The following is a 72,089-nucleotide window of genomic DNA, read 5'->3' on the forward strand; positions in this document are numbered from 1 at the left end:
CTTTTCAGCCATTGGCTTTGAAGAACACGCTGTAACATTCTATTGGCTGAACCCATCTATATAAGCTTGCTTACTTCCTGAATAAAGCAGATCTGCATCACTGAACCTGGTCCCCGGAGTTGGGTCTCTGAGTCTTCGTCGTCCTCACCCCTGGTGGGCCTTGTCCACAATCAAATAATATCAAGGATATAAGAATAAATTCAGCAAATTTTTATACAATTTTAGTCCAAGTCACACTTTCTTAAAATATTCATTTAACATTAATTTACATATTATATGTGTGTGTTATAATATCTATTTAAATGATATTTGAACATATTATAGTATTTTTTTCAGGTGTATAAACTATATATACAAATAATGCCTACAGATTTACAGTGGTACCTTGAGATACAAACAGACCAACATACAAATATTTTAAGATACGAGCTATGACATGGTTCACATTTTTGTTTGAGATCCAAGTGAAATTCCAAGATACAAGTCGTGATTCAGGAAGCTGCCGCTAGTTGCTGTGCTGGCGCATGGGTCCAGTTTTGGCAGTTTGATATTTGAGTTGACTGACTTACAAGTTCGGTTACAGAACAAATTAAATTTGTATCTCAAGTTACCACTGTATCTCTTCTTGAACACACCCACAGTGTGACTTGGGCACCTATGGTCTTGCTGGCTTACATAACAAAGACCCCAGAAGTGGCACAGACATCTTTAGGCCTGAATTTTCTTCAGCTGCTATAGGTCTTTATGAAGTTTGTTTTCCAAACCATTGACAGAACCAGGCTATATTTGCCATCCTTCATGTCCTCTTTGTTCAAGAAATTGTCCAGAATGTTGTACTGGCTTAGATTCATTCTGCATAATGACGATCATATGTTCTAATTCATCCTCTGTAAGCTCTCCTGCTCTCTTGGTGAGGTCAATATCACCACACTGCCACACTGTTGTTTATGTCCATGAGATATTTTATTATTTTTTTATTTTTGATCAAACCCCCACATCAGCTATCAGCCTGTTCTCTATCTAATAATCTGTCTTAATTTTGCTTATTTATTCATTTTGTTTATTAGATTCCACTAATCAGTGAAATTGTATATATAGTACTTGTGTTCCTTGAAGTGGTTTATTTCACTAAACATAAATCTCTCCAGGTCTACCCATGATGTAGCAAAAGATAAATTTTCTTCTTTTTTATTAGCCAAATAGTACTTCATTGTGTGAATGTACCACAGTTTTGTTTGTTTTTTTATCCATTCATCTACTGATCGGTACTTTGATTGCTTCCAAATCTTAGCTATTGTAAATAGTGCTACAACAAACATAAAGGTGCATGTTTTTTTGAATTAGTATTTCAGGTTTCTTTGGCTAAATTCCCAGAATTGGAATCACTGGTTGATAAGTTAATTCTGTTTTTAATTTTTTGAAGTAACTTTGTAATGTTTTTCATAATGGTTGCTCCATTCTGTATTCCCAATAACAGCACAACAGGGTTCCATTTTCTCTACATCCTCACCAGCACTGTTGTTTGTTGATTTATTAATGATAGCCTTTTTGACAGACTTGAGGTGACATCTCATTTTGGTTTTAATTTACATTTCTCTGATAATCAGTGACATTGAGTATCTTTTTATGTGTCGATTGGCTATCCATATGTCCTCTTAGGAGAAATGTTTATTCAGGTCCTTTATCCATTTTTTAAAAATTGGATTATTTTATTTTGGTGTTAAATTGTATAAGTTATTTATACATTTTGGATATTAACCACTTACCAGATGTATTGTTGGCAAATATGTTCTCCCATTCAATAGGCTTTCTATTTATTTTGTTAATGGTTTTCTTTGCTGTGCAAAATTTTTTAGTTTGATGGTAGTCCCATTTGTTTATTTTTAAGTTTGTTTCTCTGGCTCAAGGAGCTATATTAGAAAAAGTATTGCTGAGAAATGCCTAAGATACTAACGCCTGAGTTTTCTTCTATGATTTCTATGGTTTCAAGTCTAACATTTGAGTCTTTAATCCATTTTGAGTTTATTCTGACTTAAGAAGGTGATCTAGTTTCAATTTTTTGCATGTATCTGTCCTGTAGTCCCAACAACATTTATGGAATAGACTCTCTCTACTCCATTGTATATTTTTGCTTCTTTTGTCAAATATTAATTGACTAAAAAGGTATGGGTTTATTTTGGGGCTCTCTCTTCTGTTCCATTGATCTATATTTCTGGTTTTATGTCAGTACCATGCTGTTTTGATTACTATGGACATGTAATATAATTTGATATAAGGTAGCACAATTTGTCCAATTTTGTTCTTTTTCAAGATTGCTATGGTTATTCAGGGTCTTTGTAGTTCTATATACATTTTTAGAATATTTGTTCTACTTTTGTGAAACACAGCCTTGCTATATTGACAAGGATTGCAACAGTATGGACATTTTAATAATGTTAATTCTTCTTATCCATGAACATGGTGTATGCTTCCATTTAATTGTATCTTCTTTAAATTATTTTGCCAGTACCTCATAATTTTCTGAGTACAGTTCTTTTACATCTTAGCTTAAATTCATTTGTAAATTTTTTGAAGTAATATTAAATGGTATTATTTTTTTAGTTTCCCTTTTTGATAGTTCATTATTGCTGATAAAAATGCAACTGATTTCTGGATATTTATTTTGTATCCTGCTACTTTACTGAATTCATTTATCAATTCTAGTAGTTTTTGGGTAGAATCTTCAGGGTTTTCTACATGTAGTATTATATCATCTACAAACAATGACAGTTTTACTTTTACTTTTCAATTTGTATGCCTTTTATTTTTTGTTCTTTTCTAATTGCTCTGGTGAGAACTTCTAGTACTATGTTGCATATTAGTAGTAAAAGTGGACCTCCCTGTTGTGTTTCTAATTTTATAGGAAATACTTGTAGTTTTTGCCCATTGAGTATAATGTTGGCTGTGGGTTTCTCATATATGAACTTTATTATGTTGAAATATGTTTCCTCTACTCCCATTTTACAGAGATTTTTTAAATCATAAATGGCTGCAGAATTTTATCAAATGCCTTTTTTGCATCTATTGATTTACTCATTTGATTTTTATTCTTTATTTTTTTAACATGGTATATCAGATTTAATTACTTACAGATATTATACCAACCCTGGAAGAAAGCCCACTTGATCATGGTGTATAATCTTATTAATGTATTGCTGAATCCAGTTTGCTAATATTTTGTTGTGAATATTAGCATCTATGTTTATCAGAGATATTGGCCTATAATTTTATTTTTTATAGTGTCTTTATCTGGTTTTAGTATTAGGTTAATGTTGGCTGTGTAAAATAAGTTTGAGAGTTGCCCTTCCTCCTGAATTTTTTGGAATAGTTTGAGAACAATAAATTTTAGTTTTTCTTTTAATATTTGGGAAAATTCACCTGTGAAGCTACCCAGTCTAAGATTTTAGGTTTTCTTTTTGTTGTTGTTTTGTTTTGTTTTTAGTGAGAGAAGGGAGGATAGACTCCTTCATGTGCCCCAACCAGGATCTACCTGGCAAACCCTGTCTTGGGCTGATGCTATAATCAGCAGAGCTCTCCTCAGAGCCAGGTGCCAACGTTTGAATTAATCAAGACACTGACTGCTAGGTGAGGGGGGGGGAGAAGAGAAGCCAATAATCACTTCTCATGTGTTCCCTAATCAGGGATCGAACCCAGGCCATTCACATGCCAGGCCAGTGCTCTATCTACTGAGCCATCACTGGCAGAGACCCAGAACTTTTGTTTTTTTGAGAGGTTTTTAGTACTGCTTCAATTTCACTGGCTGTAATCTGTCTTTCTAGATTCCCTGCTTCTTCTTAATTCAGTATTGCAGAATTGTATATTTTTAGAAATTTATCCAGATTATCTAATTTATTGGCTTATAGGCATATATATATATATATATATATATATATATATATATATATATATATTTTTTTTTTTTTACAATTCTTTGTATTTCTTTGGTGTCATTTGTTACTTCTCCTCTTTCATTTCTTGTTTTTATCTATTTTTATTCTCTCTCTTTTTTTCTTGATAATTTTGGGTAAAGGTTTGTCAACCTTGTTTAACTTTTTAAAGAACCAACTCTTGGTTTCCTTGATCTTGTTTTTTTTTGTTTTGTTTTTTTTTTTTTTTTGAATCTATTTTCTTCATTTCTGCTCTGCTCTTTGTTTTCTCTTCCTGACTACTCACTTAGGGATTTTTTTGTTGTTCTTTTTCAAGTTCTTTTAAGTGTAAAAAGTTAGATCATCTATTTGTTTAAACTCTTCTAAGAATTCTTACCTTATAAATATTCAGGACAATTCATTTGTCTAACTGTGCTCTTACATAAAAGCAGATTAATTTATTAAGGTTAAATTTTCAACTTAAATATAGATAAATAAGCAATATTAAACTCAAAGTACATTTTAAAATTTAATAGAAGAAAATTAAGCATATCAAATAAATTTACTTTTGAAGAAACATACTGTAAAGCCAGTAGCCATGGCCACCATCACAGCCGCCTGGCTTGGGCAGGTTTGCATTTGATTCAGACAGACAGTAATGAAACAATGGAGCCAAGAACTAGGGGCAATTACCTTTAATCCTAGTTCACACCTGGTGGGCAAGAAAATACACACAGTGGGAAAATACTTCCCTGTCCATTTAAGGCTCCCAAAGCCACTGACTCATCTGAGTATTCCTAGAATCCAAGGCCTCACCAGCCTTGTTTCCCATCTCCTTCTCTCTACATAAACTGCACAAATGGCTTCTACTTCAGCACTCCACCATCTTGGCTGTCTCTATACTGCAATGCTGATGGCAGGATCTGAGAGAGAGAGTCCCAGGCCTGCCTTATTTTATAGTATAGAAAATTAAAGCCTTTAAATCAATATACAAATAAGGAAGTCTCCGATAGAAAGCCACTTATCTGAGGCATAAATGGGATTCCTCATGAGAGTGCACCACCCTACATCATGCAAAGGTCAAGGGTGTGGGAAAAAGCTTAGTTTTGAAAAAATTTTAGTATTAAAAGGGTGGGAAAGGCTTAGTCTTAAAACTAAGCTTTAGGCTATGAGAACCTTGCCAGTTTATAACCTGTCTCCCACACCCAATGCAAACTATAAGCGAGCAAACATATATATCATGTTTACAAACTTATTTGACTAATACATATTTATGCCTACATAATTATTTTTTAAATACAACCACTTGAAAATTTTACTCTTAGAAAATTTTTTCAATGCTTTCTTATATACAGCTTTAATTATGTAGTTTTTCTTTTTTCAACAAAGCTACTTCTTGAAGATATATTTTGCAACTCTCCTCATAACATATCATAAATTTGCTATAACATACATTTATAAAATTACCAAATAAATCAGGAGAGTTTTATAGGTCAGAAATGTTTAATGTAACACCATTTTAGATTGGTTTTGGTAAATATATTTTTATAAACAGTATTAAAATATTAATGAGTGTAGTCCTCCAGCCCACTGGAAACTACCAGTGTCACCTGTAAAAATCTGCTCAGAACAATACTGTTGTCAAAAGGAAGAGGGAGAGACAATCAAGAGAGACTAACCTCCCAGGTCCCCTGGTCCCAGAGCTCTTATTAATCAGAAGCAGAGCAAAGGTAACAGGAGTGCAGGGGAGGGAGTTTAGGTGATAAAGGGAAAGAATGTTAACAGGATTGCAGGGGAGGGGCCATCTAAAAACCTCTCGGCTAATTTCCTAAACCCATTCACTTGCATCCCTTTGTGTTTGCATGAAGGTCACTGGCTCACACAGTTTTTGGTGTTTGCAACCAAAAAACCTGCTTTCCTGTGTCTGCAGCAAGGATTTCATTCATATCACCATTCACACTCAGGGCTTTTCAACAAAAGTTCCCCAATCCAAGTTATAGAGGGTCCAAGATCAGATAGGTGATTCCCTACAAATGATAACGGGTCACCTTTTTTTTGATTAGTTATCATGCTATACCTTATCTGTTATAAATGTATATAACATATATATAGGAGAACCATATATATACTGTTAGATAAATTTGACTGTTATATTTTTTATCACAACATGAATAAGTATTGCAATCAATAGAAAAAATTGTCTGCACTTAACAGATTGTTTTATTAGTTAATAAGTTATATATAACATAAAGATGAAAAAGAAAATATGTCATATCAAACCTTTAAGAATATTTTACCTGGTCAAGAAAGTATAAAAGCTAATAGAATTTAAAATTCAATAAAGCACATTATATTTATATAAAATTGTATCCAGTAAGTATGAGGGACTATTATTTTAAGAGGTTGTTTCTAATTAGCTGAAATGAGCTAAGCATCTGTAGTTCCTGCTATGGTGTCATCTCATGATTCATCATACACATTTGATATATTTAACACCAGCTAAACTGTGTTTCTTCATTTATTCTGAAGCAATGTTAATTAACACTTTCTTTTCAAGGATGGAATGTACATGGTCACTTTAAAAATGAAGAAGACTAGGCCCTGGCCGGTTGGCTCAGTGGTAGAGCGTCAGCCTGGCGTGCGGGAGTCCCGGGTTTGATTCCCGGCCAGGGCACACAGGAGAAGTGCCCATCTGCTTCTCCACCCCTCCCCCTCTCCTTCCTCTCTGTCTCTCTCTTCCCCTCCTGCAGCCAAGGCTCCATTGGAGCAAAGTTGGCCTGGGTGCTGAGGATGACTCTGTGGCCTCTGCTTCAGGTGCTAGAATGGCTCTGATTGTGGCAGAGCAACACCCCAAGATGTGCAGAGCATCGCCCCCCAGTGGGCATGCCGGGTGGATCCCAGTCGGGCGCATGCGGGAGTCTGTCTGACTGCCTCCCCGTTTCCAGCTTCAGAAAAAAAAAATGAAGAAGACTAAACTTAGGGTTGTGAACACACAATACAGTATACAAATGTGGTATTAAAAAGCTGTACACCTTAAATTTACATAATGTTATTAAGCAATGTTACCCTAATAAACAATTTTAAAATGTTTTAGGAGTTTAACAGGTACACTATTGCTTGCTAACACTTTAGTGTAATGGCCAGTTGTGGCATGGCTTATGAAAAGACTTTTAGATGCAAGCTTCTCGTTGAAGAAGTCAGTTGGGAAAATGGACAATTAGGTAAAAAGTATGTAAAGTGTGCATAGAAAGCAGAGGCAGAGCAGATCTGCCAGAGAGAGCCTGCAAAATAATATGAATCCTTTAACTGAAGTGTTTTGTCATTTATTTCATGATCTTAATCTATTTGTATTTTGTCAGTAAATTTTAAAAATAATTTTTCATATATCCTCTTAGTAATTGGCTAAAAAGTAACATCAAGGGATGTTAAGTACAAAAAAATTAATCAAATAAGTTTCCCTATGTTCTTACTTAAAGGTTTCTCTTCTTGCTCTGCTCTGTAAAAGTTAGTTGTGTTTCAATCACCTAGAATTATAAACATTGATTTTTACTAACATTATGTGTAATTTCCCATGGTGCAAAAGAATATTAAAAAATATTCCAAAGTTGCATAGATTCTAAGTAATAAAAATAAAAATTATATACTTAGTTCTGTTAATTTTGAGCCTAATACTCTTAATATTTTTTCTTAATTTACTCCTCTAAACAAAGTAGTGGGTGAGTTGTTTCTGTCTGTAAAGAAGGTAGATACAAGAGAAATGGAGGCTGGATAAAATATAAGTATCACTCAACTATATTCAACTCTATGCTTTAAAATAAGTTACTCCAGGATTTTTCCCACTGCTGCCCTCAGTCACTACAATTGTGTTATGTTAAAATTACCATAAACAGGATCGTGTATGACTTTGTGATTTTTTTTTCTGTGCTCTGTCCAGTTACCAGTATGCTTTGTCTTCAAAAATTTGCTTTGAAATCTCATACAAGTCCCTTAAGACCCAGCTCAAAAGCTACCTCATCAATAACTATCTCTAGCAGAGATCACTGTACTCAATTCAAGGGTATACAACTAAATGTACTCTAACACAAGTTTATATGCAGACCATAAAAAATATGAGTTGAGAATAATTGAAATCATAATAAAGAAAATTAATCTCAAATAATAAAGTGAGTTATTACATGCTTCCTGAATGGAATTAAACTTTAAAAATATGGTGTATATGTATAATGGTTAGTACCACAGTCTCAAACTCAGGAGTTAAACTGACTGGGTCATAATTCCAGCTGTGTTGCTGTGTAGTCATAGGTAGACTACATATCTTTAATGTGCTTCAACATATCTCTGAAAAAATGGGGAGGGGGAGGCATTTACAACAATAACACCTACCTCACAGAGTTGCTTGCTTTAAGAAACAACAAAGTTAATATATTAAGACAGCTGAAAACAGTGCCTGGCATATAAAGAATGTTAATATAATGATGATGAATCTGAAATATAAGCAAATGGCTATAAAACCTGTGAAGAAAATTTTGCAGAAAATAAGCATTGAAAACAATACAATCAATAGGTGCTACTACCTATACTGAATGCTGGTTAGAACAGAAGCAGAAACCAGGATAGAATTATGCCAGTTTATAATGCCTGGGACATGGTTTTACTGGAGGACACAAATTTTTTAAAAATAAAATAAAAATAAGACAGACAAAATATGGATAAGACCAGAATAGAGTCCAAATATTTCCCCATCTACTTAAGAAAAATATAGCTATTAATATTATAAACTTAGATTAGTTCCTGATTTCCATCTTAAAATGATGATATACCCTGTAAACACCCTTCACGATTTGCTTTCAAATAATTGAATGAATTGTACAGAGAGAGACAGTGTGGGGTTTAGGTAAAACTAATATTCTCTTGACATGATAATTCTAGAAGACAGGTGATGACAATAATATTCTTGTTTATTTTATTTGTAAAACAATAGTTTTTAGTTTTTGACTTCATCATTGGGGAATAAAAATTTACTAACACCATGTCACATTTTTAAATATCTTATCTGAAAACAACAGATCCATTTTGTTAGTCAACCATAATATTTATGTTAGCAAATGAACTAAAACAACATTTGTATATTACCATTAGCTAGAATTTCACATGCTTTCTTGTACATCAAAATCACTTAAAACACTTAATACTGATGGCTGGCCACCTTCCCCTCAAGAGTTTTTGAATCAGTACTTATGGAAGGAAGATCTCAAAACATAGATTTCTAACCATGTCCTAGTAGATGCTGCTGCTCAAAGGACCACATTTGAAGATACCTTTAACGTAGCCTATATATTTACAACATTTTCTCCCATATTATTTATGACTCTGCATCATAAAGTTAGAGTTAGATCCCTCTTTGTAATAGCAAGTCATTGAATGGTACTTGAGATATTGTGTAAGGTTAATAATTAAATACAAATCTACATAATATCTATGGAGTTCTCTTGGTTCATATTCAAATGATATTATCAGTCTAAATGACTTCTGAGATTCTTTCCATTAGATTGAAGTGAGAATCTGAGAACAATGGATACCATTTTAAATTTTACTAATATGACTTTAATTGGGATAGTAACATCCAATTATTCATTCAAAAACTAATGAAACATCATACATTTCTTTTGTTAAGCACTCTTAGAGACAGGGACATCACCCTAAACAAGTCTTTAAGGCTTCTGCTACTTTCATTGTTTAGGAAGATTAATATTGTAGGAGTATGCAAAAATAATTAGATTACAATAACTCCCAGGCAGGGAAGTCATTTTTTAAATTTATTGTTTAGTACTTTAGTTTCAAATTTATTTATTTATTTATGTATTTATTTAGATTAATTTATTGATTTGAGAAAGGGCAGAGAGAGAAGTGGGGAGTGGGAAGCCTCAGCTCATAGTAGTTGCTTCTCATATGTGCCTTGACTGGGCAACCACAGGGCTTTGAACCAGCTACCTCAGCATCCCTCCTCAATGTTTTATTGATTGCACCACCATAGGTCAGGCAGGGGGTTATTTTTATGTCGATTGCAAAAACACGTGTAAGATCAAACATATCATACTGCAAGCTTGTAAATGTAAAAATGGAAAAGGAGTGGATGTAAATTACATTATAAAAGAAGATAACAAGAATACAATATCTCTATAATGTCAGAGAACAGAAAGCTAAATACTCCTTTTCTTTCTAACATAAAAGTATATTCCTTTTAAAGAATAAAAAGCTACATAAACACTATATATATATATATATATATATATATATATATATATATATATATATATATATATATAATATGAATATAATTTTAAGTTAGGTAAGAAAATATTTTTTCATTTTGGAAAGAAATTTTAAATGCTTATAATTATGAAGATTGTGACATAGATATTAAAGTGATTATCATACAGGTGAAGTTTGTACAATAATATTCATGCATCAAAGAATAATTCTTTTTTATTGATTTTAATTTATTGTGTTTACTTAGATTCTAGTGTTGCCCCAAATGCATCCCCCCTCCCCTATATTCCTCTCAACATCTTCCTTGCCCCCCTCCCAATAGTGCCCTCCCCCCTTCCCTTCAGGTTTATCCCATCCTATCATCCCCTTTCCTTCTTAAGATGTCAGTTAGCTTATGGTATGATTTTATGATTCAACTTTTTGTTTTATTTTGTTTTCCTCAAGGGCTAACCATTGCCTTTCCCAGCAGGGAGAAGAAAGCCCACCCACCAGGTCCCCTCCAAATTTCCCTGATGAGATCTTCGGGCTGTTTACATTAGCCATGCAAATTTAAAAAACCTAAACTGCCTCCTGGTGTTTCATCTCACAACCCAGTTTGTTTCTGAGGCTGGTGTGCTCAGCAGCTGTGCAGCAATGCTTTACTTGTCACAAAGACAAAAGATAAATAAAAAAAGTAAGAGAACAGGCAAAAGACTCCAATCTCTTCGACAGATCCCTGCATTGAAAGAGGCAATTAATGACCCTGAACAGTCACAGCCAACCTATTTTCAGTTATAATTGAGAAGAAAATGTATGTGTTAGGGATTTTCTGGGTCTGGACCATATGTATAACAGTCACTTACAAGAACACTTTGAAAAGTTGGTAATGACAAAATGTATGTGAGTAAGCAATTTCCCCTCCCATCAAAAATAGCTTTTCCTTACAGTTTATTTAAAAGAATTTTTTTCTGGCAGATTAAAAAAAATATATGTTCTTAGATTAAAAAAAAAAAGCAAACCCTGGTGCTATTAAAACAAAAAAAAGAAAGAAGTATATATTTACATTTTTTAGCTCAAAATGTCCCTCAGTTGAGTCATTTCTAAAGAAAATGCCTATAACACAAGTCTCTGAGACTGTGTGGTGTAAATAAAAACTTCAGAAAATAAATATCTCTGAGCTTTAAATCTGGACATGAATTATAGCTGACAAAGCTATTATGCACTGAAAAGAACATCTAACTTTGGATTCTGGTGTTCCTTTCTGCATTTATTACAGTTGTTTGTTTTTGTTTTTAATAGAGAAATGTTTACTAGCTAAACTGTATGAATATATTAACACTTTGAGGAAAGGAGATAGAGAGACATACTGCTACATATAACCTGACTGAGATCCACCCATTAACCCTCAATTTGAGCAGATGCTCTGTCCATCTGGGGCCATGCTCACAACTGAGCTATTTTTAGCACCTGAGTCAGAGGCTCCCCAGAACCATCCTCAGGGCATGGGCCAATGAGCTTGAACCAATCAAGTCATGGCTGCAGGAGAAGAGAGATAGAGATAGAGAGAGAGAGAGAGAGAGAGAGAGAGAGAAGGAGGAGGGGGAGGGGTAGAAAAGCAGATGGTCACTTCTTCTTTGTGCCCTGACTGGGAATCAAACCCAGGTTATCCACACACTGGGCTGACGCACTACCATTGAGCCAACCAAACAAGACAACATTTTATATAGTGCTCTTCCAAATGTGGCCATGATCTACTTCTCTCTTTTTCAGTCAAATCTTTTTATTTTAACAGAAACAGACTTCTCAGTGTTTTCTAGAAAAACGCACATGCAAGTGTTCTTATTTCATTATTCATGGTGATGTTGCTTTCACTCCCTTTCTCATTCCTTACCTTTTAAAATATTACTTATAGTTCAAAATCTTTCTCCTTTTTTTTTATCAGATACCTAGCCTTAATTACATCCTAACTGGTGATAGTAATGCCTATCTCTTTGCTGTTTTAGCAATGCCTCTCATATTAAACTTATCATGTTGTGCTATAATTATTTATATAATAATATGCAGTAAGGTCTCACTTAAAGTCAGTGATAGGTTCTGCATCTTTAAGTGAACAGATGTGTAAGAAAACCACTTTAACCATAGGCTAATTGACAGATACAAGAGTTAGGTTTCTAAGACATCTCATTAATGTTATAACAAAGTGATGTTGAATGAAACAACGTTATCTAAGGACTTTCTGTATTCCCCACCGAACTATAAAATCCATAAAGTTGTCCCTGTGTAATAGTCACTCATGTATTCACAGGTACTCCTCAGTTAAACAGAGTAATACAACGAGTTTTATTTTATTGACTTGTCTATCTGACCACTTCTCTTACCATCAAAAATTAGTTTAACATAATCATTTGTGTATTTCAAGTTTACAGGACTGAGCTTATACATATATAATTTCTTTAAGTAATTTTCAAGTACATTTTTCAGACATATGAGTCAGATAGAAATCATTTTTGAGGCTCCCAGTGGAAGTATATTACTTTTATAGCATGGATGACACTCCTTCACCATTTGTCATCTGTAATTTTTCTATTATAGGAAATGGCCAATGTTTTCATGATTTTAGGGACAATGTTTGGCATAAGGTAGCCTTTGAGAGAGAAAGTATGCTTTCAATGACCTAATTAATTAGGCACTTTGCAACAACTTTCTGCTTACAATTGTCTCCTACATCATGGCACTTCAGTCCTAACTAAAAATTTAATCAAGGAAGATCAATGTAGTTCAAGCAAGGTAATGTTTTAGATAAGAATAAATAGAACTTAAAAAGAAAATAAACACACCACTTAATTGAAAAATAAGGTATTTCTATATGCTCAGAAGGAAATGAAAAAGCACTCTGGTGAGTTAATGTAGCATAGTTTTAAGTGTAGCATAGTTACACTTTAAAATAGGGAAAACAGAAAGTCTTAGGATAGCCTTTTCACATAAGAATCTCCTCTACACTTGAAGCATTATCTGCTATGAAATGCTATAAGGATAGGTTCCCAGAGTACAAATCAATGTCATGTGTGTCCTTGCTTCCCAGAGATAGGTTATAAGTGAAGGCGTTGGAAAAAATTAAAAAAGGAGTCACAACATGCTTTCTCCTCTTGGTGAATTATTTAAGTTTCCTGAATCTGCCCATTCTTTTCTTAACTGATAAATATTCAAGTAAGTCTAGTTTTTTTATTAAATAAGATAGTTTTCTTAGCAACAAATGGAGGATTATGAGCTCAGGAATCCTTGCACCAAGTAAGTATTAAGCTTTAGGAATTTAACCTGATGAGTCCCTAATGTGAAAGAATGTGCATCTAGACCTGTGCACCTCTGATCCCTCCCCTCAGAAGAGAATGAGCCCATAAAGCCACTCGTGTGTAAGCTGTTCCAACAAAATACCATGAAAAAATGTATTCTGCCTATTATTCAAATGATAGTTATTAGCACATGTTATAAATTACATTTGTTTAACTTTTGCTTATATTTGTTTACATTCTTTTTTCCAGCTGCATCGGGACAGTCTTGCTGAAATATAAATTACATCCTCTAGCCCACACTTGAATTAACAATTCAGAAATAAAAGTCCATTGCTTTTTATGGAATAACACTCAGCCCAATAATTGAAACACTGTCTCTAAAAAACTAGAAAATGTGTAATTAGCCCATCTTCAATATTTCCCATAATATTCTACATTTAGTATCTTTAGAGAAAGCTTCAGAAATAATTCCTAAACAGCTCTGGAAAACTAACCTCTAATTCTGGAAGCAATTTATTTGATGGGACTCATCTAGGTTTCCATTAAGCAGCTGGAGGTATTCTTTAGCCAAGATTTTCTCTCTCTGGAGAAAATTTCATTCCTTATCAGGGGTGACAAGAGTTCACAACACTCGTTTGCTTAGATAAATAGAAACAAATTAGACATCCGAAACCAAAGACAGTTCAGTCTTCCACTTATTAAATTAGAGAATTTGGGTGATTTTTAAAAACCTATTTATGTCTCACTTGATACTAGAATTAATTTTTTTTACATTATTTAAGTAAAAAGTACTCGCTCATCATCCCAAAATAATGTGGTTGTGTAATTCTTGGCTTTTTACCCTTTTCCAGATACCACCAGAAAAATAATTTTCACTCTAATCTGGAGGGCTGGATACTCCAGTTTGAAGACTCAATTTAGTCATTCATTAGAAATTGTGGAAATAAAGAGTTCAATGATTATACTTCTATATTGCCTTGAAAACTATGCTTTTGAGATATTATTCTCAAAATGTATTATAGTTACATAATAGATAGACTTTCTTCCTGGATCTTTTGCTTATAGTACTGAAGTATTTCTAAACCTCCAAAATGAGTATTACCTTGCAAATTTTGAAAGTGCTCTCTAATGCCAGAAACGTAGCTTGGCCCGAAAATAGTCTTTGTGTCTTTTGGTTTTTCACAGACATGTGCTTGGTTTTCCATCCATACATGTCTGAATATTGTTTTACCACAATGGGGAAAGATGCTCTAGATCAGTGGTCCCCAACCTTTTTTGGGCCACAGACTGGTTTAATGTCAGAAAATATTTTCACAGACCGGCCTTTAGGGTGGGACGGATAAATGTATCACGTGACCGAGACAAGCGTCAAGAGTGAGTCTTAGATGGATGTAACAGAGGTAATCTGGTCATTTTTAAAAAATAAAACATCATTCAGACTTAAATATAAATAGAATGAAAATAATGTAAGTTATTTATTCTTTCTCTGCAGACTGGTACCAAATGGCCTACAGACCAATACCGGTCCATGGCCCCGGGGGGTTAGGGACCACTGCTCTGGATGAATTAAACAATCTCTAACCTTGTATTTTTGTCCCTATTTTTTCAAAATTATAAGGTGACAATGGAGATTCTCACCATTTGTATTGATGAAACTCCAGTGCCTTCGGCCTCCAATCCCCTTTCCTCTTTCGGTTTCCCTGGTAGTGTTTTTCCCCATAGTTTCCTAGTTTGGGCATCATTTAGTTGCCAAAATAATCACTGTAAAATACATATTATAATCCACAAAAAGATAGAACTTTTTGAGGAAGATTTAGCAGACCATCCTTTTATTCATTATCTCTATTCTCATTATGTCTGTAGTTTTTTATTATCTTTGTCCATATTAAGCAGTTTTAGACAAAAAATTTATCAAAACAGAAGTTTCCTGGTATTTTGATTATCTTAATATGGCTGAGACATGGAGTCAATTAATGTAGTCAAAGATGAAATTCTAAAACTGGAACAAAGTTTAGTCCCTTTTTTAAAAAAATTTAAAACTATTTGGGTTCAATTATATAGATACAACTTTATAAATTATAAATGTCAATGAATATTGTTTAAAAAGAATAAGACTCAAGGGGAAATTTAATGTAATCCCCAGTGGCAGGGCAGATGACCATTTTTATAAACAACAATGAGTATCCTCCACATTTTGAAAATCTGTTTATATTCTAATGGATATTTATGTTATTTTTTAGTCTGCCTGTGGATAATCTATATATTGGAATAATATATAATACTTATTTATACATTAATATGGTTTATTGAGATTCAATACTGTGAAATGTTTAGATGTGATCAATCAAGATTGTACTTTTTCTTATTTTATAAATAGGCTCATCACATTTTTAATAACTAACATTTTCTGTGATGGTAATGAAGCAGCATTTGTGTGTGAGCATGTGTGTGCATGATTGTGTGAATCCTCGGTAAGAGATGTCTAAAACATTTCCAAATAAATATTCAAATTAGAACCATTTCAAAGTCATGATAATTCAGCATGTACTTTGAAGAAAATTTAGTGCAATGTTGATGAAAGAGAACAGTTCTATGCAGTTTCAAAAGGTGAAAAGGAGTACCTACAATGATTTTAATAAAAAGTTACAACTATCAAAATAAAGAAAAATAATTACTTAAATTTATGTATTGTATAGTTAAAGAGAAATAAAAAGTCCAACACACACCAGTAGGAATTAAAGTATGGACTGTTATGGTTCACACAGGAAAGCTGTAATAAGTAATTTTCTTCTTTTATTTTCTTTCTTTTTATTTTTTATTTTTGTATTTTTCTGAAGCAAGAAGTGGTAGGTGGGAGAAAGGCAGTCAGACAGACTCCCGCATGCGCCCAACTGGGATCCACCCAGCATGCCCACCAGGGGCGATGCTCTGCCCATCTGGGGCATTGCTCTGCTGCAATGGGAGCCATTCTAGCACCTGAGGTGGAGGCCATGGAGCCATCCTCAGCATCTGGGCCAGCTTTGCTCCAATGGAGCCTTGGCTATGAGAGGGGAAGAGAGAGGTAGAGAGAAAGGAGAAGGGAAGGATGGAGAAGCAGGATGGGTGCCTCTCCTGTGTGACCTGGCCAGGAATCCAACCCGGAACTTCCACATGCCAGGGCCGATGCTCTACCACTGAGCCAACCAGCCAGGGCCAAGTCATTTCCTTCTTCTAATTAAAATACTTTAGGAACAACTCTTTACTTCATGATTCCTCTTCCGATGATCTCTCTTCAAATTTCTCTCTGCTCTCCTTCAAAAGTACACTTTCCTCCTGCTATCTCAGACCAATTACAGTTCTCTAAAGGTCTAGATTCTCTTTCTTAGGAGTCTAATTTATCTTCTACCTCATGAAACCTACATTCTTTGTGTAATTTTACTTTAGCATTGTTTTCAAATTTATTAAAATACTATGAGTATAATTCTAAAAATTTATATATCTATTTCATCCAAAAGAATATGAACTGTCAAATCTAGGTTTTAAGATCTATTATAAAGTCTATATTATATCTATAGTTTTAAAATCTATTATAAAGTCTACACATCATAAATGTTTAGTAATATGTTAATAAAAATATAACCATTTAAAAGGTTTATTTTTACAAAGTTCTAGCCAAAAGGAATGTAAATCTTACTAAAATAAGAGAATATTCAGAGACATTTATAAATGTCTTCTTACTGAGAGTTTAAAAAATCTGAATTCACAATAAATAACAAACATATTCTATTTGTGCTCTAATACTGAACTTTAGCTTTCAATATTTGAGTATCATTTAAAAAATCAAATTGAAACTAATCTTTCATTTAAAAAACAAACTTCAGATGCCTTTTCACTAACTTGACTCCAAAACATTTCTTCAAAATCTTTTATTTCTTTTTTATTTTTGCATTTTCAAATAATGTATTCATACTGCTTTTTCTAGTTAATAAATGGAGACATTAACATTATCATATAACTATAAAATATATCTCGTTATATCATCTTCCTTCCTGTATCACTATATTGATTAAATTACCATTTTGTGTTTATTAGGCCTACAAATACTGTTTACTTTTGACCCATGCAGTTTTCTCTCTTTTTATTTTCTATTCACTTATTTTTAATAATTTGTTTTTTTTATTCAAAATCTATTATATTTTTAATTGCTTAAGTCTAATTCAGTGAGATATGCATTTTATGAGTAAGTGAAAATCATTGTTGTAACTACCATTGGCTTAATATGTCTAGTAATGTCATCTCAAGATCCTAATTGCTTCTCTCCAAAATCATTTCTACTTTCTTGAAAAGTCAAGAGAACTTTATATGTTCCATTTAAATCACAATGATAAGTTGTTCTGTGTAATATTTATTTGGCAGTTTTTTTCTTTCAAATTTAGTTGTAAATTTCTTGAGTTTGAACACCATGTTTTATCAACCTTACTATTCCCTGGAAATCTCAGTACAATACTTTGCATGTATTAAATACTTAATATTTTCTGAATAAATACATTGTAAAAATAAAAGGAGACAGGCAATATCTAATAATCATATCAACTTTGGGGAAACCACTGACTTTTGAATATTAAAGATCATGTATTTCAGCAATGGTTATTTTTTATAATCATCAATGCTTATTCACATAATACAGCTAATGGTTTTGAAAAAGTAAACTATAGTGAATTTTATATTGGAGTGAATTCAAATGTTCCAAGCATTAAGTTATATTGAATATAAAGTCATTTTCTTAAATTATTTTAAATTTAGCATAAGATAGCTATACATTTATCAACACTCCTTGACATTAGAACTACCAGTGAAAGCCTTTTTATTTTTTTCCATTTGGTTCAATCACATCCTGTGCAACACCCCTACAAGTTATAAACTTTCAGATCATGTACCAAACTAGAGGCAGACGTAAGCACCTTAAATTTACTCTTAGACTTTATTAATTTGTTTTTTTAAAAATTTTGTTTATTTTATGATGTATTGTATATTACCTTTGTTTTAATCAATATGATTTTGTCTCTTTCTGATTTACAACATGAAATGGTTCATAGATCTAAGTTTAGAAGTATAATTCTTCCTCTCTCCTCCAACTCTTCCTCTTTTCTTCTTTCTTTTCTCCCTCTAACTTCTTTCTCCTTCTGCCTCTGTCTTCCTTCTCATTGTCAATAAAATATAACAATTGGTTAAAATTTATGTAAAACTAATCCAAATAAAATTAAAGTGAATCACCAGAAATATGGATAGCCACCACAGGGATTCAGATTCTGGAATAACCATGAATGACTCCAAGCCATAGGAGGTAGACACTATTTGGCATAAGCCACACCTTTGAAGCAATTCATAAGCATGTATGCATTACTATTTTTCTGCATATAATTTTTTTAAAGGAATGTGTGTATAAAAAACAAATCATTTTAGTAAAATATTAAAAGGCCGTTATATATTAAAGATGTGGAATTATTCCACATGATAATCCAAGTCTTATATCCAGTTCAAATATTCATTTGCTTTATGTTATCTATTTTTAAAGCATCCAAATGCACTTTAAATGACAAATCCATTTGGTTGCCTTGACAATATTTTCTTTTAGAACCCAGCAAATTATTGCCTTCTTTTATAATTACTTTAGAAATACACTGTACATCTAAGGTTATGAAATTCTCTGCCTCATGAAGTCTGACTGTGCCTTTGCCCTGACACCTTGGAATTCAGTAAAAGATAAAAAAGCCTCTTTTGACATTAGCCTATGAACAGTAGTGCTAATCTCTTCACTATGGCTTCAAATTTAAGTGCTCTTCACTTAAATTTCAGAGCACTGTGAAATTTAAGATAATAAGGATATTCTTTTGGCAATATTCTCAAATTTCTGAGTATTTCAATGGTAGGTGTCATATATGCACATAGATTAAATATAGAGCTTACAGGGCTATAAAGTCTATGTTCTGAATATAATTTTATGCTACTTATAATATTCAGTGATTGCATTTACATTGCTATCTGTCTTTATATTTTGTAGTAATAATGAATAGAATGGTTTGTGTGACTGAAATATATGATTTTATATAAGACACTAGTAAATTATGTGCCTGGAGAAACTGAGCTTGACTGTTTAGATGGGACATGAATATTAATGATATTTTCATTACCTAGGTTGCTAAATTTTATATACTCTTGCTAGTAGCTGATGTCTGTAGCTAGGTTGCTAAATTTTATATACTCCTGCTAGTAGCTGATTACTTAGGTTGCTAAATTTTATATACTCTTGCTAGTAGCTGATGTCTGTAGCTAGGTTGCTAAATTTTATATACTCCTGCTAGTAGCTGATTACTTAGGTTGCTAAATTTTATATACTCTTGCTAGTAGCTGGTATAAGCTTTAAGAAGTATTAATAAATTTCTGAGTGACCATACATATTGAATTCTGCAGAAAATATTACAAGAAATGACTGAAAACCTTAAGTTTAAAAACACTACATTAGTGAAATTGAAAGCATCTTTCAAAAGATTCCTTCTAGTTTAGAAAAAGAATTGAAACTTTATGTTCTCATAATTTCAATGAGTACAAAGCTTTGGTTAAAGTAAATAAAAAATATTACTCTTTATCAACATTATCATAGGACATACTTAGCACTGTATGCCTGGTACTGTTATATATGTATATATAGTTTACATGAATTGCTTGTATTTGATTTCAGAATATTCTATTACCACCCAATTCCCATAAAAGCATTAAAACTTAGGAAGGTTAGTAACTAACTCAATTTTACACAACAAGTAATAGGACAGGCTGAGACTCAAACTAGAATCTGGATTCCTTCACAAGCATTAGTCATTGACTACTACTCCATATTTATTTAACATAGTCAACATTCACAATGCTACCCACAGGATAGTTATTGAAAAATTCTGTTTAATAATTTAACTAAACAAAATGGTGAAAATAAAAATTAGTCTGCTTAATGTAAGAAACCACAGATACAGTGAGACTGTGTTAGTGGTATGCTTTAGAGTACTTATTAAAAAAATTTTTTTCCATTGATTTGAGAGAGGGAGAGAGAGAGAGAGGAAGGAAGGGGCTGGGTAAAGTTAGAGAATGACATCAATTCATTGTTTTACCTAATTGTTTCATTTAGTTGTTCACTCATTGATTGTTTCTTGGTGACCTGACCAGGGATCAAAACTGGTGCACTAAGATGATAGTCTATCCACTGAACAATCTAGCCAGGATAAGTGGGTGCCTTTTAAATTGTTTTTATAAAATTATTGGTGTAACCATCATGGTTAATAAGATTATATAAGCTTCAAGTGTACATTCTATGAGGGTAGATACCCAGAAGAGGGATTGCTTGGTATATGGTAATTTTACTCTTAATTTTTGGAGGTACCGCAATACCATTTTCCATAGTGATTTTACCAGTTTACATTTCCACAATCAGTGAATAAGGGTTCTTTTAACCCAGAAATCTCAAAAATATTTCACAAGCCAAGATTTGGTGATGAGGCAAATTTGCCTAAAAAAGCAAGTAAATATTTTTTTTTCTCAAGGGTTATCAATCTGAGATTAAATGTTTTTAGAAATTCTTTTTAAAAATCACAGAATATGTGACCTTTTTTTACATAACACTATGTTTTCGAGGTCACCCATATAGTTGCATTTATGAGAATATGATTTTCTGCCAGAATGGTATTTCATTTAATGGATATAGGACATCGGGGTGTTTTCACTTTTTACCTATTGTAAATAGTGCTGTTATAAACATCCACACAAAAATTTGGGTATAATTTCAATTCTTTTGGGCATATGCCCAGAAGTGAAATTGTTGAACCATATGGTAACATATGTTTAACTTTTAGAGAAATAGCCAAACTACAGTATTCCCTTGCAATGTCGCAGTTCATTTTTCACTGTCTCACTGTTTCACAGATTATTAAATTGTAGATATCTAATTTTGTATAAAGGATTTTTTTCTATATTGCAGGATTTTGTAGTATATAGATATTTTTATATATTATTTTAATTATTTTTGCGGTAAAATAAGCATTTTCTAGAGTGTAGAAAGTGTTTAAGAGCATAGAAAGTATTTACGAGAGTGTAGGAAAGGTTAATAACAGTGTGAGAAAGATTTATAAGAGTGTGAGGAGGATTTATAAAGGCTTAAATATATATAAATAATAAAATAAATATAAGGTCACTATGTCACTGTCATAGGAAAGGAACTGTGTCATAATCCGAGGATTTCCTCTATTCTGAACTAATTTAGTAAACTTTATTTTTTATGTGTAGCCACAAAAAATTTTTGTGATTTTTGGCTTAATGGTTAACTAATGGTTAGACATAAATTTATTCAAATGTTTGGAACTAATCTTAGCCAAAGAGCCATGTGTAAGTTATAGTATGCTTTGAAAACTGAGCCTCAGCCAGGTGTTTTTAAATCTCTAATAATCTACATTTTCTACGTGTCTAAACTCTCAAAGTTTGACAAAATTATGATCCTAAGGTCTTTTAAAATCTTTCTTGAGCATCTGCACGACACTATACAGGCACACAGTCTAGTGTTGCAGGAAGTTTTCTGTTCTTTTTAAATTTTTATTTGTCTCACCCAATTGTTATCTACCATTTCTGATAATGGTGATATTAATAAATTATCTCTACATTTTCCAAAAATACCTCCAGGGAAAATATGTATATATGTCACATTAAGAAGCTCTGAATCAGGTCAAATTTAGACTGTCAAGCAAGTTGTAATTCTTGAAACCAAGAAACCAATACAACGACAACTCTCTGTGAGTGGGGCCTAAAGTGTCTCTAACAGCATTCTGCCAGCCAGCTACTTTTTATCATGCTTGCTGCTGGTTTTAAAGGCCACTGTAGCTCTGGAAATGGACAGATGAGAATAAAGCCAATAAAAATTCACAAGCTTACTGTTTTTACCAAGTTTTAGCTGTTTTTCTTGAAATAAAATGCTTCCCATATTTTTGAAAGGCTAGTGTAAGTAAGTACATTGCCATTTATGTAATAAGATTGTAGTAAATATTTTTTAATGAATAAGTGAATAGATGAATAAATGAATTTGAGTATAATATATATATTACTAATATATTTATTAGTAATCTCAGGCCCATACTGCAGTGGTGCAGTGAATAAAGCATCTACCTGGAATGCTGAGGTTGCCAGTTTGAAGCCCTGGGCTTGCCCGGTCAAAGCACATACCTCAACCATGGGACAGCTAAAGTGAAACAACTATGAGTTAATACTGCTCATTCTCCTCTCTCTGTAAAATCAACAAATAAAATCTTTTTAAAAAAGGTATATTAGTAATCTCCATTTGAATGATTATAATGCCTCAGGAGTTAAAACAACTTAGGATCAATTTCAGAAGAAGTTAACAATTATAGTGAATATTTAAAGAAAACAATCAGCATAAACTTGATCTTATAGCAGTAACCAACAACCTCATAATTGTAATGAGAGTACAATAATAAAGGCTTTTTGCAGTTATGCCAAATGTCTATCAATGTACACTTGTTGCTCTAGTCCATGTCATCTTGATATTAGAACTAAGGCTGACAGAGGAGCTCCTGTCAACACTGTTACTTTGTATTAAGGAAGAAAAAAGACATTGCTAAACATATCTGACTCGTAAAGCTACCCTTAGAAATGTCACATACCATGTCTGCTCATATTTAATTGACAAACGTAAATCACAATGATTCTACTAAGTCAACTGGACAGGCACAAATGATCCTCTAAAGAAAAAAAAAAAGAGGGGTATAAAGCCGCATATGCAAGGTAGCTCGTAATGGAAGAGGAAAAACCAATCTAGAGGGAGGAAGAAAAAATAAGTGTGTATAACAGTATAACCCCCTGTAATAATAATGGTCCCTAGCCTAATATTAATTCTATTCAATTACACAAGATCTGATCTTGACATTTTTTGCAAGTAGACAAAAGAATTAAACTTCACTGAAATTAATTAATGATGGCGGGATGTTAAAAATAATCATATTTAATGCAAGTTCTATTACTGGTGATTTTTACAACTGAGCTTTAAAGTACATATACACACATCAATCTACTATATATAAAGACGATGTACTGCAGACATTTGTTCACACTTCATTCAATAGCTGTTCAAAACTGTCTTGAAACTTTCCAAAGCATGTTTAAGATTTGTAGAAATGACATCTTGGATATAAAAGTGAAGTAAAACATTACTTTTACTCCTGGCATATCTGGAATGGAAACACATCAATCACCCACAGCCTGAAGTACAATGATGTTTAGTGCTGAGAAAGTCTGCTAAAAAATACTGTCTAAGGCATATATCATGATCTTTGTTTTCTTTTTTGAAAGAAAATATATATTTTCTAATTAATATTTGTACTGTATTCATTAGAGTGGATGTTTTACTGCAGTCAGAAAAAATCATACTCTGAACAATAACTTGACTGTTAAGTATATTGTTTAAGTATACAATCGTACAAAGTAATAAAGTAAGTGAACTGCAGCTTCTATCATCAGTAGTGATAACTCTTATAAATATAATGTTGAGTGAAGCAACTAAGTCATCAAGAAATAAATATTGTTTTCTTCTAATTATTAAAGAGGCTGCTGGTTATCTATGGTATAGAAGGTAGAGAATGTGGTCAGTAAGGGGAAACATCAGGGCTTCTTGCATAAAATTATCCTTTTTTTTAACTGGTGGTATGTATACACACCCATCTATGCACACATGCATGTAATATTATATGTGTGTGTAGTAATTTTATTATTTTTAATGTGCATATACTATTTAAAACTCCTTTGAACATGATTGTATATAAACATTTTACTAGTAAATAGTTAAAAGTAAAGAAAAAGTAAAAAAGTTTTAAGAAGAAAAAATTTTAGAAGACTGAAGGAAAATACCTTTATGAACCCAGAGTAACAAAATGTCTTAAATAGCACACAGCACAAAGAAAAAGGAAAGTGTTGATATATACAATTATGCTATTTTTTAGGAACCAAAGTTCCTCAGGAAAAAAACATTAAAAAATAAGACACAGACAAAATATATTTATAAAAGTATATCTCAAAAGGAGTCAATATATAGGATGTAAAAATAACAGCTAAAATCCATTTTATTTGTATTGTTTTATTTAGAAATTAAATTTAATAAGGTCACATTGCTCAATAAGATTACAAGTAAACATCAATAAGGTTTCAATTAAACATCTTTATTGCATTTGAACTGTTGAATGCATTTTGTAAAAATTTACTTTAAAAATATGCAAACAACAAAATATAAAAGTTGGCAAAGATGCTAGGCCCTTCAGAATAAGATATAATCAGCCCTGGCTGGGTTGCTCAGTAGACAAAGTATCCTGCCAGCACACTGAGATAGCACATTTGGTTCCTGGTTGAGGACACTTAGGAGAAGCAATCAATGAGAGCACATCTATTATAAATGGAACAACTAAGTGGAATAGCAAGTTAATGCTTTTCTGTCTCTCTCTCTCTCTTACCCTTTCCCCTTTTCTCCCCAGTCCTCTTTCTCTGACACACAAATTAATGGAAAAATTTTTAAAAATTTGATATGATGTAATCAATAAATAAATTATATGTTCTTTATAAGTGATACATTTGAAACAATGAAACCAAGAAAATTTTAAAATAAAAAACATTGAAAAAAAACCACCTTGATGTACAAGGAAAATGTTAGTCTACTCAGGAGGGAAAATGAATAAAAATTCACAACTAAAAAAAAATTCAAAATTTTCTTTAAAAAGAAAAGATATATAAAAGAAAACCAAAGAAAAGAAAACAAATTTTCAGCATTCTTGTACTCTGTCTTAAAGTACATAGAAATTCTGTTTAAATAATTTCTTCAAATAGTAGTGAACATCTAACCACAAAAAATAACAAAACAAACAATAAAAAATTAGAACTTTATCAAAAGGTTATAAAATTAAAATATATTTGAAAGAATTTATATGAAACTTTAATTCTATTACAGCTATTTAAAATCCTTAAAATATTTTCCAAGTTATTTTCTCAGAGAAAATTGTACTAATAGCATAAATATGTGTGTATAAAACAAATGACCCAACTATACGTGTCTATAAGAAACCAACTTAAATATAAATGTACACATAGATTACAAATAAATGGTTGTGGGAAAATATATTATAGTAACACTAATCAGAAGAAAGCAGAAATAGTTATATTAATTTTAAACAGAACAGACTTCAAAGCAAGCATCACATAATGATAATGGAGTTCGTTTTCTCAAGAAGTTGTAATAATGTTATGCACCTCACAACTGAGTATTAAACTATATAAGGCAAACTGATAGAAGTACAAGGAGAAATAAATTAATCTACTACCATATTTAGAGGATTGAAACCTCTTTTTCAGAAACAAATAGATCCAGCATGCAGATATAAGAATATAATTAACTCAACAATACCATCAATCAACTGAAATAATTGACATTATAAACAATTTTAACAAAAACAAAAACAGAAAAAGGTACATTCTGCTCAAATTCACATAAATCAATTAATAAAGTGGAAAAATTCTGGGTTGGGTCATAAAATACACCAAAACAAATATATATGTCCATTAATTTGACTAATATGATTAGTCACCATATTCTATGTATTGTATGCAGTGGTAGGATTCAGCCAGTTCTCACCAGTTCGGCAGAAACAATACATAATTTCTTGTTAAGTTCAATGAACTGGTTGTTAAAATGGCACTTGTAATCAGGGTTCTCTCTAAGGTGAGCACCTGGGCAGCTGCCCAATGTGGAAATTACAAATTTACGTTACTTACTCTTTTTTAACGTTCATATGTGCAATAGTGTATTCTAAGCGCCTGTAGTAATATTCATTCTGTTCATAGGTGAAAAAGGTTTGACAGAATTATGCTTGTAATGTTTACTTATTCATTTCATAAAACTCATTATACCTTTGATGAAATACTACATTTTAATTTTCTCATGTTTGATACTTCTGTAAAGGAACATGTAATATAAAGAGAAAAAGTGCTGAACAACCAAGGGGTGACAAGCTGTCATTAGTTTCAGCTTTGTGTTCCACCTAAAATTCCCACAAGATATGAGTATTATCTAATATTTTTTTCGTTAATATTTTAAAACTCTTTTTTATAACATAATCTAATTTTATGTATCTCTTTTATTGTACTTATTTTAGTATTAAATGCATGAAATAATGAACTAACTTTAGGTATATCTTTTTTTATAATTAAAACAGTCATTAGTGCAGAGAACTGGTTGTAAAATTATTTGAACCCCACTACTGATTATAATGTAAATGTAGTTATTTTAAAAGAAAAACACAGACTTACTATTAAAGTCATAAAGTAAGACAAATTGATTTTGCCAATTTTAATCAATATTATTTTACTTATTTTTGCAGTACTAACCAATTTAAAGTATCAGTTTAAATAGTAGGCTTGAAAAAAATTAAAGGAGATTTTATTAAACATCAGCAAAATATATATATTAGAATCATCCAATATACTCATAAAATAAAAAGATTTAAAATATTATTAATCAAATCAAATAATCAAAATAACTTTCTCTTCTTTGTAAAGAAAACTAGCTTCAAATATATGACAGAAACAGCCTTGTTTACAGTACTAACCAAAGTGACTATAAAATGTGTAGGAATTACATAGCAGTTATATCTATATTTTAACCTTTATATGATATTTATATATGCAAAAAAATGAGATGTCAATAAAGAGGAGAAAGAAAAGTAACACTATCTACTGAAAGACTTTTAATAATGAAGATAACTGAAAAATGTAATATGTTTCTGGATAAATATTTTAAATTGTAAAGATATAAAATTCCCTTGGGAAATAAAGAAGAGAAAGAAAAGTAACATTATCTACTAAAAGACTTTTAAGAATAATTATAAATAAAAAAACATAATGTGTTTCTGGATAAATACATCAAATTATAAATATAAAAAATTCCCTTAAGTTAATAAGTTAATGTATAAATTTAATTGAAATACAATTAAAATAGCAGCAGGACAAAGTAAGAGTTTTACTTAATAAAATGAAACTCAAATTTATCTGATAAAATATATATGGTAGATTAGTCAGGAAAAAGTATTTTAAGAAGTGTAATAAGATAAAATAATCTCAAATATTAAAAGAAGGAAGTTGAACATAATTTATTTCTGTCATCAAAACCTATAGATCAAAGGTGTGGACAATAGAGCAGAAATAATACTGAAATATGCATGAAATTCACTACAGAAAAATATAGCATTTCAAGTCAGTGAGGAAATGAAAGGGAATCAGACTTGGAACGGGGTGTGTGTGTGTGTGTGTGTGTGTGTGTGTGTGTGTGTGTGTGTCTGTGTGTGTCTGTGTGAGTCTGTGTGCGCGCATAACCTGTAATCAAGGCACATACAAGAGACAATTACTATGACTAGATGCTTCTTGCCCTTCCCCTGCCTTTCTCTCCCTCTCCCCCTCTCTCTCTCTATCTCTCTCTACTTTTTATAAAAACAATAAATAAAAAGTCAGTAGAGTAAATTTTATTAAAATACTTTTTTATTAGGAAATATTTTCCAAAGAAAGGAGAGAGTTCTTTCCTTTTCTCCAGTTCCTGATTAAACTTGGCTTACTTTATAGTGACATACTCCTCAAAATATACAAACACCAATATCTGTGAAGAGGATTTTTCAAGAGACTTATTTTTAAGCAGAATAATATTACCTATACATTAGATATTGTTTTGTTGTTTTCCCAGTTTTGCGAAAGTAAGAATCATTTTTATTGTGTAAAGTATCTCAACAGTTATAAGCACTCTTCTGTTCCCAACTAAAGATTGTCTTCTTTTCAATGATCTGATTATGAGATAATAATCACATCTAATTACACCATTTTTCCCTTTTTTTAAAAAAAATTATTTATTGATCTTAGAGAGAGAAGAGAGAGAAGGGTGGGGAGGAGTGGAAACCATCAACTTATATTTGCTTCTCATACATGCCTTGATCCATCAAGCCCAGGTGTTTTTCCGAACCAGCCACCTCAGCATTCCAGGTTGATGCTTTATCCAGTGTGTCACCATAAACTCAGGCCCCCCTTTTCTTAAGTATGATTCTTAAATATAGCTTTCTTTAATCTCAATAGATTAAGCTTGCCTAATATTTCTGAAGAGAGATAAAGATATAATGCTGCACAGTATTACTCGCCTTTTGTTACATAATGCATAAATGCCTCTTAAGATTTAAATGTCAAGACTTAGGGTACACAGCTATAGGGATAAAAGTTATAGTTTAATAACTTCAGTTTGCTTTGTCTTTTGCTGGTTTGTTTTCTCTAAGTAAAAAAGAATTATAATTTGGGCAACAAATCTGAGTTTCAGGACATGATCAAGACCAAGGTTCTCCTTGGTCTCGTGAGTTAAGGAACTTTTTTAAAAAGAATATATACCACACCTCAGAAGTCATAAGTAAAATATAGATATACTTGCATATTTATACATTCACAGTGTTACATAAAAATAATTCATCAGAATACAACAAAATGAGAAAAATATTACATTGAGAATTCTCACTTTTTAATCTAATATGGAGCTTATATAAATTAGGAAATAAAGCACAAACAACTCACCTGAAAATAAAAAGATAAAAGTAGTTAAAAAAACCCAAAGATTAAAAAGTTTAAAATAGCAGAGATTTTGGATATCCAATTTTAAGAATGAACATAGTCATAGTTCAGGCCGTTCTAACAAATTATAATAGACTGGTTGGCTTAAACCACAAACATTTATTGTGCACATTTCTGAAGACTGAAAGTATCTCAAAAGTTATAAGCACTCTCCTGTTCCCAACTAAAAATTGTCTTCTTTTCAGTGATCTGATTATGAGACTATAATCACATCTAATTACACCATTTTTTCCCTTTCTTTAAAAAAAATATTTATTGATCTTAGCAGAACTAATGCCGGTATAGTTGGGTTCTTCACTAAAGCTCATTTATTATTATGCAGACAAACAGCCATATTCTTCCTATGTCCTCACATGACTGCAGGAAAGCTAGCTGGTTCTTTGGCCTATGCTTTTCAGGACACTAATTCCATTCACTAAGGCTTCACCCTATTGACCTAATCAGCTTCTAAAGGCCCCATCTCCAAACATTATTACAAAGGGATTAGGGTTTCAATGCATAAATTTTGGAATAGGGACCTCCAACAGTCAATCCACAGCAGAAATAAAACCATTTTTAACTTATAAAAACACTTAACTTGACAAGCCAAGAATAGTTGAGTATACATGTCATCATAGGCTTAATCATTTAATTCAAGTTAAATCTGGTATGTTATTGCTTGTAAAGAACAAATCCTGGAAATCAACCAAAGTAACTGCTAATGAAAAACTGATAAATTGAATTTATATAATAAAATGTTCTAAAAATGGTTTTGTTATGGAAAGATAATCAAGTTATTTAAACAAACAAAAATATTAAAAAACAACATGTAAAACAATGTATATATTCTCACCCAATAATTATAAATAAAATTAATAGGCAAATAGGTTGTTAGATAAATATTAGATTTATGACTGGTAAGGAGAGCACTCCAATAAAACCTTTAGTAAGCCAAAATGGTGGAAAGTAAAGAGTGTACTCAGTTTTCAGAAAGTTCTTTTTATGCCACTTTGCCTTTAAGACAGACCTGTATTTGTACCCATTTTCATTAACCAAAGGAAATCCAAAGAGGATTTTCACTTTTACCAAAATATTTAAAAAGCAGTTACTGTCAAAATGTAGGTCTTTCATAAAAAGGAAGTTGCCTAACCCAAACTTTAGGAAACAGGGGGATACCTGTATGGAGATGTATGAGAGATAAAAATTGTCCTCTTTGTGGAAGCAGCCACAACAATTTCTAAAAATACATCATATTTGACATGGACAAGAATGTGATGCTAATGGGGGGGAGAGAGGAGTGGGGGGAGGGGAGGGGAGGGGCAGAAAGAAAACCAGATAGAAGGTGACAGAAGACAATTTGACTTTGACTGAGGGGTATGCAACATAATCAAATGTCAAAATAATCTGGAGATGTTGTCTCTAAACATATGTACCCTGATTTATCAATGTCACTCCATAAAAATTAATAAAATAAAAAAACACACATCATATTTGCCTGCTCAAACAGTGGCACAGTGGGTAAAGCATTGATCTGGGACGGTGAAGACCCAGGTTAGAAACCTCGAGGTTGCATACTTGAACATGGGTTCATCTGGCTTGAAAATAATTTGCCAGCTTGAGTGTTGGATCATATACATGACTCCGTATACTGGCTTGAGTCAAAAGGTCCCTGGCTTGAGCCCAAGGTCGTTGGCTAGAGCAAGGAGTCACTGGCTCAGCAGGAGCTCTCTAATCAAGGTATAAATGAGAAAGCAACCAATAAAATACTAGGGTGCCACAACTATGAGTTAATGCTTCTTATCTCTCTCCCTTCTTGTCTGTCTATTCCTGTCTGTCCCTGTCTCTCTCTCTCACTCTGTCTCTCTCTCTTTCTCAAAAAAAGAGGATGCTGATGTGGGAAAAGGATATAAGACAGAAGAGATTTTCTCTTTTTTTTTCATATTTAAAAAAAAACACTAACCATGTTGCATAGAGTAAATCATGCAAACTGCTTATTGAACATTTTATTTAGTAATGCATACAGGAAAAAGTGCATAACTTGTAAACATACAGTGTAATGTACCCTCTAACCATGAGTACACATATTTAACCAATACTCAAAATAAAAATAAGACTTTCACTATCACCCCACAAATATCCTTTATGTACTACGCAAATCTAATTTTGGTTTTAACATAAAAGGTATTATTTAATGCTAGGCTAGAACTCCAAAACCACAGTATTTATTTGCTAAATGAATATAAATTTAATTAACAGGAAATTGAATGTTTTTATTCAGTAACACTCTTAAAAGTGATCAATCAACATTGTATTATTTCAAGAGGTAATTAGTAATCAATAGTTTTTCAGAAACCAGAAAAACAAAAGTGAGAATGCTTGGTTGTTTTTGTTTTGTTTTTATAATTGTGTTTTAGGAAAAGAAGCACTGGCCTATCCCTTCTCCAAGATGTTTAAGACCTCAGCTAAAGCAGCCTGTATCAGTGGACCAAATCAGCTTGGCCAGAAATCTAGGGACTTGTGTTTTTACCTGATGTATCCTGCGACTGGAATGTCCATGATGGGCTCTTCACTTACATGTCTAGTGCCAGGGCTGGAATGACAGGAACAGCTAGGGAGTAACCAGTATTATTCTCCCTGTAGCCAGTTCAAATGTGTAGATTGATTTCCACAAAAACTGATGGTCTCAGAGAGTTGGACATGTACTATATAATGCCAGATTCCCACAAAGTAAGTACTCAAAAAGGCCCAGGAGAAAACTGCAAAGCTTCTTATTTTCTAGCTCCTGAAATCCCAGAATGGGACTGGTCATACATTGGATTGGTCAAGCTAGTTAGTAAAACCAGCTCAGCTTTAAGGGGAGAAAAGTTAAAGTTCTTTTCACTCTGCAATTTAGTATAAAATCTGAAGCCACTCTGAGGCTACCATGATGGGTTTTAAAAAAAAAAAGAATACAAAAAATATCTTATCTTTGCAAATTTTACATTAATTTGAGTAGTACGAACTTTCATGCACATCCTTGTGCCTCCTAACTATCCAGAGTACGATCATACATGTACGTCTTTAACCTCTGAGCTGGAGAAGTAAAGGTAATGTATTATAATAAATATATAGTAATATATATTTTATATATTACTATATATTTATTATAATAAAACTGTAACTGAAACTAATTTTATTTTTTGAAAAAAATCACTCCTGTGGGTCAGTGAGCATGAAAAAAAACTCACTGCTCAAAGGGTTAATATATGACCAGAGAAACATGTCACATAGACTTATAAGACCACACACATATGAGAGGCCTCAAGTTTAAGCTTCATGTCTTAAAGTACATCTGATTTTGCTAAGTCCAATACATTAAAATATATATAATAGGATAAGCCTCTGGGCACAAACTCAGTAGCTTTGGTAGAAAAAAATGTGTTAAATACTTAATATAATTTCTTTGCCTTTTGCCTCTCTTTTATATTAAACTGCTATATACAAAATACATTCTTTTGTAGATTTAATTTGAGACTTAACTTCTTATTGTACAGATACGAAGAAAGAATGCTAATATATTTATGCCTTCCAGTTATAATAGACATCTCTTATACAGATGATGGGAAAATAGGTTAAACATATTAATTTTTCTTATCTTTGCAATTGCATATGCATAATTTATATCTAATCAATCTAAGGCATCAAACAGCTATGTGGTGGGTTGAGAACACTGGAAAATGATAAGAATTATTCTAGCAAATTTACAAAAAGAGTTATAATTTCTGACATTCAAAAAGGATATTGAAATTATACAATAATACAATAGGCTTTAATATAGAATTTTTGCAATAAAATTATTGTTATTATTTCTTTCTTTCTTTTTTTTTTTTTTTTTTTTTTTTTTGTATTTTTCTGAAGCTGGAAATGGGGAGAGACAGTCAGACAGACTCCCGCATGCACCCGACTGGGATCCACCCGGCACGCCCACCAGGGGCAACGCTCTTCCCACCAGGGGGCGATGCTCTGCCGCTCCGGGGCGTCGCTCTGACGCAATCAGAGCCACTCTAGCGCCTGGGGCAGAGGCCAAGGAGCCATCCCCAGAGCCCGGGCCATCTTTGCTCCAATGGAGCTTTGGCTGCGGGAGGGGAAGAGAGAGACAGAGAGGAAGGGGGGGGGGTGGAGAAGCAAATGGGCACTTCTCCTATGTGCCCTGGCCGGGAATCGAACCCAGGTCCCTCGCACGCGAGGCCGACGCTCTACCACTGAGCCAACTGGCCAGGGCCTTATTATTATTTCTTAACCCATTGCAAAATATCACAAAGCAAATTTTGCCAGAAGAGAAAAGAGGATTTGATAGAGATGAAATATAAAAACCCCAATCTTCCACCTCTGGATTAGAGACTTGTGCCAGGAAGAAAAAGTGGTAGGGAGACAAACACTGTGAGATGGATCTCCCAGAAGAAACTCCAAAACTTGGTTGGACAGTTCCATAAATTTATCTCAAGCAACTCCTTTTCTTGTCTCATGGAAGGAATTTGGAAGTTCCACACAGCTTGGAGAGTGATACAGAAAATATCTAAATTCAGAGCATGATAAGAATTGAGTGAACTGAAGCCATGGCCCAAATGAGGCAAAACTCAAAGAAATTTTAGACCATAAAGAAGGGTAATGAAGCCAGTCAGTCAGAGAGCACCACAGAGCCCAACAAAAAGGAGAGTCCCCCCTCCCCTGCCACAAAGTAGACATGTGTTATATTAGTCACAGGCTTCAGAAGCAGATGGAAGGTGAAAACCCAAAGACAGCTTTAGTTGCACGGCAGTCTGTCCTTAAATATTCCACATCAGAGACCAACAGGATCTCTGAGTATTTCACATAGATTAGTGATGATGAGCCTCATAAGTTGTTTAAAGGCACTCTTCTCCAGACAGGGAGACATTATTTAGAAAGGATTGTTGGCAGGAAACATACAACTTCAGAGGCCTAAAATTTTCACCCACAAAGTTTTAAATTAACCTGAAAAGCCTGAATTATTATGTCAGATATAATTAAAACTCAGTTCTCTCCCCACAGGTGTCCCCAAACTACGGCCTGCGGGCCGCATGTGGCCCCCTGAGGCCATTTATCCGGCCCCCCGCTGCACTTCTGGAAAGGGCATCTCTTTCATTGGTGGTCAGTGAGAGGAGCACTGTATGTGGTGGCCCTCCAACGGTCTGAGGGACAGTGAACTGGCTCCCTGTGTAAAAAGTTTGGGGACCCCTGATAGTGGATCATGAGACTGTTTATATACATCTTAGAAAAAATAAAAGAATGTTTCACATGCACAAAAAATGTCTATAATATTCCCCAATGTATGCTTTTATTAATTATTATTATTCATACTTTGTGATCTGTTTTTTTATTATTTTTACCATACTATTTCTGTATCTCAGCTAATTGCTAAGTTAAAACACTTAAATATCCCTTAGAACAATGATTTCCTGTGTGGCCTCTGGACTAATAGTATTAGTATTAGCTAGGAGTTGATTGAAAATGCAAAATAGCAGGCTTCTCTCTACACCGCTGAATGAGAAACTCGTGAGGGTGGAACCTAGATATCTGTGTTTAAAATGTCTTCCATATGGTTTCTAGAAATGTTAAAGATAGACTACCAGAGAAAAAAGTTAAATTTCATTTATATACATTATCTTCAAAATTTCACCAATTAAGGGTCCTCCATTCATTGCTCTGTAAACCAGTTTTGCTAAAATATGAAAAGTAAAAAAAGGATCAAATTCATATGGATGGAAGAGAGGAGGGAGAAAGCTTGCAGGAATGACTGAGTCAACCAGTTTAATTACAGTTCCCTTAACAGCATCCTGGAACAACTTGCAGCACAAAGCAAGAAAAAACAGAATTTGTAACTAGTTAAGATAAATGATCCGAAACACCTTTCACATCCCTCCCCCTCTCCAGACAGGAGGGTTATGTATGCTTACGGACAAAGGAATCATGCACCCTGTAGACACTAAAAAGATATATAAGATGTAAGAAATCTGACTTCAGGGAGCTTGTGTTTTAAAGCCTATTAGGTCATGTTGCTCCAGCAGCTAAGTGAATCTCCTTTCCTTCAGCAAGTTGTCTGGGCATCTTTTGTCCTCCAGGAGTCACTTCCTGCATTCCTGCAGCAGAAGGTGACTTGACTCTGAGTGGTGAACACGCACTGCTATATAAAGATGAGGTATCATAGAATTGTACACTTGAAACCTATACAAATTTATTAATCAGTGGCACCCCCATAAATATTTTTTAAATTGTATGTATTGATTTTTAGAGAGAAGAGAGAAAGAGAAAAAGGGGGTTTGGAGCAGGAAGCCTCAACTCGTAGTAGTTACCTCTCAAATGTGCCTTGACCTGGCAAGCCATGGGTTCCAAACTGGAGACCTCAGTATTCCAGGTCAACGCTTCATCCACTGTGCCACCACAGGTCAGGCATGCCCCAATAAATTTAATAAAACATTTTTAAATAAAATATCAAAGGTAACTTTTAACATTCACATTTTGGAGTTTCAAACAGTCCCCTATCCCTATTCTGATTTAATTAGCATTCTTCAAACTAGCCTGTGCTTAACTAATTTGAGGGAAAATGTCAGGTGATTTATTTCTGTTTGCTCAGATGTCTTTTTTAATTGTGTTTTTGCTCCTTGGAAATAACCATTGTCAAGTTATTTTCCTATTTCCTTTACACTGAGGCTTCTTAATAAATGGTAGTCTGGATGCATTGTCTCTGTCTTGTCTTTATTCTTTTCTCAACACCTTGAAACTCCAACTCTCACTCCACCACTCCACTTGATTTTTTAAGTTTTTCAATGTCTTATTAAATTATAAACCACTAAACCAATACATTTTGGCCTCGATTTAATCACCTTCCATGTGGCATTTGCTACTTTGCTCACATTCTTCAAAGAACTACTTTTCCTAGGCTTTCACTTATATTTTGAACTGTTCTTTCTCAGTGTCTTAAATATGTTCTCTGTCTAGCTCCACTTATGAAATGGTAGCATTCTTTCAGGCTATGTTCTCAACCTTTTTTACTTCTTATTTTAGCTAATGCCATTGAGTGGCCCCATATAACCTAGAGTTTTATTATTTGTGCAGTGAATGATTTCAAAGTCTTTATTTGAGGTTCTCACCTCAAATATCCAAATATCTGAAGCTTACTGTATATATGCTTATAAAATATCTATGTTTTATTTTCAGTCATTTATTCTAAAAATATCTATGTACTATCTCTGATTATAAAGTTCATTTTTTATTTTAGAAATATATAACATAAAACTGAAAGCATAGGTCACAATACCCAGAAATAACCAGTCTGGGTACACATTCCTGTATCCCTTGCTTTGAAAGCATAATGTTATATATTTTTTCACCTGAAATGTGATTTTTTTAGAACCCCATAGTGTTTTTATTACACACATGCAAAACGCTGTAAATACTTTTGCATAAGCTTTAAAACAAGTAAATTAGACAATTTTTGCACAGGAATCTCCTTTTGACTATTATATACACTTGGCTGCATTTTAATTACAAAGGGAATGTGTAGCAAAACAGATCTTTCAGGTTCAAAGCCAGAGCAACATTACCCTTGAATTACTGGATATAGTTTTCCATAAATATATTTTCCATCTAGGAACCAATATACTAACTCTAGAAAAACAGTAGAGAGATGCACTGTGACACTTAGTGAAAATTCACTTTTGAAATGGACGTGTGGTTTCAAATTATTACCTCATTTATATGCATCTTAAATCAAGACCATTGGAAAACTATTTATTCAAATGTCTAAATGTCAACATAAATTTCCTAGGATTACTGATAATCTGCAGAGTATGTGAGTGTGTGTGTATGAGTATATGTGTGTGTTTATATTAAAAAAAATAGGCCTTGGCCAGTTGGCTTAGTGGTAGAGCATTAGCCCAGCATGTGAATGTCCCTAGTTTGATCCTCAGGGCACACAGGAGAAGTGACCATCCTCTTCTTCTCTCCTCCTCCTCCTCTTCTCCTCCCACAACCATCGCTCAGTTGGTTGGAGCACATCAGCACCAGGCACTGAGGATGGCTCCATGGAGCCTCTACCTGAAGTGCTAAAAATACCCTGGTTGGGAGCACAGCCCCAAATGGATAGAGCATCAGCCCCAGATAGGGTTGCTGGGTGGATCTCAGTAAGGGCACATGTGGAAGATGTCTCTCTATTGCCCCTCCTTTCACTTGGAAAAAAAGAAACTATAAAAAATAAAAATGAAATAAAAAAATAACAACAAACAAAATAAAAACAGGCTCATAGATACAGAGAGCGGACTGATAGTTGCCAGAAAAGAGGCATTTTGACTCAGTGAAAAAATTGAATGGATTAAGATGTACAAATTAGTAGTTACAAAGTAATCATGGGGATGTCAAGTACAACATAAGAAATATAGTAAAAAATATTGTAATAACTAGTTGGGTACTGGGAATATTGGAGAGAACAATTTGTAAAGAATGTACTTGTCTAACCACTATGGTATACATCTGGAAAATAATACAAGATAATATTGAAAATAAATTGTAATTGAAAAATAAAAATAAAAAATAAAAAATTTACAAAAATAATTTTAACTACAAAGTAAGGATTTTATTATTTTTAAAGTTTTAACTGCAGAAAATTAAGTATAAAGCATCTAGTCCCTGACCAGTTGGCTCTGTGGTAGAATGTCTTCCTGGCTTGTGAAAGTCCTGGGTTCAATTCCCAGCAAGGGCACACAGGAGAAGTGACCATTTGTCTCTGCACTCCTCACTTCCCACCTTCTCTCTGTCTCTCTGTCTCTCTCTCTCTCAGGTTGATTGATTTGAGCAAGTTAGCCCCAGGTGCTGAGGATGGCTTCATGTCCTTGCCTTAGGTGCTAAAATAAGTTGGTTGCTGAGCAATGGAGTGGCAGCCCCACATGGGCAGAGCACCCCTGGTAGGAGGCTTGCTGGATGGATACTATTTGGGGTGCATGCGAGAGTCTCTCTTTCTGCCTCCCCACCTCTCACTTAATAAAAATAAATAAATAAATAAACAAACAAATAAATCAATCATCTCAACATAATAGGTGGTTTCTAAAAGCCAAATGTCAAAATGTAACTGAATAACTTGAGCTGTGAAGGCAAATGCTACATGAATTAGCTTAATGAAATGTGGGTCCTTGAATTATAAGCAGTGTTCCAGGAGATATTGTTTGGTTTAAAAACCTTTATAATTTACATTCCAGAACTACTTTGTAACTACCAATTTGTATTTTTTAATCCCTTTACCTGTTCCCTCATTCCCCCAGTGGAAGTAAGTGCTTCTTTACAGTTTGTGCATGAATAGCTTGGGCTTAAAATTAGTCTCCCTTTAATTAGAGAAAAAATTTAAATATCTCTGTGTGTCCTACCTGATTCAGTACCAAAAAAAAAAAAAAATGTTTTTTTTTTTAATTTTTGCATGGTTCCAGGAGAGCAGCAAAATGCAAAGCAGAAGGATCATTAAGTCAGGTCATTGTCTTGAAAAACTTTTATACTATCTGGAGAAGATGAAGCAAGTGTAAAACAAAGACAGTGACATATAGAATGCAATAATGAGAAAGCAGGATTAGCTCCTTTTGTCACACAATTCCATATTCCTTGAGGAGGAAAGCCCCATCTGAGAGAAATTTGTGTATAACTCTCCTGAGTGTCACTATATAAAGCAAATCATTAGCAACCATGGAACCAGAGCTGACTGCCTCACTTGAGTGCGGAATAGGACCAACGTCACATAGGACCTACTTCCCTATACTTCAAGAAATTAAGTATGACTTGAGTTCCCATTTCACAATTTTTCTCTGCCTCCCCTAATCTGACATAATTTCTAATCCCTGTCTCCAAAACTACAGTTCTTTGTTCTTTGGAATTTATTCTCAATAAGTAAAATTCCTAGAGTCTTAAAACTTTCTAGACTGTTTGCTTTAACTCTACCTCTTTGCCTTTAAAGCACTGGTCCCCAATCTTTTTTGGGCCACGGACTGGTTTAATGTCAGACAGTATTTTCACGGACCGGCCTTTAGGGTGGGACGAATAAATGTATCACGTGACCGAGACAAGCATCAAGAGTGAGTCTTAGACGGATGTAACAGAGGGAATCTGGTCATTTTTAAAAAATAAAATATCATTCAGACTTAAATATAAATAAAACGGAAATAATGAAAGTTATTTATTCTTTCTCTGCAGACCAGTACAAAATGGCCCACAGACCGGTACCAGTCCGCGGCCCGGGGGTTGGGGACCACTGCTTTAAAGAAACTTGAATGGGGCCTTAATTCGCCACTTCCTTTGTGGTCATCTCATTCTAGTGGTGTGGTGTTTGTTTGTTTGTTTGTTTGTTTTTATACCAAAATTCCATAGGAAACACATAGCTGCTATCTTGTACACTATTGATAACTACTAGATGATTAAATCCCTTTTATCTTCCAAAGCTAAAAAATACTTTTGTTTCTTTAAGAATTTTAGTATCATTCAGATAAGCCATTTGCTCATCTTCCTTGTTTTCATGATGTACCACCTTTTACTATCACTCGTTCAATGAAAACTTAGCTCTTGACTCAAAGTTTCACTTTTTCACAGCTGCTATTAATTCTTGGCAACATCCATATTCACATACTTATTTGAGACAACACTTAATTGTTCAGTTTCTTCACTTTCTTAGTACTAATAAAGATTTCCAAAATTTTCTTTACCCATCCTTTCTTATAACAATATTTTGGACAATTTTAATTATCAAAATCTTGACCTCATGTTCAAAATTTAAAATACTAAAAGCCCAGTATTAAAAAATAAAGTTTATTTTAGTTTGCATCTAAAGTACTCTCGGTGCTGCTTTCCTACCACTTCTTTCACATTACATCCTCCCACCCATTAAACCTACCATTTGTTCTTTTGTGTGTGTGTGTGTGTGTGTGTGTGTGTTTCTGAAGCTGGAAACGGGGAGGCAGTCAGACAGACTCCCGCATGCACCCCCACCGGGATCCACCCGGCACGCCCACCAGGGGCTACGCTCTGCCCATCCGGGGTGTTGCTCTGTCGTGACCAGAGCCACTCTAGCGCCTGGGGCAGAGGCCAAGGAGCCATCCCCAGTGCCCGGGCCATCTTTTGCTCCAATGGAGCCTCCGCTGCAGGAGGGGAAGAGAGAGACAGAGAGGAAGGAGAGGGGGAGGGGTGGAGAAGCAGATGGGCGCCTCTCCTGTGTGCCCTGGCCGGAAATCGAACCTGGGACTTCCTCACGCCAGGCCGACGCTCTACCACTGAGCCAACTGGCCAGGGCCCATTTGTTCTTAATACATCTATTATCCATTCTCTCACTTTGTTGCTTTTATTCAGCTGTTTAGAGTCTATGGTGCATGTCATTCCAAAATATGCCACTTCAGCATATTGATTATTTTGGATAAAAGGCACTTAAGAAACAGCAGATGCCAGGACACTCCAACCATTATTTTCCTTTCCAAAAGTATAAGATTACCATATTTTTTGCTCCATAAGATGCACTTTTTCCCCCCTGAAAGTGGAGGGCAAAATGCCTGTGCATCTTATGGAGAGAATGTTTTTGGGGGTTTTTTTTTAGCTGCCACGGGTTCCCAGACAACTAAAAGAGTATTTGAACATTAAAGTTTCTTCTCATCGGTTAATAACAGTGCTAATGGTTGTTAATACTACTGTTGAGTTTACATTGTTGAAATATTATTGTGGTATATTTTATTAAATATTTTAACACACCATTTGGTTGAGAATATTTTTTTTCTTATTTTCATCCTTAAAACTCTAGGTGCATCTTATGGTCAGGTGCGTCTTATGGAGTGAAAAATACCACAACTTCCCCTGTAAACAGTACCCTCCCAGTACCTGAAGGAAGCAAGACATACTTATCACCAAGGACAAGGAATTTGGGGCCAAAATATCTGTCCAAAGGAACCTTGTTAAACGAACCCTTATTTTTCCATTACTTCTGAACCATTTATTTCTCCTAACCCAAACCCTTTGTCTTGTCAATTCTTCACAAATGTATTGTTTCTTTGTCTGAAATGCATAAATGCTTGCTGTTTAGTCACCTCTTTGGGTCTTTATTATCTTCTGAAGGTTCCAATGTACACATAAAAGTTTAATAAAAACTTGTGTGTTTTTCTATTACTCTGTCTTGTGTCAGTTTAATTCTTAGGCCTATTTGAAGACCTTTAGATGGTAGAGCAGAACTTTTTTCCTCCCCTACAAACTCAAAATAATGCCTCCCCCAAGCTTTTGACTAAACGGTTGAATCACACTTCCAAGGAAACACTAGTCTTACTTACCCTTGAATATCTCAAGACTGAAACAAGTTTATAGCACTGTCTATTCATTCCACTATGCCAGTAGTATAATTATTTTCTCATTAATGAGAAAACTGTACCTGTATCTTTTTTCTTCAAATACCTGTTATCCTATCCCCTTCTGCTTTCTCAGCAGATGAGCTTGTCTCACACATGCTTGAGTAAAGGGAAATCATTAGATGCTTAATCTTCTACATTTTACCTATAAAAAACAATCTAGGCAAGGCCACCAATGACTTCCAAGTTGCCAAATCCAGTGTTCTTCTTTCTACCGACACCAGGGTCTCCAAACTTTTTACACAGGGGGCCAGTTCACTGTCCCTCAGACCGTTGGTGGGTTGGACTATAAAAAAAACTATGAACAAATCCCTATGCACACTGCACATATCTTATTTTAAAGTAAAAAAAAAAGGGGGGGGGGAAAATACAATATTTAAAATAAAGAACAAGTAAATTTAAATCAACAAACTGACCAGTATTTCAATGGGAACTATGCTCCTCTCACTGACCAGCAATGAAAGAGGTGCCCCTTCCGGAAGTGTGGCAGGGGTGGATAAATGGCCTCAGGGGGCCGCATGTGGCCTGTGGTGGCGTAGTTTGGGACCCCTGACCTACACAATGCACATTACGCAAATACAGTATTCAATAACGTTGACCTATTGTTCCTGTAAACAAACATTTCTTCTCTCTTAAATTTTGTACCACCAGACTCTCCTTGTGGTCTCTGAGTTTTTTACTTCTTTTTTTTACAAACTCTATGTATTGAAATTCTTTAGGGTTCTGTCCAATACCACTTCATGCTTTTTATTGTCCTCTTAGCTCATCGTTTGTAAACATCCCAGTATGATTTTTACTTCAGTTAATGTAGTTCTGATCTTTTCATATATTCTAGTCTCCTTGTCTTTATTACATTACGTCATATAGGGCATTACACACAGAAGATATATTTGTTTGTTAAATGAAGGAATACACAACTACTGTGACCTCATTACAACAGTAATATTTATTTCTACATGGATAAAAGCATAGAGAAGAGGTTGATGACTTGCTATATCCTGTTTTTTCACAATTTTTAGAAACAACAGGTTTTTAGCTGCTTCTTTTTCTCATTGAGAGTAAACAAATCCTGCTATTGCCCTCCTCTTCCTACTTGGAAGGTGTGACTGGCAGCTTTTTGTTCTCCTCTTGAAATACTGTACCTGTGTTAAAGCTAAAAACACCTTCACCTGCTTTCACTTTGATGATTACAGAGCATCTGACATCATACATTTTGATGAAGCTACTTTCTACCTTATTAGTCCTAGTGCAGGGTAATTTCCTCTGAGAGATCTGCATAAATTGTCAACATTATCTTAAATCTTCAACTACACAGTCCTTCAGGGAACTGATCAGCACACCTTCTCCTACTTGAATACTTCATTTAAATTTCTTATATAACTGTATAGAAATATACCTGAAAAAGTTCAGTAGCTAATGTGTGCCTGGTTATAAGAACGACATGAAGTATAGTTAAATATCATTTTATGTATCCACAATTGAAATGTTGGCCTAATTCACCTACATTTTTCTATTTATTTGAGCAGGATCTTCCTTTTTCTATATCTCTGCTGTCAATATTAAATACACTATGTAGAGTCAAACATGAATGAATTAAAATTTATTTTATTTCATTTCTAATTTTATATTGTGGAAGTTGAAACTTTTACGTATTTTACCTATATTATATTAAAATATAGGTATCTTCTTTTTGGTAGGTATGCAGAGTTTGGCATAATGACTCTCCAAGAGAGAAAGAAAATAAAAATATGGAGCAACTAAAATAAAATTATTTGTTTCTATAAACAAGCTTCCAGATTTACAGCTTAAACTACTTTCTTCTGTAGGTAGAACCATTTTAAATGTATTTTGTCTCTGTTGTTGATCTTCATTTGAATTGATGTGTACTAATATTTTTGTCAAGGTATTTTTTCCTAGGTCTTAGTTCATAGCAGTATACCCAGTTTGTTCATGTAACAAACAGAAATGGTTGCAAATTATTTTAAGATTAGGATATTTTAACATAAAAAATGACATTCTTATGAAACTGTTAGGAAAACTGGAGTGAATGATAAAAGAAGAGGCTTCTCAGACACTCAGGACAGAACCTACTTTCCAAAGGAGCTATAATTCCTGTTCAGTCAGAACACAGGCTGTTAGGAAATTGCCACTGGATTTACTGTGTCTCAAATTAAACCCTCTGTCTACTTTTTTGGCAATGCGGGATCAGAAACCCGCTGCCACCACAGTCATAAGTGTGTCCTGATACACACAAGCTTGTGATAGACACTGGACACTGATTCTGGTCCACTAACAGACAGGGTCACCTCTTCACTCCCAACCTAGATGCAATACAATGGAAAACTGCTTCAGAGAGAATTAACTCTACATTCTTTCTCTCCAGGAGAAAACAGCTAACATAGCAAAAGATTGACTCTGTTTTGTTTCTGCCGTCCAAGGTCAAGTAGAAAGCTGGTTTTAAATTTATGGCATTCAGAGTAGGAAATGAGAGTAGATGCTATGTGAATTGATCAAACCATCTTAGATACTTTTATGAAGAAAACCAATACTAAAAGGGAGCAAGTGTGATAAATCTATTTTATTTATATATATATATATATATATATATATAAAATTATATATATATATATATATATATATATAATTTTTATATATTTTGAAATGAGAAGAGGGAAGGCAGAGAGATAAGACTCCTGCATGTGCCCAACCTGGATCCACCAGGCAAGCCCACCAGGGGGTGATACTCTTCCCATCTGGGACATTGCTCTGTTGCAATGGGAGACATTCTAACACCTGAGGCAGAGGCTATAGAGCCATCTTCAGCGCCTGGGCAACCTTGCTCCAATGGAACCTAGCTGTGAGAGGGGAAGAGAGAGATAAAGAGAAAGGAGAGGGGAAAGGGTGGAGAAGAAGATGGATGCTTCTCCTGTGTGCCCTGGCCGGGAATTGAACCTGGGACTTCCACACACCGGGCCAATGTTCTACCGCTGAGCCAACTGGCCAGGGCTTATTTCAAAAAGTTAATCATAGCCTGACCAGGTGGTGGCACAGTGGATAGAGCATCAAACTGGGATGTGGAGGACCCAAGTTCGAGACTCCAAGGTCACCAGCTTGAGCGCAGATTTATCTGGTTTGAGCAAAGTTCACCAGCTTGTACTCAAGGTCACTGGCTTAAGCAAGGGATTACTTGGTCTGCTGTAGCCCCACGGTCAAGGCACATATGAGAAAGCAATCAATGAATAAGTAAGGTGTCGCAACAAAAAACTGATGATTGATGCTCCTCATCTCTCTCTGTTCCTGTCTCTCTTACCCTATCTATCCCTCTCTCTGTAAAAAAAAAAAAAAAGGTTAAACACAAATATCCCATTTCACAGCTATTATAATTTTGAAATAATTAATATATCAGGTAAAGTATAGAATTATTTATCTATGCTTTGAACTACTATACTAAAATATTTGAATTTCCAGAACTCCCTGGGCTTTTTCTTGCCTTTTATCTTGCACATTAAACTCTTAACACTAACACTGTCATTCTCTTCCTACACCTGTTTTTTTGGCCTACCCTTCTGCTTCCAGAACCCTTTTTATCTCCAGCTTTACTTGTACTTATTCCCTTCTAAATGCTTCCAAAGCTCTCAATGAGCCTGACCAGGTGGTGGTGCAGTGGTTAGAGCATCGGACTGAGATGCAGAGGACCCAGGTTCAAGACCCCGAGCTCGCCAGCTTGAGCGTGGGCTCATCTGGTTTGAGCAAAGCTCACCAGCTTGGACCCATGGTCGCTGGCTTGAGCAAGGGGTTACTCGGTCTGCTGTAGCCCCATGGTCAAGGCACATATGAGAAAGCAATCAATGAACAACTAAAGTGTTGCAACGAAAAACTAATGATTGATGCTTCTCATCTCTCTCTGTTCCTGTCTCTGACTCTCTCGGTCTCTGTAAAAAAAAAAAAAAAGCTCTCAATGAAAATTTCTTTCAAAATACAGATCATTTGTTAACCTACCTATATACTCCAACAGATAATAAAGATTTTAGGGACAGTGCCCTTCTGTATCCAGTGTGATGGTGCAGGCCAGTTTGTTTAAATGCTATTTTCAAGCTTTTTGGTGTCATTTAAATATTAGTTACTTTAACATACTTTCATTATATTCATAGTGTCATATTGCTCATTACTTGTTTTTTTTTATTTTACATTTAAGTGTGTTGAACTGTCAGGTATATCCAGTTTTTTTGTTTTGTTTTGTTTTTTTTGTGTTTTTTTAGACTTAAGAAACTTGAAAGATAAAAGATTTTTCTCTATCCCACTTGGAGTTGCTAAATCAAATATTGTTTTGAAATATAGCTTATTTTATAGTAAAAAAATGTTAATAACTCAAGACAAAATCAAAATTGACCTCCACCCAGAAAATTACCACTATCACCACCACACCTACCCACATCTAAGGAGCAATTTTGAGCAGCAAATCACATGGGTGGGAGATTATTTGGGTAAACTTGGAGGTTATTCAATAAGGCACAAAGTTAAATACATAAGAAACATGTTTTATTAGAATTTATGGCATTTGTTGCATTTCCCTTACCAGAAATTTCACTCCAACTCCTCAACCACTCTAACTCCTACTCTTTGAGGAAAGATTGACAAAATTAATTTTTCTTTGTATGCAGTAAAACTCCAATGATGTTAAGTTTTTATTATCCTCTTAATGTGATATTCTTAACAAAATTATAGGACTTTAAAAAATGTCAGATATTGCCCCTGGCCGGTTGGCTCAGCAGTGGAGCATCAGCCCGGCATATGGAAGTCCCAGGTTTGATTCCTGGCTAGAGCTCACAGGAAAAGGGCCCATCTCCTTCACCACCATTCTCCCTATCCTTTCTCTCTATCTCTCTCTACCCCTTCCACAGTTAAGGCTCCATTGGAGCCAAGTTGGTCCAGGCACTGAGGATGGCTCCATGGCCTCTGCCTCTGGCACTAGGATGACTCTGATTGCAATGGAACAATCACCCAGATAGACAAAGCATCACTCCCTGGTGGGCATGCCAGGTGGATCCCAGTCAGGCACATGTGGGAGTCTGTTTCTCTGTCTCCCCACCTCTCACTTCAGAAAAATATAAGAAAATAAAAAATGTCAGATATTGATAGTAGGTCTTATCGATTGAGTTTTCAAAGCAAAAATATAACTATAATGGATTATTTGTACTTAGGGATTGTTTTTATTTATTTTTGTTTATTTTTCATTAAAATTTAAATATATAAAGTGGCAGAGATGATAATATTGGAAGTTACATGCTACTGGTATCTGGAGAGAAACCATCATAATAGTTACAGTATTATCATTATGGTTTATGTACCATAATCTCAGAACAGGGGTTGCTATAGGGAATGGCAAATATCTTTACAATAGAAAATAAAATAAGAAACATACAACTATCTAAGAGCTAATTATATAAGAACATATTTATCGTTAATAATTGAAGAGCATTGAGAAAGAGAATCAACTGTGAATTATTCTTCTTTTTGCTATTAAAAACAAATTAAAATAGCACAAATTCTTGTTCAAGTACTGAAAATAATAAGCTGTTAGAGGAGAGGGGAAGAGGCCAACAAAAGAGAAATTTAAAAAAATACATACGACTTAAAGTGAAATGAGAATAATTTTTTTAAATCTTTTATTAAACACCAATATTTTACATAAATGCAAATAAGAACCTCTCTATAAATAAAACAATGTCATTAGATAGCTTAAATTAATAAAGATCTTAAAAATTTCATAAGCATTATGTTTAAAGTAAACAGAAAGGCACCAGCCTTTCGGAATCTGACCTATGAATTTGCTCACAAAAGTTCACCTGATCCTCTTCGAAAAATATAAACTTAAAATTTATAAAAAGAAATGCAAAGGATCCCATGATAATTATGAGTATATAGTATTATTCAATTTGGAAATTATTTTGAGTCACAGATTTATATGCTTAAGACAAACAAGGAATGTGATTCAATGCACCTGAGTGTTGAGAGCAAAGTAATACCTCTTACACACTGATGGATACTGTGGTCTTGAACTACCTCACATTTTGTTTTCCTTTCTTTGTCTTCTCTTCATTATTTTTCCTCTCCCATCTCTTTTGCCACATTTATATTAATCTGTGAGAGTAAAATACAATTTTGAAGAGATAAATGGTTTCATAGCAAATTATTGATATCATATTTAATCTACATCTCAGTTCTGCATATTTTAGGAAATTAGTATATGCTTTCTCGTCCCCTGTTTTAAGTATCAAGTTACAGTACTGTGCAGTTCATAATTCTTCTATGTCTTTTAATAAAACTATTGATTGGATAAAGAGTGTGCATCAAAAGTGATAATCTCTTTTCTTTGTGAAACTTAACCTTTGAATTACTTTGCTTTTGTTGGCTTAGCAGTTTCCCCAAAACAGAGCAGCTTAAAACAATACAAATTTATTATCTTAAAGAACTTGAACCAGACGGTAAACACAAGTATCGCAGGTCTAAAAGCAAGTCTAATAAAGCTATACTTATTACTGGAGGATTTGGGAATAAATCCACTTTCAGACTCACTTATGTAGTTGGAAAAATCAGTTACTTGCAACTGTATGACCTATGTTCCTGTTTCCGGGATGACTCTCAGTTTGCAACTGTCCTTTGGTCAAAGAGGCCTCTCTTCTGTTTTTGCATGTAGCCTCCATCCCTCCATCTCAGAGCCAGCAACAGAGCACTGGATCCTTTTGATCAACTCCTTCTCTCTTCTGCTTGTGGTCAGAGAATGTTATATGCTTTTAATAACCATGTGATTATTTTGAACCTGTTTAGACAGTCCAGGGTAATCTCTCTATTTCAAGACCTGAAAACTTGTCTTGATGCCTAGCCCCTTTTGCCATTTAATGAAATGTATTCAATGGTTCCAGAGTTTAGATCATGGACATCTTTGTGATGCTATTCTGCCAACAATACCCATGTTTTCTTTTTCTTTTTTTTTCTTTTTGTATTTCTCTGCAGTTGGAAATGGGGAGGTGTCAGACAGACTCCCGCATACGCCCAACCGGGACACAGCATGCCCACCAGGGGGTGTTGCTCTGCCACAATCAGAGCCATTCCAGCACCTGAGGCAGAGGCCACAGAGCCATCCTTAGCACCCGGGCAATCGCTGCTCCAATGGAGCCTTGGGTGTGGGAGGGGAAGAGAGAGACAGAGAGGAAGGGGAGGGGGATGGATGGAGAAGCAGATAGGCGCTTCTCCTGTGTGCCCTGGCCGGGAATCAAACCCGGGACTCCCGCACGCCAGGCCGATGCTCTACCACTGGGCCAACCAGCCAGGGCTTATACCCATGTTTTCTTTATTACTCATTTGATTATTTACATGACCAATGTCAAAATAATAAATAGTTCAAAATCTCTGTTTTAGAATATTTGAAACAAAGCCAAAATGATCCTTGAAATATTAGAAGGAAATTATTTACTTCTCTAATATTTCATTTCTTGGTAAATACAGTATCCCTAAAAATTTATCTACCTTGAAATAATAAAATTAATGTTTCACAGTAACTTCCTAAAATCACAGGAATGTATCCTTTTGATCATCATCTCTTCAATGTAATTTGCCAGGGATAGTACAGAGGAGAGTGGGAATAACCATGCTAAGGTATCCAAATTGTTCTCAAATAAGAATTAACTTTTTTATAAGATGGGCATGAAGCTGCCTGTGGATGTTAGGTCTCAATGAATTGTGAATTGACTTGTAGTTACCTAGCAAGATCATTTACATGCAGTTGATATATAAGTGTAGACTGTACCTTGGTTTGTATAATTTAAAGTTGGTAAACATACATTTGCAAGCATAAAAGATTAGTATAAATCTTTTAATTTTAGGAGTATGTTTAGTACATTTAATTTTAATAGCAATGTCTTATATTTACACGGTGCTTATAATTCAGTAAGTGTTTTCTTTTATATTAACAAAGATAATACAATGTTGTAAAGTTCTTCTGACAACATGCATAATTTCTCTTCACTGAAAGATTAACATATGGTCATGATCATAAACTGAAATTTTTTCAGTTTTTTGTTTTAGTTTCCAGATTTTTTTGTGTGTTTGTGAGAATGTGCTAGTAAAAATATCATTTAAATAGGAGATACAATACTGGAAAAGACTATTTATGTGATAAAGATGATACAAAATCCTTCCAAAGGCAAGAAAATGGAGTAAATGCATTCTTGAAACTCTCTCCCACCAGCTCTACTTTACAGATGTCTATGCAGAGGAGAGGGGAGACTATATTTTAGATAAGATGATGATTACTTAAAATTTTAGTTTCAACAATATTGGACAATTTATAAACAGTTTTATTATTTTAATTTGGGGTTATGTTAATTTTTGCTATACCAATATCCATTTAACCTCACCACAAAACCTTTACCTCGAAAAATAGTTTTAACTACAATAGTTAAAATAATTACAGTCAATTGCACACACAAGGATAAATATTTATCTTCACTAAATTTCACACTCCTGAATGAGTTATTATTTATTTAATCATAGTAGCTTAAGGTAGAATATCCATGAATTATAGCAATCAAAACTTAAAATTTGAATTATTCATGTTATTTGATCAACCTTGACCATGTAGGAAAAGTCAGATAAAATAAAATACCAAGAGCTCTGGTGAACATTCCTCTAACATAAAAGGTGATGCCTATTTTAAATCTAAATCTCTAAATAATTTGTCAATTGTATATCCAATTTTATTTTTAAAAATTAATCTCTTCTGCCAATTTTTTACATGATACATATTGCACAAATGAACTATGTTAATATTTCACTAAATTTTGAAAATTTTACATAATGATTATCTCCTATAATATATTTGTTTAGTAATTCTCAATATTTGAAATTCTGATTGATATTGAACATGCATGTTATATGTAAAGCCATTAACCAGGGCCACCATCACAGGTGCCTGGCCCATGCAGGTTCGCATTGGAATCAGACAGACTGTAATGAAACAACAGAGCCACAAACTGGTGGGCCATTATCTTTAATCCTAGCTTGTACCCGGCGATCAAGTAAAAACACACACTGGGCTCCAAAACCCACTCATTCAGTGCTCACAAGGCTACTGGCTTCTCCGAGTTTCCTAGAATCAATGGTGTCTACCTCACCAGCCTCATTCTCCTTTGTTCCCCATCTCCTTCTCTCTGCACAAACTCTGCACTAACTGGTCTCTCTTTCAGCATTCGCCATCTTGGCTGCCTCTCCTTGCATCCACATGGTCTTTATCTGTTCTCTCCTCTAATACTAATATCAGGAACCGAGAGAGAGCAAGCTCCTGATCTGCCCCACTTTATAGTGTAGAAACCACAACCTTTAATCCAATATACAAAGAAGAAATTCTCTGATACAAAGTCACTTATCTGAGGCATAATAGGATTCCTCATGAGAGTGCACCACCGCACATCATGCAATCAGTCAAGGGTGTGGGGAAAAGCTTAATCTTAAAACTAAACCTTAGGCTATAATGACCCTGCTGGCTTACAGCCTGTCCCCCACATCCAGTACAAACTATAAGTGAGCAAACATATACATCATATTTACAAACTTATTTGACCAACATTATAATTTACTAGATCTTGTCAATAACAATGAATCATGGTAGTTCAGAAAACACTGTATATAAAAAATACTCTATATAGTCTCGTTTATTTCAAGGACATTCCTTTTATACAAAATGTATGCTGTAAGGCCAGCAGCCATGGCCAGGGCCACCATCAAAGCAGCCAGTCTCATGCAGGTCCGCATTGGATTCGGACAGTCGGTAAAGAAACAACGGAGCCAAAAACTGATAGACCATTTTCTTTAATTCTAGCTTGCACCCGGCGGGCAAGTAAAAACACACACTGGGCTCCAAAACCCACTCACATTCAGTGCTCACAAAGCCACTGAATTATCCGAGTTTCCTAGAATCAAAGGTTTCTAGCTCACCAGCCTTATTCTCCTCAGTTCCCCATCTCCTTCCTTATCCCAGATACAAACACTACACAAACTGGCATCTCACTCAGCACTCCACCATCTTGGCTGCTTCTCCTGGCCACATGGCCTCTTTCTGCTCTCTGCTCTGCTCCCTCTGCTCTCTCATGCTAATCATCCCAGGAACCAAGAGAGCAAGCTCCCGTTCTGCCCCTATTTTATAGTGTAGCTTCACAACCTTTAATCCGATATACAAAATAGGGAAGTCTCTAATACAAAGTCACTTCTGTGAGGCCTGATTGGATTGTACCGCTCCACATCAAAAAGGGTGGAAAGGCTTAATCCCAAAACCAAGCCCCAGGCTACAAGGATTCTGCCTGCCTTTAGCCCACCCCCAACACACATTAATATCACCTGGGCAATGACCTCCTTGTGGGCAGCACCATTTTTAACAAAGTGAGCATAATATATTTTATCTGCCCAACATAGGCCCAGTAGTCACAGCCATCATGGCCATTCAGGTGCTGGGTCCCATTTGATTTGGAGAGATGATAAAGAAACTGTGGAGCCAAAAACTGGTGAGGCATTCTTTTAATCTAGACTTGCACCCGGTAGGCAAGTAAAAACACACAGGGCAACAAAACCCACTCATTCAGAGCTCACAAAGCTACTGACACTCCGGGTTTTCCTAGAATCAAAGGCCACCCACCACACCACCAGTCTCAGTCACCTCTGGTTCCCCATCAGCCAACATGACTTCTTACTCTGTAAAACTGGCTTCTCGCTCCTTCCCCTCCATTTTGGTTTCTTCCTTTTCTTCTCCTTCTTCCTTCTAAAATAACTACCTGGCCCACAAAGACCCCCTCTGTTGGGCAGATAAAATGTATTATGCTCACTTTGTTAAAGATTACGCTGCCCACGAGGAGGCCGTCGCCCAGGTGATATTAATGTGTGTTGGGGTGGGCTAAAGGCAGGCAGAATCCTTGTAGCCTGGGGCTTGGTTTTGGGATTAAGCCTTTCCTACCCTTTTTGATGTGGGGCGGTACAATCCAATCATGCCTCAGAGAAGTGACTTTGTATTAGAGACTTCCCTATTTTGTATATTGGATTAAAAGTTGTGAAGCTACACTATAAAATAGGGGTAGAACGGGAGCTTGCGCTCTTGGTTCCTGAGATTTTCAGCAGAGGAGAGAGTAGAGCCAGCAGCGGGAGGAGGCCACGTGGAGGAGGCCAGGAAAAGCAGCCAAGATGGCGGAGTGCTGAGTGAGATGCCAGTTTGTGCAGTTTGTATCTGGGATAAGGAAGGAGATGGGGAACTGAGAAGAATAAGGCTGGTGAGCTAGAAACCTTTGATTCTAGGAAACTCGGACAAGTCAGTAGCTTTGTGAGCACTGAATGTGAATGGGTTTTGGAGCCCAGTGTGTATTTTTACTTGCCCGCCAAGTGCAAGCTAGGATTAAAGACTATGGCCCATCAGCTTTTGGCTCCATTGTTTCTTTGTCGACTGTCCGAATCCAATGCGAACCTGCATGGGCCAGGAGGCTGCTGTGATGGTGGCTCTGGCCTTGGCTTCTGGCTTTACACCCTCCTCCAGCACATATTAGCCTAACAATGGCCCTTCCCAAGCAGAAAGGTAATTAGCAGTTTCACCCAGGCAGCACCATTTTTAACAATGTGAATAAACATAACATTCACATTTTAAAAACTAATTTGCCCAACACAGAGCAAATTAAATTGAAGGATCAGTTTAATTTTAAAGAAAATTCAATTTATTTTTGTGAACTAAATTCTTGAGTGGTATAAGTGAAATGACTGTCCAGTTTGCAACAAATACAATAAATTAAGAAAGGTGTCTTAGTCTTTAGAATTTTCTACCAAATAGCTTCTTTAATCATTATACACTAACCTAGTTTAGGATGAAAGGTAATGAAATCTAGCTGGAGATCTAATACACTTGACCAAAATAACTTTAATGTTTTCCTCAGCCTGAGGAAATTTTACACAAGCTGCTTCTAATGCTGACCCTTCTCTTAAAGAATTTACTTTAGAAAGCTTGTAATTGTCACTTGTTATTCTCCCACTTTGATATGCAAATGTTTGTAAGAAAAAAAGGAAGAAAGAAAGAAGCTTCTGTCAGTTTTACAACCTAGGACAGTATTTCTCCAGGACCTGGTAAACAGCCTTTTGAAATACAAATTTCAAGCGATGCAGCATCCTTATTTCCTATTTCACCGTTTTTGTGAGAGGACAGCAGCTTAACTTTTGGGAGGATCTTAATCCATTTTGTAAAACTAGTTCATATCATAAATACAGAAAAAAATTTACTTTTCTTTTGAATAAAGCCAATTAACAAGCACAAAAGGCCTGTGACCCTCACCATCTTTCCCAGTTCTTAAAATATTACACACCTTTTAACTTAGTGGGGAAACATTCAGACTGAGTTCTGGCCTTTCTCTCCTATTGCAATAGGCTTGAATAGTCTTTTCTTGTGTTAACTTTATCCAGTGCATTTTTTTTTACATAAGGTCTAAGACAAGCTTAACCATGAACATCAGAAAATCAGGAACAAAAGTTCTTTTTAAGTACAACATATAACATTAAAATGAAGTATAATAACCCGTTTTTGGCTCATCATGACAATTCAGGCATATGATTTACCTTTCAATATACTGAAATTGCACTAAAATAAAATATTAAGGTTCAGTGTAAAGCCAGAAGCCAAGGCCAGGGCCACTATCACAGCAGCCGCCTGGCCCATGCAGGTTCGCATTGGATTCGGACAGTTGGCAAAGAAACAACGGAGCCAAAAGCTGATGGGCCATAGTCTTTAATTCTAGCTTGCATTCGGCGGGCAAGTAAAAATACACACTGGGCTCCAAAACCCATTCACATTCAGTGCTCACAAAGCTACTGACTTATCCGAGTTTCCTAGAATCAAAGGTTTCTAGCTCACCAGACTTATTCTCCTCAGTTCCCCATCTCCTTCCTTATCCCAGATACAAACTCTACACAAACTGGCATCTCACTCAGCACTCCGCATCTTGGCTGCTTTTCCTGGCCTCCTCCACATGGCCTCCTCCCGCTGCTGGCTCTACTCTCTCCTCTGCTGAAAATCTCAGGAACCAAGAGGGCAAGCTCTCGTTTTGCCCCCATTTTATAGTGTAGAAATCCAAACCCTTAATCCAATATACATAATAGGGAGGTCTCTAATACAAAGACACTTCTGAGGCATGATTGGATTGTACTGCCCCACATCAAAAAGGGTGGGAAAGGCTTAATCCCAAAACCAAGCCCCAGGCTCCAACAATCCTGCCTGCCCCCAACACACATTAATATTACCTGGGCGACGGCCTCCTTGTGTCATCTTTAACAAAGTGAGCATAATACATTTTATCTGCCCAACATTCAGAAACAAAGAAACTACTAACAATGTAGAGAAAAGATAGTGCTTAGGTCAGAGGGGTGATGTTAGTAAATAATTTGTGAGAGAATTCATCATTCATGAAGAGTGTAGCTGGAAGAGGAATGTGAAAATCTCTAAAGCTGAAATTCCTAGAAAATACTTTGAGCATCTCTAGAGTATATGATAATATATGTGCCTAGTAAAACATTGCTGGGGTCTAGATTTCTATCAGAAATGCCTGCAGAGGACTGAGTGGAGAATCTGGGTTGGACATTTCAGGGAAGAACTCAAACTCAGGCAAATGAATCATTCTGCTCTATCATCCTTCTTTCAATTCCAAATAGAACAAAGGCTGTACATAGACATTGGACAAAAGTGAGATTCTTAACCTTGGCCAGATGGCTTAGCCATAGAGTGTTGGCCTGGTGTGTGGAAATCCTGGGTTCAATTCCTGATCAGGGCACATAGGAGAAGTGACCATCTACTTCTCCACCTCTTCCCATATCCCTTTCTCTTTTTCTCTCTATTGTCCCTTCCTGCACCCATGGCTCGAATGGTTTGAACAAGTTGGTACCGGGTACTGAGAATGGCTCCACGGCTTCACTTCAGATGCTAAAATAGCTCAGTTGCCAAGCAACAGAGCAGCGGCCCCAGATGTGCAGAGTATCCCCCAGTAGAGGACTTGCCAGGGTGGATCCCAAGTGGAGGCACATGTGGGAGTCTGTCTCTCTATCTCTGCACATCTCACTTAATAAAAAATAAAAATAAAAAAGGATGTTTTTTACTAATGTGGAAGACAAAAACAACCAATTCACCAAACAAACAATAACAACAATTCAAAGGGCTTAGTTCTATACTAAGATTCCTGGCAAAATCTGTCCCATTCAGATATTTGGAGAGTCCATAACTTGTAAGGGAAAACAGCCATATTTTACAGAATTCCTTCTCAAAATTTCTGCTACAAGGAAAAAATTAAATAAAATTTTCTTTCCATACAATAGCAAAGAAAATAGCAAAAATTCATTAACTCTTTTTTGGAGTGTGAATGGACAATTAAACAATACTAGATTTTTTAAAAAAGCCAACAACATAAAAACTAAATAATTATCTGCCTTAAAAAATTCTGTACAAAACTTATGGTCCACTGTGTTGGCCAGGTAGTTTAGTTAATTAGAGTGTCATCCTGACATGCCAAGTTTGCAGGTTCAATCTACTGTCCGCGCACACACAAGAATCAACCAATGACAGCATAAATGAGTGGAACAACAAAAGTTAATGTTTGCCTCTCTCTCTCAAAAAGTCCATAATTTAAAAAAAAATTATGGTCCAAATATTAAACAAAACAATTGATTAACATAAAAGAAAAAAATTATTATTTATATTTTCTTGTTTTGTTTTACTTTGTGTCTTTGCTGCCTCTCATGGAAAGTTGTACTAGCTGGTATTAACTTTTTGGTGACAAACTTTGTGGGTGATTTACCTTTGTTGAGTCCTTGAAGCACAGAGTGGTTTATTAAAATTCTTAAGTACTGGGGGTAAATTCACATTTTCTTCATATATATATATATATATATATATATATATATATATATAGCCTGACCAGGTGGTTGTGTAGTGGATAGAAAGTCAGGACTGGGATGCAGAGGACCCAGGTTCGAAACTCAGAGGTCTCTGGCTTGAGCACAGGCTTATCTGCTTTCAGAACAGGTCACCAGCTTGAACTCAAGGTTGCTAGCTTGAGCAAGGGGTCACTCGGTCTGTTGTAGCTAACTGGTCAAGGCACAAATGAGAAAGCAGTCAGTGAACAACTAAGGTGCCACAATGAATAATTAATGCTTCTCATCTCTGCCTTTCTGTCTGTCTGTCCTTATCTGTCCCTCTCTCTGTCTCTTTCTTTCTTTGTCACACACACACACACACACACACACACACACACAAACACACCACCCAAATAAGAACAATTAAAGGCTTTTTATTCAGAATTACTATAACAATGGAGTCAGCTGCCATCACTTGAATTTGGTAGACACTCAAAGGCAAGTGGTAGAATGGCAAGGCCTTATAATAGAAGAAAGAGGCTACAGGAGTGGCCCGATTGGACTCTTGAATGGGGAAGCGGGAGGTTGGCTAGATAGGTGCGGGCCATTTTATGCTACTGGTTTGGTATAGATTTTTGGATTTCTTTCATTGGTCCTGAGTTGTAAAGGGAGTAATAAAATAAGAGAAGCTGCTAAGTATTGACCAAATCCTACCTGTTTAGGATAATTGCTGCAAAGGTTGCGGTTTAGCTTTCTGGGCTGATTGCTACAGAGTTCGTGAATGAGAGTTCTAACGGTATATTTGTCTTGGCCATTGTCCTGTAGAATACTTACTCAAGTAAATATTTTAGATTCCCCATGAGCATCAGTCTTGTAGCTTGAACACCACTGCTCTCTCCCCACACACACATGAAATAAGGGCATTAAAACTCCAGTACACAAGATGGCTGCCTGATGTGGTACTGCTTTGGGAAAAAGAAGAAGACAAGGAAGATGAAGAGGATGACAAAGACAGACACAAAAACACAGTCTTACCTCCTCCTTCTATTCCTCCTCCTCTTTCTCTGCCTCTTTCTTCTCCTCTTTTATTCTTTGATATCTTATTTTCATAATATTTTAAGCTCAGTTATGTATTATATTTTTTTCTTTTCCAAACTGCCTTCTATGAGTTTGCAGTAGATAAACTTTGCATATTAGTTTTTCACTTGCCATTTTAACCAAAAATGTTCATTAGATTTATAAAAATAAAAATTTAAAAATGAGAACATTTAGAGAAAGGATTAAAAAGAGGCATAGACTGACACTGATGTTTAATTTTTAAAAATGGAAAATTTAGCATAGGATCTAGTATGTCTCTGAAGAACAACATTAAGCTATAATACCTGAGTGTCATTTACAAAAGTGCTACTTATAATACTAGTCCTATGAGGGCAATATGACATATAACTTGCCATTATAGACACTACATACTCAATTTTCTGTAATTATTCACCATTATGGAGATCTTTATGCTCCAAAGTGCTCAGTTCTTAGATGTTTCCTTCTATGTAATTATGACCCTCTCTTTTCATTTAATATTTCATACTGCCTTTTCAAAAATTATGTATTTATTATACTTGCCCACACAAAAATACATTCTTCTTATTCAGTATTATTCCACTTTTTTTTCTTTTTCAAAACTTAACTTGCAAGAACAAATGCAAAACTAAATATAAGAGGCTTAGTTCTGCTCTTATTGTCTTAGGTAAAAATAATAAAAAGATTTCCCTTTCTCTTAGAATATTTACTTTAGAAAACATGTAATGTTAAGTGTTTTCTCTTTTTGCAATGTATGAACATCTTGTTAAGAGCTAAATAATCCTCCTGCTAGAGATGTCTTTTTGAAGAACCCAGGAACCATCTCTGAAATGTACTCATCAAGGAATTTAGAGCCCCTGCCTTGCATATTCTGTGGAAGACTACAAACCTAACTTAGTGGGCCCCTCCCTTCAAGGTATAAAACCACTTCTTGTCATAAAGTTATGAGAAGGTTATTTTCCCTTGGGATACAGATAATTAATGAACTCAGATAGTCAACCCAATTACCAGGTGAATCTGGGAAGAATATATGTGACAAATGGTGCTGTGAATCCTCTTACTTGACAAGTAGTTGTTAATTATTTGAGAATGTGTTTAACGGGTTGTGTCTGCATAGCTATATAAAAGGGTGATATTTCTTTCTAATTTTCTAGTCTCTTAGTGGATTGCCAGTAATATGCATTACATTCTCCTTTAAAGCTTATTCAGTAATAGGATTATTTCAATTTTTTTTTCAATCTTTGCAGAGAGATTTTTGGGGTTGGCAGACAATTTTTGTTATTTCCCCAGTAACCTTCTCTGGATTTGTTTAAGGTTCTATTTACTGGACAAGAGTTTCTGGGTACACAAAAAATTCAGAAAAAGTTGCAACTCAGTACAAATAGCAAAATCCTTCTTTGTGGGCATATGTGTATAGATTGAAAAACCATTAGTTCAGAAGAAAAATTGGGAGACCTCTTCTGCTTCTGCCATGAGTTTATCAGATCATGGCTTGAGTGAGTTACAGAATTTCAATCCATGCCCATAATCAGTGGTTCAGGATTATACACATAAATAGTGAAAACAATTAGAACCTTCCTCATCATGTTTGTTACCACTATTGGAAATGTTGCTAGTTTCATGCACTTTAAAATCCATGAAACTGACAAGCACCATTTGCCACCGAAGAGCATAAAAGAATGAAGTTAAGCAGAGGCCAACAACAGAGAAAGCAGAAGTATCAAGAAAGACTTAGAGTTCTGATGACATCCTTCGAATATTTCAGTCTAACTTGATAGACTGATAGACCCAGAATGATTTAACTGTATTGGTAATACATTATCTTCTTATGAGGAAAAAAATGCTGTTAATTAATTTTATAACTAAAATTAATATTAAATGTAATAGAAAAGAATACATTGTGAGCAGTATAAACTTTGGGTACTCTATTTGCCTTTGCTTACAGAACTTATCTTTGTGATACAAAAAGACCCTGAACTCAAAAAACAGAACACCGAAACACTTAATTAGTGAGATAAGGATTAGTCCAGAAACTCAGAATACTGCAGGTCCCTCACACCTCAAAAAAAGATAAAATAGTAATGAAAAGAAAAGAAATATGAAGACATTGTATTAAATTACCTTGAAGAAATGCTTATTATAACGCTAAACTTAAAAAAAAAATTAGCTTGCTTTATTAATCTATCAACCTTTTAAGAATCAATTACATTTATTATAATTTTATAGTAACATATTTATTTTTAAATGCATATGTATAAGCAATGAAAATCCCAAATGTGCTGCTTCAGTAGAAATATCAAAGGGCATCTTGTCTGGTGCCCAGGATAAACAAATCTTCTTTTAATAATAAAGCTTTGTCTCTGAGGTCTAAGTCAGTCTCCCACAATTAAACAGTGGATATTAAATTGTAATTGAGAATGTTACCTTTAAGTTAAAAATATTTAAGCCATGTGTCTTTCCTTCTCTTTCTAAATATATAAGTCATATTTTTAAACCCTGTTTTCTTCAGTTTATTATTTAAACAGATTGCATAGCACTTAGTTTTTTGGGGTTATTTTACATTTATAAAACCAGTTGAGACACAGTTCTCATCGTATTAAATTTACTCTTTAAAAAACAAAAAGTGGGCCCTGGCCAGTTGGCTCAGTGGTAGAGCGTCGGCCTGGCGTGCAGAAGTCCCAGATTCGATTCCCGACCAGGGCACACAGGAGAAGTGCCCATCTGCTTCTCTACCCCTCCCCCTCTCCTTCCTCTCTCTCTCTCTCTTCCCCTCCCGCAGCCAAGGCTCCATTGGAGAAAAGATGGCCCAGGAGCTGAGGATGGCTCTGTGGCCTCTGCCTCAAGCGCTAGAGTGGCTCTGGTCTCAACAGAGCGAGCCCCGGATGGGCAGAGCATCGCCCCCTGGTGGGCGTGCCGGGTGGATCCCGGTCGGGCGCATGCGGGAGTCTGTCTGACTGCCTCCCCATTTCCAGCTTCAGAAAAATGCAAAAAAAAAAAAAAAAAAACCCCCAAAAAACAACAAAAAGTGTAGATACAAGATAGAGGCAGAGTTGTTGGAAAGTACATTCACTTTCTTCTAGGACCAAACTGAAGCAACAACTCAATTATAAAACAATCTTCCTGAATAACCAACTGATGACTAGCTGAAGAGAAATCTTATAACCAAGAATTCATAAAAGAAATCACATTGAGACTGGTAGAAAAGGCACAGATGTTAAAAAGACTGGCCCTGCACCCATGGGTGGCAGCTGAGGTTTCTGAGTAATATCTCAGCTGAGGGGAGTTACCTAAAGAAGCATGGTATCTAACTCCCAAGTTGGGCTTCCCAGCCCAGAGCATCAGAGCTGGAAAGAAGCACCTACATAATATCTGGCTATGAAAAGCAACAGGAATTTTGTCTACCAGGGAGAAACAGGAGTCTACTAGAGACACAAGTGCCCTCTTTAACAGGCAATGCACAAAATTTTGTTCATAGCCACTCACCCTGGATTCCAACGGGGGTGGGGGTGTGGGTGGAGCAGACCAGATTTGCATGAAGAGAATCTGGTGTTCGTGGCTCTGGGGAGAGAGCTGAAAAGATAGCTGCCAATATTTTTGTGCTGAGCTATTCTCTAATACTGCAACGACATCTTTCTTAGGTGGAACACTGCCCTCAGTTTGGCATCAGCACAGGGGAAAGCAATAGCCCCACCCTCTGGAGTCCTTCCCATTCTACCTGTGAAGCTTACATGACTCTGAGAAATCAGTTGCCTTAATCTATGTGTAGAAGTCTGGACAAACTCGAGAATGTCAGTGACTGAGTTGTGCAGCTCTAAGGTGGAAGCCAGTACCACCAATTTCTTGTGAACCTGAATGGTACCTCTCCTTCATGGGACTCTTGCTAGTCCCACTCTCCAGGCTCTTGTAGCCCTAACCACCTGAGTTGTAGAAGTTGGGACAAAACACAAGGCAGACTGAATTCTGTGATTCAGGGGTAAGTGCTACACACCCAACCTTTCCAGAAGCCTGACAGGCATATCCACCTCATGAGAGATCCACTAGCCACATCTTCTTGACTCCCTTTGGCTCTTCCCTGCTGAGCCCCCATCTTCTCCAGACAGAATCTGGGAAAGACTAAATTTAGTAGAAAGGGGGTCATTTTTTCCTCACATATCCAGCCAAAGCAGAGTCCCATGTTTCACCCAGCCAATTCTTGGGCTCTTTGTGCCAGATATTCTCTGCAAGCCTCACCCTGATGATACCCTGAGATTTCCATCCCAAAACAAAGGAATGAATGCACCAAATGGATAGCAGTTGATTTGGTATTCCCCGGGACATTTGCTGATTGGCCTCAGACCCAACATTGCACTAAGTTTGAACCTGTATCAATCTGATGAACAACATATACCCTTACCCAGTGACTCACTCTGAACTTACATGATGCAACTCAAGTTCCTCAGAGGATCTTGCAATGGCTGAGACTGACAGGCTGGCAGCAAGTGGAAGCAGAGAGAATAAGATCTCAGAGTGCTTTGAGACATTTGCTGATCTGCGCCTGGGGCTGGTATTGGAAAAAGTCAGCCTTGGTTTGAAGCTTGGTCCTTGCTGTGTGCATCCAGGCCCAGCAGAGGCAGTGCAAACTTTGGATTACTTGTAGCTACTAAACAGGTTGCCCAGGGCCAGTCACAAGCAGCATCTGACATTGGTCTGCACTGGAGTCCCTCCTAAGAGGCCCAGAACCAACACACCCTGTGGCTAGCTTCATAACAACAGAGCAGGATCCAATATGCTTCACAAGCAGCATATCTGAAGGAAGATTTTGACAGACACCAAATGATGCTGAGGCAAACTCTGCTTAATGTGGTCATCACTTGTACAGCAGCTAATACACTGTGGATGGGGTCAACCTTCACAGTCAGCCAACCTGAGGGTCAACCACACACATGAATGAGCCAATAACCATAAGACTTGATTACAACATGATGCCTCACAAATCCAATACAGGTACATTCCTGGAGCACTGAGTTCAGGCAATCAAGGAGACTGCACCACTTGAAATTATTAGACCCCTACAACATTAAGCCACCTCACAAAGACTGGGAGTCATAGAAATTTATTTAATACATAGAAACAAACACAAAGAAGCAGCTAAAATTAGGAGACAAAGAAATCAGACCCAAATGAAAGAACAGGAGAAATCTCCAGAAAAACATATGAAATAAAATAGAGTCAAACGATTTATCAGATATAGAATTCAAAGTAATGGTTATAAGTATAAGGTCAGTGGATAATGGGGAAAGGTCAGGCCCGCGAACTTTGGCTAGGACCGCCCACAACCAAGCATGTCAAAAGAAACTTCCCAGGAGCCCTTTGGAAAAAAGCAACCATCTGCCAGCCAGTGAGACTTCACCACGTCATGTTAGCTCGACCACCCTAAGGACCCTTTAACTATCCCTCACGGGGTTTAATCCTTGCGAACTCCCTGGCCTCCATCTTTTCTCGGGGCCAGGGAACCTTGTTGGGCGGGATGTGCACTGTATTCAATAAAGCCTTTTATTATTTCACACTTCATGGCTCCGGCCCCTTCCTTCCTTCTCGGTGGGGAAAAATACCTTACAATAAAGATGTTCAACAACATAGAAAAGAACATAGAAAACACAAGCAAAAAATTCAGAAATGAACAATACAATATCTGATGTGAGGAGTACACTGAAAGGAATAAACTAAAATTTGGATGAAGAGGAAGATTGAACCAGCAATTTGAAATACAAGGTAGGAAAACACTCAATCAGAACAGTAGAAAGAAAAAAAGAGTTTCAAAAATTAAGAATAGTTTAAGGCAGTGTTTTTCAACCACTAGTTCATGAATTGGTCAGCCAAAAATTTTGTGTTGTCCCATAAAAGAGTTAATAATCCTGGTGCTGTATAAAGATTATAGACCCGATCAATGATCTTTGTTGAATTTGCTTATGTTCAGAGTGCATAATTCTCCTATTTTCACCAGTCCTCAAGTATTAAAATGTTGAAAATCACTGGTTTAGGAGAACTTTGAGACAATATGAAGCATAACAACATCCATATTATGGAGCACCAGAGGAGAAGAGATAGAGCAAAGAATTCAGAATTTATATTAAGAAAATGAGACCTGTGGTGGTGCAGTGGATAAAGCATCGACCTGGAAATGCTGAGGTCGCCGGTTCAAAACCCTGGGCTTGCCTGGTCAAGGCACATATGGGAGTTGATGCTTCCAGCTCCTTCCCCCGTCTCTCTTCTCTCTCTCTCCCTCTCTCTCTCTCTCTCTCTCTCCCTCTCTCTCTCCTCTCTAAAATAAATAAATAAAATAAAAATTAAGAAAATGACTGAAAAGTTCCCTAAGTTGTTGAAAGAAAAAAAAAGAAAAAGAAAAACACAAATCCAAGAAGCACAGAGGGATCCAAATATATGAACCCAAAATGTCCCACACAAAGGCACATCATAATTAAAATGGCAAAAGTTAAAAACAATTAAACTCCATATCTGATAGATTGCTTGCCTCAACTTTGTTTAGATCTTTTTCTTGGAAATTTCTCCTGTTTTTTCACTGGAGTCATGTTTTTTGTGTCTGCATTCTGGCTGCTTACTTGTGTTTGTTTGTATGGATTATGTAGAACTGCTATATCTCCCAGACGTGGTAGAGTGGCCTTGTGTAGTCAGTGTCCTGTAAGGCTCAGTGGCACAGCCTCCCCAGTCACCTGATCTGGTTGCTCCAGGTGTACCTGTGTGGGCTATATGCACTATTCCACTGTGGTTGAGCATTAATTGCTATTGATATCACTGGGAGTAATTGAACCTCAGGAAGATCAGCTTTGAAAACTGGCTGTAATTATAGTGGAAGGACTGCCATACAAGAGTCAACACTTTGGAGCAGGATGGAAATAAAAAAAAGAGACCTATACTGATACAGTCATAGCAGAAGATTTCAATATTTCATTGATATCAATGGATAAATCTTCCAAACAAACAAACAAAAAAATTATAGGCTTATATAACACACTGAATCAAATGGATTTAACTTATATCTTCAGAGCTTTTTCTTTTATTTCTGTGGAATTAGTTATTTGCTTCATAGCAAAGAAAAAGAATATGCATTTTTTTTCAAATTTACATGAAACTTTTTCTAACATAGACCACATTTTAAGATACAAACCAGGTCTCAATGTGTTTATGAAAGTTAAGATCATATCAAGCATTTTTTTAACCATAATGGTATAAAATTAGAAATTAACCACTATAAAAAAACCCAACTAAAACACGCATTTCATATTTTTTTTGTTCCATAAGATGCACCTGACCATAAGACGCACCTAGGGTTTTAAGGAGGAAAATACAAAAAAAAAAAATATTCTGAGCCAAGTGGTGTGTTAAAATATTTAATAAAATATTCCACAATAATATTTCAACAATGTAAACTCAACAGCAGTATTACCAGCTATTAGCACTGTTATAAACAAATGAGAAGAGACTTTAATATTCCAATATTCTTCTAGTTGTCTGGGAACCTGCAGCAGCTAAAATAAAATGAACATTTGCTCCATAAGACGCACGGGCATTTTTCCCTCCACTTTTGGGGAAATAAAGTGCATCTTATGGAGCAAAAAATACAGTAATTATATAGAGGCTAAAAAACATGTTATAAAACAATGAATGTGTTAGCCCTGGCTGGTGGCACAGTGGTTGAACCTCAGCCCAGCTTGTGAAGGTCCCAGGTTTGATCCCTGGCCAGGGCATACAGGAGAAGTGTCCATCTGCTTCTCCACCCTTCCCCTTCTCCTTTCTCTTTATCTCTCTCTTCCCCCCCCCCCTACAGCCAAGGCTCCACTGGAGCAAAGTTGGCCCAGGCACTGAGGATGGCTCCATGGCCTCTGTCTCAGGTGCTAGAATGGCTTTCTGGTTGCAATGGAGCACTGCTCCAGGTGGACAGTGCATTGACCCTTAGTAGGTTGCTGAGTGGATCCCAGTCAGGCACATGGAAGATTCTCTCTCAGCCTATCTGCTTCTCACTTCAGAAATAAAATAAAATAAGTGTGTTAACAATGAGATCAAGAAAGAAATAAAAAAAACACCTTGAAACATTTGAAAATGGAAACACAACCACCCAGAATGTATGTGAAACAGTGAGAACAGTCTAAGACAAAAATTTATAGCATTATAAACAAGCCTACCTTAAGAAACAAGAAAAACCTCAAAAAAAATCTAACTTTACTTTAAAAGGAGCTAAAAAGAAAACAACAAACAAAGTGTAAAGAGAGAAGGAGAGTTTAAGGAAAAAATAATAAATATCAGAGCAGAAACAAATAAAATACTTTTTAAAATATGAAAAATTAATGAAATCAAGACCTGGTTATTTGAAATGATAAAAATATATTAACAAACCTCTAAGTAGACTCAACAAGAAAAAAGAGAGAAAATCCAAATAAATAAAATCAGAAGTTAATAAGGAGTAATAACTGATTCCACAGAAGTAAAAGGAATTGTAAAGAAATATTATAAACAACTATATGCCAAAAAATTAAACAACCTGGACAAAATGGATAGAAACATGTAATCTTCCAAAACTGAATCAGGTAGAATCAGATAATCTGAAGAGACCAATATCAACTAATGAATTTGAAGTAGTAATCAAAAACTCCCAAAACACAAAACTCTGGAATGATTTGCTTAACAGGTAAATTTTATCAAATATTCAAAGAAAAACTAACACCATTCTTTCTCAAACTTTTTAAATAATGTAAAAGGAGAAAGACTCCCAAGCTCCTTTTACAAGGCTAGCATTATCATAATTCTAAAACCAGAAAAGGATACTAGAAAAGAAGAAAATTAGAAGCCAGTATTGCTGATGAACATGGATGTTAAAATCTCAACAAAATATTAGCAAACAGAATCCAGCAATACATTAAAAATATCATACACCACAATAAAGTGGGATTTATTCTAGGGATGTAGGGTTGTGCAGGGTTGGTACACCACATAAACAAAATGAAGAATAAATATCATATGATTATATCAATAGATTCAGAAAAAAACATTAGATAAAAATCTAGCAATGCAAATTGAAAATAGCAGGAAGGTTTCATCCCTGCTCAGAGTACATGTAAGAATCAACTGATGAGTACATAAATAAATGGAACAATTCTCTTTCTCTCCTTTTCTCTCTCTTTAAAATCAATAAAGAAAATTAAAAAGAAGAAGGAACACCTCCAAATGTAATAGAGGCCATAAAAGACAAACCCATAACCAACATTACACTCAATGGGCAAAAACTACCATGTTTCTTTTAAATGGGAGCAAGACAGGGGTGTTTGCTTTCACCACACTTTTTCAAGATAGTACTGGATGTGCTAGCCACAGTAAGTAGACAAGAAGAAGAAACAAAGGAAATACAATTTGGAGAGGAGGAAGAAAAACTGTCATTATTTGCAAAAGACATGATACTATATATAAAGGACCCTAAAGAGTCCACCAAATGACTACTAGAACTGATAAATGAGTTCAGTAGAGTAGCAGGATACAAAAGAAATATCTAAAAATCAGTTGCATTTTTATGCACCAATAATAATCAGAAAGGGAAACAAAGAAAACAATTCTAATCACAACTGCTTCCTAAAGAATAAAGTACCTAGGAATAAATTTAACCAAAGATGTAAAAGATTTAAATTTGAAAAATTTTAAGATACTGAAGAAAGAAATTGAAAAAACAACAATGAAGTGGAAGTATATACCCTGATCATGGGTAGAGGGAATTAACATCATTAAAATGTCCATGTGTCCAAAGCATCTATAGAGTCAATATAATTCCTATCAAGGAATCAAGTGTATTTCACTGAGCTAAAACAAATACTCCAAAATTTTATATGAACTACAAAAGACCCTGAATAATCACAACAATATTGAGGAAGAAGAACAAAATTGGAAGAATCACATACTTGATATCAAATTATACTGCAAAGCCATAGTAATCAAACCAGCGTGGGACTGGCATAAGAACAGACATATAGATCAGTGGAATAGAATTGAAAGTTCAGAAATAAACCCACATCTGTATGGTCAATATTTGACAAGGAAGGCTCAGCACGTGGATGTCCCGGGTTCAATTCCCAGTCAGGGCACACAGGAGAGGTGGCCAGCTACTTCTCCACTCCTCCACATCCCCTTTCTCTCTTTCTCTCTCTCTTCCTCTCCTGCAGCTGTGTCCTGATTGGTTCAAGCTTGTGCCCAGGCACTGAAGATGACTCTGTGGAGTCTCTGCCTCAGGCACTAAAAATTGCTCAGTTTCGAAAATGGCCCTGAATGGGTAGAGCATCAGCCCCAGATAGGGGTGGCCAGGTGGATCCCAGTCAGGCTGTATGAGGGAGTCTGTCTCTCTAGTTCCCCTCCTCTCACTTGGAAAAGAAAAGAAAAAAAGAAAAAAAAAAGAATTGTACTTAGTTCCAGAGTTGGTTTGATTGGATTAAGTGGAGATTTAAAGACATTCTTTTGTAAAGGACCAATTAGCAAATATGTAGAATTTTCTAGCCAAGCGACATAATTAAGGATATTATTTAGGTACTTACAAAACAAGAGGAAAGATAAATTTCCACATATATTATGTCATCAAAATTGAAAATACTATTTTTGAAGCCTGAACTTTGAATTTCCTATACTTTTCATGAGTGAAAAATATTATTTTCTCTTATTTTTTGAAACATTTTAAAATATAAAAATAATACTTTACTCCTGGGAATTACCAAAGCGGCTGGAGTTTCCTGACTGCTGGCTTAAAGAAATCTTTACCCCTTCCCCCTTACTTTTTGTTTACTGAGTGCTTCAGGAACCCAAAATAAAACAGATTGTCACTGTTTTAAATGTATTCAAATATACTGCTCACAAAAGTTAGGGGATATTTTATAGCTTCATATTCATTTTGAAATACTCCCTAAATTTTGTGAGCAGTATATATGGACTTTCATATTCACCTCTCATTTTGTCACAATAGTCTCTCGTTCTTTTTCATTATTTGGGTGTTTTGTCCATTTTAATTACCATGACTAAAATATTAATTCTCATTATATGCATAAGGATTAACTTTGCATTTTCTGTTTTATTCACATACACACTCTGGTTCTTCTTGATAACACTACATGTCAATCTTCTGTTTGTTCTTTTCACCCTAGACCAACATATAATTCTGTTTCCTTCCATATCTCTCTCCAAGGGCTACCTTCACTTGGTTCTCATATTATATACCTGTTATTGCACTTTTTATAAAAAGAAAATCTCTCCCTTTAAAGTAGAATTCATCATTTAGTAAGATAAATTAAAGGGTAGAGTTATGTGGCCACAGAATACTGAATATATGATGAGATGGCATAATTTATGCTCATATTACAGAAATTATTGCCATAACTTCTCTCTGAGCTTCTGAAGAAAAAAAAAAGAAACATGCAAACACTGCAGTGTTCTCACTAGGCCCTCAGGCAACTGTATTACAATTGCTTGCTAGCACACCAACTCTAAGTAGACAAAACAGGGAAAGAGAATGAAGACTTGGATCCAGAGGAGTACTAAGCGAGTCAGAGGGATGTGAATACAGAAAGAAACAGGGTAATGAATTATTTACATACTATTTTGCTAAAGACTGCCTCATAAGATAACTGTTTTTAAAAACATAAAAACAATTTTTTTTTTTTATCAATAAGCTTTTAGTAGAGAAGCAAGGACACTTTGGTGGGTGTCTGTATATAAAAACAAGATGACTGTTAATATTTTCTGAGTTTATTATGAAAATTACTCTTTGTTTTCTGTATCTAAGGCTGATATTAACTAAAGAAACTGAAATTAGGCCCTGGCCGTTTGGCTCAGTGGTAGAGCGTCGGCCCGGCGTGCAGGAGTCCCGGGTTCGATTCTCGGCCAGGGCACACAGGAGAAGCGCCCATTTGCTTCTCCACCCCCCCTCCTTCCTCTCTGTCTCTCTCTTCCCCTCCCGCAGCCAAGGCTCCATTGGAGCAAAGATGGCCCGGGCGCTGGGGATGGCTCCTTGGCCTCTGCCCCAGGCGCTAGAGTGGCTCTAGTCGCAACAGAGCGACACCCCGGAGGGGCAGAGCATTGCTCCCTGGTGGGCAGAGCATCGCCCCTGGTGGGCGTGCCGGGTGGATCCCTGTCGGGCGCATGCGGGAGTCTGTCTGACTGTCTCTCCCCGTTTCCAGCTTCAGAAAAATACAAAAAAAAAAAAAAAGAAAGAAACTAAAATTAATAGTATTTCATGATTAGAAACATCAAAAAGGATGCATCATCAGAAGAAAACTGAGAATTGACTGTCAGAGTAGATTCTCTCAGAGATAACATCAAAAGTTATAGAATGAGATCACTTGGGTTGAAAACCTGGCTCATGCTGTGTGACAATGTTACTTTTCACATGACTTTATTTGTGTATCTCTGACATAATGAATTTTTTAGAGGATAATTGATATAATTTATGTGTTTACAGTTTCCATACACCACACAATATTTGTTCAATAAATCTTCATTATGTAGTTAGAAATGTTCTAGTTTATGAGTCCTCATAGTTTCTGAATTTTAGAAAGAGCCAAACAATATCAAGAACAATAAGTATTCATAATGCAAAAAGTTCTTCCATTTCACAACTATGGTTGGTTTAGCAGAAAAGTCTAAGCTTACAAACAAACTCATCTAAAATCATTTCCCCTTAGTAACATGGGAATTTTGGAAAACGATTACAAATAAAGCCACATATTTTTATTTAAATTAAGATTAACTCACTTAAATTGCAAAAAAAAATTACTAAAACAAGGAGAAATTTAGATGAAGAAATGATTATAGTGAACTAGCTTCTCTATATCTTTTTAGATTTGAAAATAATAGCTATTTATACTTTAGTGGATAGAGCATCAGACTGGGAAGCGGAGGACCGAGGTTCGAGACCCCGAGGTTGCCAGCTTAAGTGCGGGCTCATCTGGTTTGAGCAAAGCTCACCAGCAAGGGGTTACTCAGTCTGCTGAAGGCCCACAGTCAAGGCACATATGAGAAATCAATCAATGAATAACTAAGGTCTCGCAACGAAAAACTGATGATTGATGCTTCTCATCTCTTTCCGTTCCTGTCTGTCTGTCCCTGTCTATCCCTCTCTCGCTCTCTCTGTTCCTGTAAAAAAAACCCAAAAGCAAACAAACAAAAAATTATTATGCAGAATATATTTGTGTTCACTTATTAAATAATTCTCCCTGACACCCTGCTATACAATGATTCTTTTTATATACATATGTGGCAGATATTCTCAATAATTTCCTGCCATTGCCATTTGTACTTCTCAGTTGTTACAACTATCAAGAGGCACAGAAACCACTTTTTTTTTTTTCCTTAAGTGAAAAGTGGGGAGGCAGAGTGACAGACTTATGAATGCATCCCAACCAGGATCCAAACCGCAAGTTCCCTACCCGCCATGCTCTGCCCATCTGGGGCCGTTGCTCGGTTGCTCAGTAATTGAGCTATTTTAGTGCATGAGATGAGACCATGGATCCATCTGCTGCACCCGGGATCAGCTTGCTCCAACTGAACCATAGCTGAGGGAAGAGAAGAAAGAAATAGAAATGGAGAGAAAGGAGAGTGGAAAGGGTGGAGAAGTAGATGGCTGCTTCTTCTGTGTGCCCTGACCGGAAATGGAACCCTAGGCATCCATACACTAAGCCGGCGCTCTACCATTAAGCCAACAGACCAGAGCCAGAACTGCTTCTTAGAGCAGAACCAATCTTCTTAGGAAGAATCAATTCTCAGTTTTCATATCTAAAATTTAAAGTTCACTATGTCACAGTTTAACATTTTTTATCTCACCTGCAGAAAGTTCTGTTTCTTATTGCAAAGTGTTTAGACAGTTTAAGAGAAAAATAATTTAATGTTTTGGAAAAGAATTTTAGGTTAGCAACTTAAGCAATAGGGATATAAAGGAGCCTAATGTTGTATTGTATAATGCATTATGATATTTGGGATATATTTTGAAAATATATACAAAGAACTAAGTGCAACATTCTGTTTATATTTCAAGCCCGATTTAGTTTAAAATATATGTGTAAACTATAACAATAAATAGTATTTTGCTATTGTATGTTTTTGTTTATGTAAAAGCTTTTTTTTGACAATTTAATTTTACAAAGTACAAAGTAACCACTGTAACATTCTCAACATTAAGTAAGACAGTAGACAATAAGACAAACCCAATTTTAGGAAATCTTGATATTTGTTGTCCTTATCTGAGTATCTACAAATGTGAAGTCTGTTCCTGTGTATAGAGAAAGCTACTGCATGGATTCACAGAATGGCTTTAGCAGTTAGATGTGATATTTATGATTTTTCATGGTTTGTGCCAATTCATTCATTTTTGAAAAGGTGCCATTAAAAATTATTTGTAACATATCTATCTGCAGAACCTATAAGAAAAAGAAAATCTATAAGTTAAAATATATATTAGATATATGTGATGTTGTTCTTTAGAAAAATAAAATAAGTAGATAATTTATATTTTAATTACTTGT

At 35.3% G+C, this 72,089-nt stretch overlaps 1 non-coding gene across 1 annotated transcript; it reads right to left on the reverse strand.

The window, feature by feature from the left end:
- Positions 1-33,328: 33,328 nt before the first annotated feature.
- TRNAA-CGC (transfer RNA alanine (anticodon CGC)) lies at positions 33,329-33,404 on the reverse strand. The gene has a single exon. It is a non-coding gene; the product is annotated as a tRNA-Ala (tRNA).
- Between the last annotated feature and the right edge of the window lie 38,685 nt (positions 33,405-72,089).

The sequence above is a fragment of the Saccopteryx leptura genome, chromosome 4 (genome assembly GCF_036850995.1).
Source record: "Saccopteryx leptura isolate mSacLep1 chromosome 4, mSacLep1_pri_phased_curated, whole genome shotgun sequence".
NCBI lineage: Eukaryota > Metazoa > Chordata > Mammalia > Chiroptera > Emballonuridae > Saccopteryx > Saccopteryx leptura.